At 33.8% G+C, this 72,089-nt stretch overlaps 5 protein-coding genes and 1 pseudogene across 5 annotated transcripts; 4 read left to right on the forward strand and 2 right to left on the reverse strand.

The window, feature by feature from the left end:
- Positions 1-14,593: 14,593 nt before the first annotated feature.
- Positions 14,594-15,679, reverse strand: LOC120135168 (protein PPLZ02-like). The gene is made up of 2 exons (XM_039151493.1): positions 15,455-15,679; positions 14,594-15,358 (listed from the first exon to the last, which is right to left on the reverse strand). Exons 1-2 carry the CDS (start codon positions 15,535-15,537, stop codon positions 14,899-14,901), a joined length of 543 nt encoding a protein of 180 aa, XP_039007424.1. The 5' UTR covers positions 15,538-15,679; the 3' UTR covers positions 14,594-14,898.
- Positions 15,680-21,744: 6,065 nt separating this feature from the next.
- Positions 21,745-25,235, forward strand: LOC120135639 (annotated as a pseudogene).
- A 1,056-nt stretch (positions 25,236-26,291) lies between these two features.
- LOC120135645 (probable receptor-like protein kinase At1g80640) lies at positions 26,292-29,246 on the reverse strand. Its single transcript, XM_039151883.1, has 11 exons — positions 28,765-29,246; positions 28,277-28,438; positions 27,887-28,137; positions 27,660-27,792; positions 27,507-27,570; positions 27,333-27,429; positions 27,145-27,247; positions 26,953-27,071; positions 26,774-26,863; positions 26,379-26,557; positions 26,292-26,344 (listed from the first exon to the last, which is right to left on the reverse strand). The coding sequence occupies exons 1-10, from the start codon at positions 28,925-28,927 to the stop codon at positions 26,417-26,419; spliced, it is 1,323 nt and encodes a 440-aa protein (XP_039007814.1). The 5' UTR covers positions 28,928-29,246; the 3' UTR covers positions 26,292-26,344; positions 26,379-26,416.
- A 17,099-nt stretch (positions 29,247-46,345) lies between these two features.
- Positions 46,346-49,054, forward strand: LOC120136393. Its single transcript, XM_039152439.1, has 6 exons — positions 46,346-46,444; positions 46,534-46,719; positions 48,244-48,300; positions 48,415-48,477; positions 48,579-48,647; positions 48,818-49,054. The coding sequence occupies exons 1-6, from the start codon at positions 46,346-46,348 to the stop codon at positions 49,052-49,054; spliced, it is 711 nt and encodes a 236-aa protein (XP_039008370.1).
- Positions 49,055-62,121: 13,067 nt separating this feature from the next.
- On the forward strand, positions 62,122-64,494 carry LOC120135653 (homeobox protein knotted-1-like 3). Its single transcript, XM_039151892.1, has 5 exons — positions 62,122-62,784; positions 63,294-63,414; positions 63,563-63,756; positions 63,828-63,959; positions 64,106-64,494. Exons 1-5 carry the CDS (start codon positions 62,122-62,124, stop codon positions 64,244-64,246), a joined length of 1,251 nt encoding a protein of 416 aa, XP_039007823.1. The 3' UTR covers positions 64,247-64,494.
- Positions 64,495-65,687: 1,193 nt separating this feature from the next.
- On the forward strand, positions 65,688-66,407 carry LOC120136402. Its single transcript, XM_039152451.1, has 2 exons — positions 65,688-66,008; positions 66,175-66,407. Exons 1-2 carry the CDS (start codon positions 65,873-65,875, stop codon positions 66,405-66,407), a joined length of 369 nt encoding a protein of 122 aa, XP_039008382.1. The 5' UTR covers positions 65,688-65,872.
- The last annotated feature ends 5,682 nt before the right edge of the window (positions 66,408-72,089 follow it).

Here is a 72,089-nt window from a genome sequence, read left to right on the forward strand (position 1 = left end):
GCCTTTTGGGTCAGGTAGGTCGAATACCTAAAAATTATTTTTTTAAAAGAGTTTTAAGAAAACATCAATTAAAAATGAAACTGATCTGCGTTTATAACCAAAAATTCGTTCTTTTTAATAATAAAAGGGATTCGTGGTCGGTTACGTTTAGGGAAGGATTAGCACCCCTACAACGCCCAATATCGGAAAAGGACTTCTAGGTGCCTTAAGACAGCTTTTCTTTGATATTGATAAATATTAATTTAAATTAAATAATATTTTTATAATTTTTAATTTAAAATACAGAATGACATCCAGTGTATTAAGACTGTCCTTTTCTTCGATATTGAAAACTAAATATTAAAATAATTTATTTTTAAATAAATATTTATTTATTATATATATATTTATGACTACATAATAAAATATTTAAATATATAAACAAGTAAAATAAAAATAAAATACAATTAGAGCTATATATTTAAAAGCAATAAAAAATATTTAATAAATGACTAAATTATAGTAAAATTAAAATTAAAAACCTAATTCATAATTAATCAAAATTACAGGGATTAAACATGCTATTTTCTTATTTAATAATTTAGTGACTAAAATAAACTTATCTAAATTCGAATATAAGATTAAAATAAATTAAAAATATAAACTAGGGATTAAAATATTATTTATTAAAATTAAGGGATTAAATCTGTTATTTATCCTAAATATATTATTTTAATATAAAGGACTAAAATAAATGAAACTAAAATTTAAAGATCAAATTAAAAGGATTATAAACTCGATTTAGTGACTAAAATGTAAAAATCACAAGTTATGATGGCTGCGGAAAGGGTTTAACCTTTACCAAATTACACAGGTACCCCTCATCAAAGCGGCGTCGTTTTGATGAGGGTATTAATACCCAAACGGCCGGCCTCCCTTGGGCTATTGTTTCATTTGTCTGGTTTTGCTTCTCTCTCTACAAAGAGAGAAGCTCTCATTTTCCTTCACCGGAGAAGAGAACCGGTGTCCGTTTCCGGCGACGATCGCCGCCGCCGGCCACCGTCTCCGGTGGTCGAAGATTACCAAACTACACCAAATTAAAGATATCAACTCCTAAAGGCAAATCCACCTCCTTTTACCCTAATCCCCTTAGATCGACCTAGATCTAAGTTTTTTTACCTTTGACTCTCGACTTTCCGATGGTACGAGAGGCTCTGATGACTGCATTTCCTCGGTAAGTTTCTCTCTTCCCTTCTCTTTCGATATTTGACTGTTGGGTTGTTCTGTGTTGGCTTGCTGTGGCGTTTTTGTTGTGTTCCTTCTTCTCTGTTTTTTTTTCTTTTTTTTCTGTTTTCTGTCGTGGTCGTCTTTTTTTTTGCAGGATTCAGTGATGGCTTTTTATAGCCTGACCGGTGTCTTCTTCGGACCGGTCTCGAGGGTTCAGTTTGGTGAGTCACCATAACTATGGTGGTGACTCACCATAGAGCTCGACGTGGACGGCTGTTATTGTGGCAGCAGAGCTTCTGGAGTCTTCTGTTGGTGTTGTCGTGGTACTGGTGTGTCGACAATGGCGGTGGAGGCGTCGGTAGTGGGGCATTGGACCACCTGGAAGTGAAACGGCGGTTGGAAGCTTGGAGATAGCTGAGGCGGCGCCGCGTGGTTGCCCTAGGGTATCATACCCTAGGGTTTTCGTCTGGAAGCATCAGGACCGTTGGATCTTGGCCAGATCCAACGGCTGTGAGCAATGGCGGCTGGGGCATGAGATGAGAAACCCTAGTTGGGTTTTAGGGTTTATTGGGCTTTGTATCTGGGCCTGAGTTCTTATAATGGGCTCTGGGATTTAATGTAATTTGTAATATTTATTTAATAATAATAATGTATAATAATGATAATAATAATTAATAACAAATAATAATAATAAAAGCAAACTGAAAAATTAGTGTCTACATCTGGTATTCGAGGCCATGGTACAAATGAGCGAAGTTGCTAGATATGTTGGGGAACTACCTATTGAAGCTAAAATAATTAAGCATCACGTAGATCCAGTTTCTTAGTTCGGAAAGAAGGTGTCATGGTTAATGAAAGAAATTATAGAGCTTAATAGGAAAGCCACGCCTTATCTGTAGTTATGAATTATTATAAAGAAACTTTTGTATGCCGATGAAAGTTGTTCTATGACAGTTAACTTTTTGGGATCAATACCTTTTTGCATACATACATTTTGCATACATTCATTATTCATTTCATGATTTTCTTTATGTATAATTTTTTTATTATTAAGATAAAATTCATTAATTAAAATTTGGAAAAAATAATATCAAAAGATTTTTCAATCGCAGTTATTCTGGCCAAAAGAGGATAAAATACAACATATTGAGGAACATCATAATAAAGAACAAGCAGAAATGAGAATGAGCTGGAGAAAATTGAAGCCAGTATTGCAAATTCACAAGACAGCATGATGCAGAAAATAGAAGACATGTTTAAAAGGCAGGCTATCATTGGAAAAATGCATGAAAATCCTGTATCTTTCGACCAAGAACCTATGTATCCTCTAGGTTTTCCACCAGAACCAATCTATCACTCTGGTACTACACCTATACAAATCAATGCTCGCACATCAGCATTTCAAGAGGCTAAACCACTGAAGACCTTCCTATAGTTTTTAATATTAACACAGAGTAATATTCAGAACTAATCTTTGTGTTTAGCTCAAAAGTATGAAAACTTTTTGTTATCTTGTAAAGGAAATTATGTTAACTTAATATAAGAAATTTTCTTTAAAATTTTCAGATGGCAATCATTCTTACATTTCTTACATTCTTACATTTATTTATTTCATAAATTTACTATATTCTTTCGGAAAAATGTCCGATTTAAATTTACAGGTGTCACCATGTTAATAGCATGTTTATTCCTAAATTTAATCAAGAGATAAATTTAGAGCAGCCCATATGTCTGGAAGAAATCAATGGGTGTGAGGATGAACTAGAATGTGATGTTCCTACTGAATTATTAAGACTGGTAGAAAAAGAAGATAAACAAATTCTACCTCACAAAGAAGAGATTGAAACTATAAATCTGGGAACAGATGAAGAAATGAAAGAGGTGAAAATTGGTACTACTCTGACAATCCAGATAAAATAAGAATTGATAAATCTTCTTCAAGAGTTCAAAGATATCTTCGCCTGGTCTTATCAAGATATGCCTGGTTTGAGTACAGATATAGTGATGCACAAGCTTCCAATCAATCCAGAATATAAATCGGTCCAACAAAAGCTCAGGCGAATGAGGCCAGAAATGTTGTTACAGATCAAAGAGGAAGTGATGAAACAAATTAATGCAGGTTTCCTATAGGCAGCCAAATACCCAGAATGGGTAGCCAACATTGTTCTCGTACCAAAGAAAAATGGGAAAGTTCGAATGTGTGTGGATTACAGAGATCTCAACAAAGCTAGTCCGAAAGATAGCTTTCTATTACCCCACATAGACACCTTGGTGGATAATACTGCAGGACACACATGGTTTTCATTCATGGATGGCTTTTCAGGATATAATCAGATAAAAATGAATCCTGAAGACATGGAAAAAACAACATTTGTAACCATGTGGGCACATTCTGCTATAAAGTGATGCCATTTGGATTGAAAAATGCAGGGCAACGTTTCAAAGAGCCATGGTAACTTTGTTTCATGACATGATGCACAAAGAGATTGAAGTATATGTAGATGACATGATTGCCAAATCCCGAACTGAAGAAGAACATATTCAAAATTTGAGAAAGCTTTTCCAAAGATTGAGGAAGTATCAATTAAAGCTCAACCCTGTTAAATGCACTTTTGGGGTAACTTCCGGGAAACTTTTGGGATTTGTGGTCAGTAAAAAAGGAATTGAGATTGATCCAGATAAAGTAAAAGCAATTCAAGATCTTCCACCACCCAATACAAAAAAAGAAGTTCGAGGCTTTTTGGGAAGATTAAATTATATATCTCCGTTCATTTCTCAATTAACTGACAAATGTGATCCAGTGTTCAAATTACTTCGAAAGAACAATCATGAAGTCTGGAATGATGAATGTTAAGAAACTTTGGATATTATTAAGAAATATTTATCCAATGCCCCCATTTTAGTATCACCAATACCTGATAGACCGTTAATTCTTTATTTGACGGTCTTTGAAAATTCGATGGGATGTGTACTAGGACAGCATGATGAATCTGGAAGAAAAGAAAAAGCTATTTATTATCTGAGCAAGAAATTTACTGATTGTGAAATTCGATATCCACCAATACAAAAATTATGTTGTGCCTTGGTGTGGGCTACTCGAAGACTCAGACAATATATGTTATATCATACTACTTGGTTGATATCCAAACTTGATCCTTTGAAATTCTTAATGGATTCACCAGCTTTGACAGGCAGAATGGCTAGATGGCAAATGTTATTATCTGAGTTTGATATTGTATATGTCAACCAAAAAGCGATAAAAGGAAGTGTCATAGCTGATTTTCTGGCCAGTCGTGTATCAAATGATTATCAGCCTTTGAGTTTCAATTTTCCAAATGAAGATTTGTTGTGCATATCCATGAATGAAGAAGTCGGAACAAATGATGCATCTGCATTTTGGAAGCTTTACTTTGACGGAGCATCCAATGCTTTATGACGAGGAATCGGGACAGTGTTAATTTCTCCATAAAATATTTATTATCCCTTTACAAGTAGACTGGAGTTCTTTTGCACCAATAACATGACGGAATACGAAGCTTGTGTCATGGGATTGAAAGCAACTATAGAAAGAAAAATCAAATGTCTCAAAATATATGGAGATTCATCGTTAGTGGTGTATCAATTGCGAGGAGAATGGGAAACAAAAGATCCCAAATTGTTGGAATACCAAAATTTTACCCTCAAATTAGTGAAAGAATTTGAGAAAGTCACCTTCAATTATCTTCCTCGAGAAGAAAATCAAATGGCAGATGCTTTGGCTACATTAGCTGCTATGTTTCAGGCAACTAAGAAAGTTGATATGATGCCAATCAAAATGCAAGTATATGAAATTCCTGCACATTGTTATAGTGTGGAAGAAGAGGTAGATGGTAAACCATGGTATCATGATATCCTGCAATATATCAAAAATCAAAGTTATCCACAAAATGCATCTGAAATTGATAAAAGAACCTTGAGAAGAATGGCTGCTGGATATTTCTTGATGGCGAGATTATGTATAGAAGAAGCAATGATCAAATGCTATTGAGAGTTTAAATACCAGCGAAGCCAGAAGCATCATTGAAGAAGTACACAGTGGAATATGTGGAACACATGCAAATGGTCTTTCCATGGCCAGAAAAATAATGAGATATGGATACTATTGGGCTACCATGCACACAGATTGCATTGATTATGCAAGGAAATGTCATAAATGCCAGATATATGCAGACAAGATTCATGTACCCCCATCTCCTTTACATGTAATGACAGCACCCTGGCCATTTTCTATGTGGGGAATAGATGTCATTGGTGCAATCACACCAAAAGCATCGAATGGGCATTGCTTCATCCTTGTGGCAATTGATTATTTTACCAAATGGGTTGAAGCTACTTCATATGCCGATATTAAGAGGTCCACAGTCTGCAAATTCATAAAGAAAAAGATAGTTTGCCGGTATGGCCTACCAGAAAGGATCATTACAGATAATGCTCTGAACCTGAACAACAAAATGATGACCGAACTTTGTGCACAGTTTAAGATCAAACATGCAAACTCAGTGGCATATCGTCCAAAGATGAATGGGGCAGTTGAAGCAGCAAATAAGAACATCAAAAGAATTATTACAAAGACCACTGAAACTTACAAAGATTGGCACGAGAAGTTACCCTTTGCTTTATATGCATACCGAACTACTGTTCGAACATCTACTGGGGCAACACCTTTTTCTTTAGTCTACGGGATGGAAGCAGTCTTACCAATTGAAGTTGAGATTCCATCGCTTTGAATATTGAGAGAAACAAAATTGGATGAATCCGAATGGATCCAAGCTAGATTTGATCAATTGAACCTTGTTGAGGAGAAAAGATTGAAAGTTATTTGCCATGGACAGATGTATCAAAAACGGATGATGAAGTCTCATGACAAAAAAGTACATCCAATAGAATTCCAAGAGGGTGATCTAGTACTAAAAAAGATCTTGCCTATACATAAAGATTTCCGTGGGAAATAGATGCCTAATTGGGAAGGGCCATACGTTGTGAAAAAGGCCTTTTCCGGAGGAGCGTTGATCTTGGAAGAAATGGATGGAAAAATTCTGAGAAATCCAATAAACTCGGATTCTGTCAAGAAATATTATGCTTGAAGAAAAAAAAAGGAAGAAAGAAAAGAAAAAAAAGAAAAGAAAAAAGGGGGGTCAAGGTGAAAACCCGCAAAGGGCATCTTGTAACCAAAGGAAGGATTTGAGTTGAAAACCTGAAAGGGCGGCTCAAATGCATGTTGATATTAGACATCTGGCAATTGAATCCTCTTAAGATTTTGACAGTTTGGGAGAAACTTCACATCTACAAGCATTTTGACAACGTTTGAGATCTTCCAGACAAAAGCTTACATCATTACTCTAAATTGTGTCAATTTGATTAATTTAGAAATACTTATGCTAATAATTTGTTGAGTCATTTGAATTTTTATCATTCTTATGCTTGCCATAACTTTGAATACAATTCTATCTATTTATTAACAAATTCCAAGTTCAATTTATTTGAGATTCAATTTATTTTCAAAAATTCAATTTATTCTTCTATGAATTAACATAATTTTGAAATAAGTTAAAGATTTCTGAATATCACTTTATGTTAATACTTTTAAAGGCATGGAATACAAAGTAAGCAAATCATCACCATCATAAAGCCATGAACAAGTCATTATTTACACTCTGGTTATATAGGGTAACATTGGTTACAATATTTCAAAAGTTGAAGATGACAAATTTTACTGTCAAACCGTTACATGACTCGAGAAGAGTAGGATATATTGGAGCAGCAGAAGAGGCAGTTTGTTGTAGCAATCATTGCAAGTAAATGCACCAACAAAAATCTTCAAGCCCATGAATGATGTTTATTTCTTCCAGTAAGGTTGTTACGCTGGATGCCACTGACAACAAGGTCGAATTCGACAAAACTACTTGTCAATTGCCCCAAGCGATCATCATTCAGTTCTTGCACATCTATTTTCAAAAGTATGCCAAGACAGTAAAAGGCAACCTCTGTATCATTAATCCTAGAAAAAAGAGATAGGAATTTGATACCACCATGGAACATGTCTCTATACATATCCTTGTATGTGGTTTTTTAGGGAAACCTAGAAGCATTTCCACCTCATCAGGTTCAAGTGAAGTAACTTTATTCCTTCCAACCCATACCAGATTCCATTTTCAGCACTCATCAAGAACATACTTCTGGACACTCGAAGGTGGCTCATCGTCATAATCTTCAAGAGCCTTACATATCCTTTCTGTCAATTTGGCACTTCCTGTACATGTTTGTAAACAGTTCAACTTTGTTCTTGGATCCCAGGAAGGCCATCATTTCTTTGTCAATGGAAAAATATCATGTATAGTGCGTGAAGAAAACAAGATAAGAGGAAATCTGTTCTCAATTGGCAGTTTATGAATATAGCCTATTCTCAGTGTAACAACATGAAAATGCTTCGAATCTACAAATTCTGGCTCTACATCGAATAAGTACTGTGATATCCCAGTCCAAACATTAACTGGAACAAGTGCCATGTGCTCATAGCATCTTCTGGAAGTGTTCTTTGAGTTATCATCTGGTTTGGTATAAACCCCAAAACCCCATCATTGGACTTGAAAGATGAGTGTGCTCATAACATCTTCTGGAAGTGTTCTTTGAGTTATCTGATCTGGTTTGGTATAAACCACAAAAACCAATCATTGGATTTAGAAATATGAATGCGCTCATAGCATCTTCTGGAAATGTTCTTTGAGTTATCTGATCTGGTTTGGTATGAAACCACAAAACCAATCATTGAATTGAAAGATGAATGTGATCATAGTAGAAATAAGAAGACCCAATATCATCTTATGGAAGTGTTCTTTGAGTTATCTGATCTGGTTCGGTAGGAACTATAGAACCAATCATTGGAATTAAAAGATGAACTGCATGATCGTCTTCATTAATAAGCTTCTTTTCAAGTTTCTTCTGCTTATTCCTTTCCCAAAAATCATAGCCCAAGTTTTGCCTTTTCTTGTAATTGGGATCATTGCATAATGGCTTCCTATCTTTTACCGGAAGAAGTGCGTCAGCAGCATTAGCCATTTGAGCAGCACATATAAAATCTGTCAATTTTGCAATTGATGATGAACCACATCTCTTCATGGCTATTGAAGCCTCAGCCTCTGAGAATCCCATTTCTTTTCAAGTATAACAGTTTACTCTCCTCATCAGAATCAGAATTCAAGGTTTTCTCGGTATTAAAAGAACTATCGATATTTGCGAAATCATTTTGAAAGATCACTTCATAATCAGATGAGTTGTTATCATAATCAACATGTTACATGAGTGCGAGCTTTTCAAGAGTCTATACTATTGAGTTTTATTCTCAAGAGATTTTGTGACATTATATCTACATCTACATTTATCAAAGATGATAGATTCTCTAATTTGAAGAAGAAAGATTTATTGGGTTTCTACAACTGAAGAAATACTCAGTTCACCAATCTGAAATCAAATAACTTAACATTCATGCATCATATTTAGGCATTTGCAAAAATAGGTGCATTTTCATTCATTCTCATCCATGTTGAAATTCGACAGGAATTTCAAAGATTTTAGCAAAGATTCAAATCCATCATTTGATGGATCAGCTTTTCCAGAAAAAGTTCATAATGAGAAGAACTCATCTGAAGAAGGAAGAAGAAGTTCATAATGAGAAGAATTTGTTCAACCTTTTGTTTAAATTCATCATTTGATGGATTAACATTGAAGGTAGAGTTCATAATGAGAAGAACTCATCATCTGAAGAAGAAAGAAGAAATTCATAATGAGAAGAATTTATTCAACCTTTCGCTCAAATCCATCATTTGATGGATCAGCTTTTCCAATTTGAGTTCATAATGAGAAGAACTCATCTAAAGAAGGAAGAAGAAGTTCATAATGAGAAGAATTTGTTCAACCTTTTGTTTAAATTCATCATTTGATGGATTAACATTGCCAGGTAGAGTTCATAATGAGAAGAACTCATCATCTGAAGAAGGAAGAAGAAATTCATAATGAGAAGAATTTGTTCAACCTTTTGCTCAAATCCATCACTTGATGGATCAGCTTTTCCAGTTTGAGTTCATAATGAGAAGAACTCATCTGAAGAAGGAAGAAGAAGTTCATAATGAGAAGAATTTGTTCAACCTTTTGCTCAAATCCATCACTTGATGGATCAACTTTTCCAGTTTGAGTTCATAATGAGAAGAACTCATCTGAAGAAGGAAGAAGAAGTTCATAATGAGAAGAATTTGTTCAACTTTTTGCTCAAATCCATCACTTGATGGATCAGTTTTTCCAGAGAAGTTCATAATGAGAAGAACTCATCTGAAGAAGAAAAAGTTCACAATGAGAAGAGCTTATTCAACCTTTTTGCATAATTTTATCACAGCATCAACCTTTCCAGAGAAAGTTCATAATGAGAAGAACTCATCTGAAAAAGAAAGAAGAAGTTCATAATGAGAAGAGCTTATTCAACCTTTTGAATGACTCTATCACAGAAGGAAATAGGTCAACATCATCCCCAGCAGAAAGTTCATAATGAGAAGAACTCATCTGAAGAAAGAGAAGAATTTATCATAATCAAGTGAAGCCAAATGGATAAAAAAAAATTATTATCTTTTCGTCTTTGCCCTATTCTTGTTAACACAAGAATGAGCAAAGAGGGGCAACTGAAGATACTAATTTTTTTTACCCATTTTTATTATTATTATTACTATAATTATTATTATTATAATTATAATAATTATAATTATTATATATATTATTATTATTATAAAAAAAATAATTACAAATAATATTATAGGCCCAACAGACTGGCCCAAACAAAAAAAACCCTAAAACCCATTTAGGGTTTGATCTCAGCCGCCGCCTTGCTTCTCAGCCATTGGATCTAACTTAGATCCAATGGTCCAGATGGTTCCAGCAGGAAACCCTAGGGTGATGATACCCTAGGGACACGTCCCAGCCGCCGCCGTAGCTTCTAGAAGACCACGCGGCGCCTCTTCTGCTGCCAACACCATTGCCGACGCTCCACCAGTGCCACGCCTCCGATGAAGACTCCAGAAGACTCAGAGCAGCCGCACACGTTGAAGTCTAGAGTGAGTCACCACTATAGCTCGGTGACTCACCGAACTCCACCTTTTGGACCGGTCCGAGATAAGCGCCGGTGATGGCTATAAAGCCATCACCCAACCTGCAAAGAGAAGAGGAACCAGCAACAACACAACAACTAAAAAAAAAGAAAGGAGAGAAGCTTACCGAGGAAGCCACGACCGCCGGACCTCACCAAAACCTTTGAAAATCGAAGGTACTTTCTTAGATTTGCTCCAATCGGGAGCTATTTAGAAGAAAAGATCACCGGAACCGTCATTAGGACGGTCCGATCTACATTGTGGTGTAAAAATAGATTTTTCCGGCCACCGGATGCGGTGACCGGTGGTGAGGACTACGGCGGCAGACGACTGCCACCCGGTGACCGGCTTCCCTCCGGTGAGGGAAGCTAGAGAGAAGAGAGAGCGTTTTCATTCTCTCTCAGTTAGAGAGAGAATGATAAAGGGGAGAAATGAGAGAGCTGGCCCAAAGGGCCAGCCGGTTTCGGGTTTAAATAGCCCTTCCCGAACGACGTCGCTTCGGGGAGGGCTATTTGTGTAATTTTTAAAGGTTAAATCCCGTCCGCAGTCATCCTAACTTGTAATCTTTACATTTTAGTCACTAAATCAATTTATAATCCTTTTAATTCGGTTCTTTAATTTTAATTTTATTTATTTTAGTCCTTTGCATTAAAATAATATATTTAGGGTAAATAATAGATTTAGTCCTTTAATTTTAATAATTAATATTTTAATCTGAATAGTATGTTTTAATTTATTTTAATCTGATATTCGAATTTTATATAATTTTAATTTAGTCACTAAATTAATAAATAAGAAAAATAGCATGTTTAATCCCTATAATTTTGAATAATTAATATTGAATTAGGTTTTTAATTATAATTTTAATTATAATTTAGTCACTAATTTTAAATATTTTCTTTTATTTTACTGCTTTTAAATATATAGTTCTAATTGTATTTTTATTGTTTTAATTTTACTTGTTTATTTATTTAAATATTATTTTTATTATTATTATGTAGTCATATAAATATATATATAATAAATAATAATTTATATTTTTTTTACATAAATTATTTTAATATTTATTTTTCAATATCGAAGAAAAGGACAGTCTTAATACAACTGGATGTCCTATTCTGGTATTTTAAAATTAAATATTATAAAAATTATAATTTAATTTTATTTAAATTATTATATTAATATTTATTAATATCGAAGAAAAGCTGTCTTAAGGCACCTAGAAGTCCTTTTCTGATATTTCTAAATAAATAAATATTTTATTTATAAATATATATAAATTATTTTTTTCTCATAATTATAATTTTGAAATAATAGGATTATAAATTAAATATATTTTGAATTTTTAAATTTCTAATAATAGAGACAATTTATAATTAAAAAGTACCAATTTTGGGCGTTGTAGGGGTTTAATCCTTCCCTAAACGTAACCGACCACGAATCCATTTTTATTATTAAAAAGAAAGAATTTTTGGTTATAAACGCAGATCAGATCATCTTTTAACTGATGTTTTCTTAAAAACTCTGTTAAAATATAATTTTTAGGTATTCGACATACCTGACCCAAAAGGCCAATGGCGACTCCCAAATTATTTTCAAAATCATTTATTCACATCAATTTTCTCGCCAAATAAATATTTCGTGCCCGGACGAAAACCGGTTACGACAAATTGGATGGAGGGAATGAAACTTGAATACTAGTGGATTACAGGGCAGGTATTGCTTAAGGAAGGTTTCAATATAATTGCATTTATGATACTGACGGTGATGGCACTAGCTATATGAAAGAAAATGATATTTACAATTAATTGGTGCATAATTAATTCCCTTAAAGATGCTCAAATAATAAGTATGATCATGATTTACGAAAGGACAATTGGGGAGGAAGAAAGAGCCTGTAGGTCCCCTTTTATCTTTGTCTCGTCTTTCTAACATAAAGAAATGGAGATTCTAAGACCGGAACCTTATGCATGTTAGCATTCACATGGTCATCCAAGTGAACAGAATGGAGACACAACAGGAAGAAGATGACATTCCATGTCATGGCATGCACTGCACCATGATGTCTCGAGGTCCTCCCTACATATAAAAATCTTAGGTTTTGTTAGGAAAGCAATTTTAAAGGGGTTTTTTTTTTATGCTTCAGAACTTGTTGAAACTAATCTTGGCCTTTTTCAGGGTGTAGGCTAACAACATTTTTGTACACTCTTGAAAAAAGTTTGGATTTTTTGCACGACTCACTTTATTCAACGAATCAAAAACAAAGATAATACCCCATTAGGATGACAATCTCAGCACAATTTTTTTTATTAAAAAATGGGTGATTTCTGGAAAGTGTTTTAAGGCCATATGATTGTCTTTACCCCCAACATTTCCTCACGAGATCTATACATCATGATTGGTTTTTGACCACTTTTCTTCTAAGGAAGATCTCACCCTTGACTCTTGTGTTCTTCCCTCTATATTTTTTTTACTAAGATGTGCAACCCAAGGGAATCAAGTAGTAAAGTTTTTTTTACTAGGTTCAGCAGCAGCAGCAGGAGCGCTACTCCACTTATTAGACCAGATACTCTGCTATTTTCAAACTCAGTACTTGAATTTCAAACATAAATCACCAATACCAATTACTACAAGAATATTCAATCAGTTCATACAAGAGCATTCAAGAATGTTCTGTATCGCCTGGTTACAGAATTCAGACTTCATTAAAGTTGTCAGATTATTGCATTTTTTACCATGAACAATTACAAGAATATTCAATCAGTTCATGAGAAGGTGGAATTACAGAATGTTTTTTTTTAGACAAGAGAATCGGTAGGTCTGTTAAAAAATATCAGAAGGCAAAGGTGACAAAAATTTCAAACGATTAATGATGCTAAACACACTAACATGCCATGATGTTAATCACTTCTGCTGAATCAAAAGTAAAACAATATAATGAAAATGAAAACAACTTTATTTATTTTCTTTTGAAATGGTTGTGGGGAACAAAATCAATTTCCAAACAGGTGAACCATCATGAAGTTTCATTGATGGAGACTAGACACCAAGTACCCAAAAGCAAACATTCATTTTTATACTTAAAATAAACCATCCATGCAAACTTATCTTTCAAAATTAGGTTAAATCATATTTGCTCTTAGATCTTTTTACTTGACAATTATTATTTCCTTTGGATCAAGTAAAAATGTTCTCTCTATCCAAAAAAAAAAGCAGTGGGATCCTGCTTATAATTTTAAGACTTGTTAGTTAAAGCTATAGTAACCATCAAATGTTTGGACCAACTTGTATAGGGTTTTTTCAGTTCAATTAAGGTTTTTGCGTTCGAGTCTTTGAGAATATAACAATGTTAGATATTTTATAAAAGAATTTAATTATTTTTATGATTCAATGTGATTCGATAAAATAAACCTTTACTTAAACCGTTAAATGAATAGGTGATGGAAAGCCGTAGTCATAAAAAGGAAGACTATTGTAAAACAAAAAGGAGAAAAGGTTAATTAGGCCTGTATCGTTGGTTAATATATTCTAAAGGTGCTCTAGTTTTCTTCCCTCGTTCTTGGGGTTGTTTCTCTTACCTAATTTAGACGTGAAGATACTGCTATTTGTAGCTATACCGTTTGATGAAAACTTAGAATATAATGCTGGGAAGTGCTTGCCAGGTTACTATATGTAGACTTTGAAGTGCGAATATGGAAAAGATATCAGTTTTATCATAGAAAACTTCACTAATATGATTGTTTCCCATAAGTTTTCTAGGTCTTGTTCTGTTGATTATCATGATTAATTTCAGCAGAAATATGTTACGAGCTCAAACTCTTGACGAATAAATGATACTAATAATTCCCCACCAACGGTAAAAAGAATGTGGCCAAGAACAAAGATGTTCCTATCGCAGTATCATTATACTAAAACCGGTGAATTACATAACTTGTTTAAGAATGAAGAAATGATCCGCACATCACGCAAAACCCTGTGATAGTGACGAATAATGTGTAGGGTACGTTTTTTGTTTATTGCTATGTGTGTGTAGCTCGACGGTTTGGTGTGGAAACCTTGAAAATAATAAAAAGGATCATGGTTCTACTGTTGCTTTGAAAAGTACAAGCATGACTTTGCCTTATCTAGGAACATAGGTTAAGTCCATCTGAATTGTGAAAATATGGCGATGGAAGTTAATTTATTATAAAATACTTGGGAACACTGCAAAACAGAATGATGGAAACTCCTACATTTCATCCTCCGAATCCATGATCGAAAAGCAAGAGACAGAGCAGATGATAATATCATATATCATAACAGAGCTTCTGTACACCGTAACATGGTAGACGCTAGGGTCTAAAGGAAGGTTCAAGGTTGCTTAAGAATGGGTTACATTAGCGAATCAATGCCACTGGCATGGAATAAAGTGTAAAGACTGAAGACCAAGCCAGCCTTAACTCCTCAAGGCTGTTGTTTCCAACGATGATGAAAGGGAGAAAAGGGGAGAAATGTAGAGAGAAAGAAGAAAGGAATGGTGGATATCCTATGGACATAGTTCAATGGAGCCATAGTCAAGCAACTCCTCAATCATTTGTTCAATGTGATCCTCTTCAAGAGATTTGAACGGTACTTGAGCTTTCTTGACAACCCGATTGGTTTCAGTCTCTTGAACTGGCAATGGTCTCTTCTCCAGCAGGTGAACTCCCATTCCATTGTCTCTACCTGCAATGCAATTGTTGCTGATGACATGTGGTGTTGGTGGCTCACTTTTTGGCTCCTTCAGTGGTTGTTGTTTGGTCATTTGAAGTGAAGCCATGTAGCATTTATGTAGTTTAGCTGTCAAAGTTGCTGATAGTATCTTGGATGATGATGATTGTGTTGCATTTGGATTATAAGGGAAGTTTGTTCTAGCTCTCGGCCCACACATAAGCCTTGCAGCTTCATCGTAAGCGCGAGCCGCGTCTTCTGCAGTTTCGAATGTTCCCAGCCAAATTCTAGTTTTCCTGTACAAAGGAAACGTTCAAGTCAGTACACATGCTTTAAGAGCGCAAACGTTCATGGTTTTCGCCGGGGCCGGGGGGGGAATCAAGTTAACTTACAAGATAGGATGGCGAATTTCAGAAACCCAAGAACCCCAATGCCTTTGTCGGACACCTCGATATCGTTGTTGTGGTCTAGCCATGTTAGTGTGAAAGAAACGTTGCTTTTGAAGAGGGGAAAAAAGTGTTTGTGGATGCCTGAGAGAGTGAGAATGATGCTAGGGAGGGGGGAGGGGTGGGAAGGAGAGGGCCTTTTTGTAGCTGACAGACATGGTGAAATTAACTGTCATCCAACTTGAAAAATGGAAGGGTCCCGCAAATTTTCAAGGTCTTGGATCTTTTGTTCTTTATCTATTTATTTACAGTTGGCTGATTGTTGAATAATGTAAGGAGGGATATTTCAAACACCAAGCACATGGTTATCAGGTTATCAAAATATATTTTGGTTCAAAGATAATGTTTCAAGATTGAGCTCTTGTTTTATTCACCCTTCTGTCCTCATGAAATTCTAAGGTCAAATCTCAATAGATTCTTGAGTTCAGATAATGACTTAAGCAAAGTGCAAAACTACAAGTTGCTTTATAAAAAAGGCTTATTTTTAAAATAAATGCCTAAATTAGACATCTCAAAAATTTTATATTTTTTTCTTCAAAATAAGTGATTTAAGTGTAATTTCGTTCTCTTATACAGGTTGTCTGTTAAAAAAATTGTTATATGTTACTGATGAGTTATTCAAATTATGTCACTTTTTCCTAGTTGACTATTACAAGTGAAGTCGAAGTGTTTTGGTACTCATTTTTGGGTGTTAGAAATTCTGATTTTACTTTTAAGTAGACGAGTTTTCCAAGTCAAAATATTTGTGACTAATTTTTTAGACTTACGATTTTTTATTTTAAAAAAATGAGGTTGAAGATGTATAAATCAAATTTGATGCACTAGAAATAGATGCATTTTCAAATTTGACACAAAAAGACATGGCAGCAAGTTCGTGACAATTTGACAGTGGATTTTTTTTTACTTATTTCATACATTTCTTGAGCAAACATTGCCAACTTGATCTTTGTTTGATGGTCTTTCATAAAGCAAATCCTAAAATATACAGAGAAAACTAATCCTTTTGAACTGCATATAATAGACGTTAGAAGTTGGTTCACGGATGGAACAAGCAGCAGCGAAGAGCACGTAATTGGACAGAAAAAACATATAAAAAAGTTGGTCTCACTCCTGGTTTACAGCTAAACCTAACCTAAATTATATAGTATTAAGATTGAAGAGAAAGTCAAAAATATGAAATGAAAGCTAATTAAAAGCCTATATGGAAACAAAATGAGAGGACCCACTTTGCAATTCAAACGCGTTATGAGATGAAACCAAAAATACATAACATGGGTGATGAAAGATGATGGATATGGTTGTCCTTTCATTACCCAACCAGTTATTGAAGGCGAAGGCGAAGGCTCAGCCGCCCACCCGATTATCTGACCAAACACGCTCTTTCCCTTACTACTACAGCCTCACATGCACGCACACTTCATTCATCCAATGCCATTTGCAAGACAAGATGTGATAGGAATATATCGTGTCCATGGAGCAGGCCGCAGTCTAAGGGATTTGGGTACCCAAGCTGGGGGTTTGAATTTTTGGAATACATACCACTAATCTCATCATTTCCATTGACTAGGTATGCCATCGTGTTGGTTTGCATCTGTTTTTTTATCAACTCCGAACTATAAATTATTAATCTGAATCTAATTTGATTTCATCATTTATAAAATCCAATTTGAATTCGATTTTTTTAAAACAAATTGGATCGAATCGAAATTTATGAATTCATAATAAATTACCGTTCCTTTTATTGACATGAAAGAGATGTATGAAAATCTCCATGTGCATATCCCTGTTTCGTTTGTCTTATTCTTAGCCCTACATTTTTTCACAACCGTATACATTGATTATTATTATTATAAAAGATATTTATTTAATTAATTAGAATTGTCAATCACAATCTAAAGCCAAATCCACTAACTTGGTAGGTTCACCAGAAAGAAGTCGGTGATTGATGAAGCAGAAGCACATGGTGTTAGTGAATAAAGCTCATGTGCAGTGATGGTAGATTGAACAGATTCATGTGGCTGGAATATGAATATTGCTTATATGTATCTATATTTGGAAAGTTCTTTTGTTGTTTTGTTTTCCACTTTGGCATCTTCCTTTATTCATTCCTGCTACAGTTTTTAAAGTAAAGGACTATTTGTGATCTATGCTCATCCCATGTTCATTGTATTTTTTAAAAAAACAAACATGAGTTTGTTTTATTATCAAAAGATGGTGCATATTCTTCAAGTATATTTAATAATACATAATTTTATATTCTTGTATAGTTTCTTTAAGTTAAAAAAAAACAGTTCATTGATTGGATTAAAACCATTCGTGGAACCAAAATATTCGACATCAAGCAAGACAATATCTGTTAATAAAGACCCAACATCATAGCCTTTTCATGGGCTGATCAGCCCGATCGTATTGGATCCAGACTTGGGTTTAAATTTTTACTCACGGGTTGATTGGTGCGGATTCAAATAAATCATTTAAATTTAATTATGAAAATATAAAATAATATTAAATTTTTATCATTTTAAATTAAAATATATGGCCCTGATCTAAATATTAATTTTATAATTAGATTTCAATTTAACTCAACTAATGAATATCTCTACCTATCATTATACTATACCTAAATTTAGTATGAATATCATTAGACCATAGTGTACTATGGTTGTTGGTTTAAGAAATTGCGTTTAATTTTGTCTGAGGTGGATCGAGGATCGCTAGTAGGATTTATGATTTTTTTCTAAGTGAATTGTTATGTTTTTATCTTTCTTTTTCATTTATATTTATTTTTTTCTCTCTTTACAATTTATGCTTATTCCTAGATCAATTTAATGATCGAGGTTCAAGATTTGATATATTGATTTTTTTTTTGAAATAGGTAAAAGGGGTCGCCTAGCTTTCCGTTCTATCCACTAGCAGTAGTTTCTCTGTTTCTTTAGGGTAATCTTTCATAAAACTGGTATCTTCGTGGTGTTTCTACATCTACCTGGCGACGAAATCAATGACACGATTGGCCTCTCTAGGATTTAATTTAATATATCCCGTAACTCTCCATTTTTTAATATATATTTTGAATTTTCTAACGAACAATGTAGGGTACAAGACATATTCTCCATCACAAAAAGGTGTTATAGAGTGGCACGTTTTACAAATTGTTTATTTTAATTTTACTATTTGTGTACAGTTTAAGGATGAGTAATGGTTTGAGTAGAAAATCATGTATCACTTACATCTCATCATAATAAATATCTTATTGTAGGGATTTCAGGAGTTGATCACCTTTTATTAATTCGAATTACAAAATATAATTTTTTATTAATTAATATTCCAATAAGATATCACGTGCTTTGTTTCGGGGGCATTGTCCCCACCCCATTTTTCTACTTATTAAAAAAATATATATGAGTAAGTATTAAATTAGAGCTCCTAATTTTAATTTGTTTCCTTTATTTTTTATGATTAACCATACCTATTATCCTATTTTTTATTTATATTTTACCCCTTAAATTAAAATATTGGCTTCATCCAGACATCTCTTATAACATCTTCTATACGCTGAGGAGAGCAGGTTGGATGTGTTTTCTCTTGGAAAAAGTCTTTAGGGACTCCACGAGACACCAACTTAGTAAATATATAAATATACGTATATATAGCAATGAATTCCAATGGCATTATTTGCTTAAATATTTAATGGCTTCTATTGTATGGATCCTTTTAGGCAAGAACTAATGTGACAGATAAGAAACGATGGGGTTCGGTCAGATCATACCTTTATGGCAGTAAATTTAATTCAGCCGTTGCAGAGGAAGATTCAAGTTCAATTAAGAGCTCTGAAGCTACTGTTACTCAGCTTATACCGGAGGCGTCAAGCGACTAAGATAACAAAAAACCAGAATGACGAGACCGAGCCAAATCTAGCAGAGAAAAAACATACATTAGTTTCCAATCGGATGAAAATATATGATAATTTTAAATTTTCAAAGGAGACTGTTTTTGCCTGCCCCTCTTCAGTCCATCCCTTGTTTCGAGGGGTAAGATCAGTTGTGTGAAGGTGGCTTGTTAAGAAAAAAATACTGTCAGAAAACATTAAAGGACTAAACTGAAATTGTACCTACTGTTTAGGGGCTAAACAATATATTAAATCTTTTTGCTAATAGGTTACATCATCAATCTAACAAGAGTCAACCAAGGAAGGATTATTTTGTGATCTATTGATAACTTTATTGATCATTAAATAACGTATAAAATGTTTGTAGACAAAATAAAAATTAACTTAAATGTTAGTGACCGTTATATAATCAACTATGTATTTATTTATTTGTTTATACATGTATTGTATTTTATTTTTATTGTTAATTTTCTGATTGTCGGAGGTTTTTCACGGAAGTTGCTCTCAATTTGACGTTAAAGACAGTCTACTATCATACCTTCCCTTTCCTTTCATTACATATGAAAATAAGGATTTTGTTATTGTTGTTTAAATTAATTTCAGGCCGCTATCTGTAATCGGGTTATTTGAGTTTGATAGGTGGCCCCCATTGATATTAGTATCCATTTTTTCTCCTTCGCTTTCTGGGCCTACTTCAAAGAATACTTTCCTTGTCGAATGCTATTATTGGTAGGTTTATAAATGAATAGAATTTAAACAATAGATTTTTATTTATATTAGTTTATTTATTTATAAATTGATCTAAGAATTCTTTTTAAAGTTTTTGTACATAATTAAAATTTTAAATCTAGAGAATTAGATAATGTAATTTTTTATTGATGGAAACCATCATTAATTGTTATAGTATTAACATGTTAATTACAAATATTGACATGGTGATCCATATATAATAATAACGTGATAAATGAATTCAAATGATTTTTTTTAAATTTTAAATATTTTATTTTTTTTTAAATTTTGAAGGTCAATTTAATGTTTAAGTAAAAAAAAATTAATTTTATAATATTTAAAAATTAAACATGTTACTAAATTATAATTAAAATTTTAAAACAAATAATTTTATTTTATTTATCAGCGAATTTTAAATTATTCCTATAGTATTATCTCATTCATCATCAAGAATAATCTATATATTTTCTTAATTTTTACAGTTAATATAATATGTTTATTAAATCTACATAATAATAATTAAACTAAAAATAAACGTTTTAGGGTTTATTACATTTCTCTCTTTTTTCATAGTTGTTGTTAGTTTCTTGTCTTTCTCATTTTTGATCGACGACGACACTAGTTTAGTACTGGTTGCCGACTGTCAGTATTTATTATTTTTTCTTTGTTTTGTTATAACATATCATTTTTTGTATTCTTAATAATTCTGGCTTTTTGGCTCGTATTCTCCTGTATTTATGACACTTTTTTCTTTGCGTCTATGGCACGCTTCGGTTGTTTAGTCGTTCTTTTTGCTTATATTTTTCAGGGTTGTGTTTGACATCACCATGACTGATTTGACTGTACTTATTTGTTATCATGATGATCTTTCTACTTTGGACTCTCGGATTGAATTTGGATATGCGTTTTGCGTTGTGGATAGTATTTTCACATCACTCGATTCTGAATTGTAGTATGTCGTTGGTCTTTCAATAGCTTTATTTATTTTGTGATTTGTTGACCGATGCAGTTAGATCTATTCGTATTTAACTCTTGTTCGAGTTTATTTGATTAATTTTTTTAACATTTTTCGTTCTTGTATTAAGTGACTAGTTTTTTGTGTTTAGGAAAATATTCTTATTATATACGTTTAGTTTAGAGTTTTGATTATAAGCCTTAATTATAATTTAGATATTTTATATTTTAATAAAATTACGGCTTTTATCAAAAAAAATATTTTTAAATTTTTAACAATAAGTTTATAATATTAAAAAGTATTATTTTATTAAAATAATATTTCTTCCGTCTCATTAAATTTGTCTTTTTAAAATTTAAAAATGTCACATTAAAAATATTCTTTAAGAAAAATCAACAAATAGCAACAATTATATTTTTATCTTATATATTTCATTCTTTTACATATCAAAATAAATTGTCAAATCTATCGATCTTTTTTTTAAATAATTTTATCATTTTTTTATTTTATATGATTTGACATGTGATCAAATTTATCTATTAAAACTATGTATTTTTTGTCAACAGAGTTGGAGATTCTTTAATGTAAATTTTAAAAGTTTAATGATCGAAGTATAAGTATCTTAAAAAATTGTTGAATGTTAGGGTAATTTACGCTTCTCCTCATTGAACCCAGTATGTGGTCACCGTTACTGTGAGTTTCATCACATTTGTTGAAGTTTTGATCTAATCAGATTCTCATCTCCTTGTTGCTAGAATTCTAGATGGCTTCATCGGTTCTATCTTTGGCATCCGCAGCTCCCTCAGCTTCACTTTCTTCTCATGAAATTGAAAAGGTATTCCCGATCCCTTTCTTTAACTTTTTTCTTTTCTGTTTTATTTTAGTTACTGTTTGGTTACACTGAGAAATGAGAGGGTTTTTCACAGGGAAAATTGAATCTTGGAAAATACAGCTTGTGCTTCAAAAAGGAGAAAACCAATCCCTTCATGAAAACAAAGGTACTTTTTTTCCTATAACTTTCTGTCCCATTTGCAATGTTAGATCAACCCTCCATGTTCAGTATGGTTAAGTGATTATAATGACCTTTTCCCTTGATCTATGTGTCTAGTAACTCCGTTTATGTTAAAGGGTTTACATAGATTGAATGTGGGTAGATGGGATTTTTATTCTTTTCCCCCTTTGTTTGCTTCTTCATCTGAGTCATTTGGTTGTTTGCAGTCTGTTGGTCGAATATCAATGGTTGTAGCTTCCGAAGTGTCTCGTTTTGAAGGTATAACAATGGCTCCCCCTGATCCAATTCTTGGGGTTTCTGAAGCTTTCAAAGCAGACAACCATGAGTTGAAGCTCAACCTTGGAGTTGGGGCCTATCGAACTGAAGAACTGCAGCCCTATGTTCTTGATGTGGTTAAAAAGGTTAGTGTTCTTTCCTAAAGCAGGTGGTACAATTTCATTAATGATGGCCTCCTCTAGGTTCTCTATTGACATAGCTTTTCTTTTTTTTTCTTCTTGTTTCACGAGTGAGTATTAATTTCTTTGACGTTTATATATTATGTTGAAATTAATGTGGAAACTGTCCATTTTCTAGGCAGATAAGCTTCTACTGGAGAAGGGGGAAAACCGAGAGGTAACTTGATTTACTAATTTGATTGGATAACAGCAGTCATCTTATCCCTTAAGGAGGCTTACTATATTTAGTTTCACTTGTAGTATCTCCCAATTGAAGGCTTGGCTGCTTTCAATAAGGTGACAGCAGAGCTGTTGTTTGGAGCAGACAACCCAGTTAGAAAACAACAAAGAGTACGTGAGAATTTTGGCTATTATCTTGTAAAAATATAATATTTAGCTTGGTACAATGAAGTATTTCAAGAGAAGTTGGAGAAGATTGAAATTGGTTTCATTTTAATGTATGTGTTTCATTTAACCAGGTTGCAACAGTTCAAGGGCTTTCAGGGATTGGTTCACTTCGATTGGCTGCTGCGCTTATAGAACGATATTTTCCTGGGGCAAAAGTTCTGATATCATCTCCCACATGGGGTGAGTAATGTCTTCCTCTTTTAACATATCTGTGAAATTTGTCCAATATTATGCATTCTCATAGTTAATGAAACTGTGTCACAGGTAATCACAAGAACATTTTCAATGATGCTAAGGTCCCGTGGTCAGAATACCGATACTACGACCCAAAAACGGTTGGCTTGGACTTTGAAGGGATGATAGCAGACATCAAGGTCATCTTCTGGCTTAAAAAGCACACTAGATAATATATCAATATCATCTTTCTTTCCTTAAACAATTTATTCTTCAATCACACTTTGCAGGAAGCTCCTGAGGGATCTTTTATTCTTCTTCACGGATGTGCTCACAACCCAACCGGTATTGATCCGACCCCTGAACAGTGGGAAACAATTGCAGATGCCATCCAAGAGAAGAACCATATTCCATTTTTTGATATTGCATACCAGGTAATAGTTGCCTGAATTCGTGATACATAACTTGATTAATGTGGTGTCTAATGTAATATTATATTAAGATGGAAAATATGATATTTTAATGAAAACTTATTGAAATACTTTTGGTCATAGGGATTTGCAATGGGAGCCTTGATGCTGATGCAGCATCGGTGAGGATGTTTGTGGCCCGTGGTATGGAGGTCATTGCTGCTCAGTCATACAGTAAAAATCTTGGCCTTTATGCAGAAAGGATTGGAGCAATTAATGTTGTTTGCTCATCATCAGATGCTGCTGCAAGGTGAAGTTTTGCTTGATATTGTGGAATGTTATGCAGTGAGCCTTTGCAAATGCACAATTGGCCATGTAGCTAAATTTCTTTTACTTTTCAGTAATTATGCTGTGTTACATGCGGGGAAATATAATTTCCCTTCATTCTTGAGAGTGACAAGATGTTGCTCAAGTTTAATATGTCGTTAGTACCCTTTTCTTTCTGATGCATAGAGAACTGACATTATAAAAACTAATTGATGGTTATTTTTTCATTTGCAACTATGTATCTGTTGGCAAAGTTATAACCATAGAGTTATTTTATGTCTTTTCACATCCTAGTTCCTCCACCAGGTGTTCCAAATATATTAGTTCAAATGAGTCTGACATGTTACATTATGGTTTCTAGTCCTTTTGAATGGTAATTGATATATTGTTTAGGGATCGAGTTATATTCTATTTATTTCTGTTTCAGGGTTAAGAGCCAACTGAAAAAATTGCTCGACCAATGTACTCAAATCCACCTGTTCATGGGGCTAGGATCGTTGCCAGTATTGTTGGGGATGCAGCTCTCTTCAAGGAGTGGAATGCAGAGATGGAAATGATGGCTGGGAGAATTATGAATGTGAGACAGAAACTATTTGACAATCTTTCTTCCAAAGATAAAAGTGGGAAGGATTGGTCATTCGTTCTTAAGCAGATTGGAATGTTTTCGTTCACTGGCTTAAACAAAGCTCAGGTAATAGCCAGCTCCCACCTTTGCTTTGTATTTTTGAAATTTCCGGGGTATTCATTTATTGCACCCTATATGACAGTGAAATATAGCAATATCACCACATATTTGATTACTACTAACCTCATGTTGGATTAATGTTTTTCTTAAGCCTTTGAAGTATAAGAACATAATTGGATTAAGACCGAATCAGTATTTTAAGACGGTAACCTTTGGTTAACATGATAAATGGATTCAAAATTTTAGATGCTCGACTGAACATTGGATTATGTTGATAGTAAAGTATCATATTTTGAATTTTCCGAGGCATCGTATGACAATATTCTTATTGTAATGGTGGTTTTTCTTCTTCTTAATAGTGTGATAGCATGACCAACAAGTGGCACGTATATATGACCAAGGATGGAAGGATATCCCTTGCAGGATTATCGTTGGCCAAGTGTGAATACCTTGCAGATGCCATCATTGATTCTTACCACAATGTCGGTTAAAATTAAGGAAAACTTGTCAAGTGATTTGAACCAAAACCATGATCAAGTGAAGTGATTTTATGAAAAAGATTTTGTAATAATGTGTGGCCTTAAACACTCATTTATTTCAAGTTTTGATAGAGGCAATTTGCAATCTCTAGTTTGTTTTGTTGAATGTGGAAATTTTGAAGTTTTCCAGTAAACACGGCATCTGGAAAGCATTATTGATTATTATAACTTTGTCTCAAACAATAAAGAGTTACTGTGTTGGTAGAGAAATGTTGAAATTTAGTTATCGTATTTCATTTATTTCTACAACTTTATGTTATTTTCTTTAGATGTCTTATTTTATGCTAACCCTTTTGATTATCAGGTCATATGTTGGTTTTCTCGGGATCGGTCTACAGGGGATGTAGGGTTTTATGTTAGAAAGATGAACTTATAAAATTTTAGAAGATAAAAACATATTATCAATAATATATATATATATATATATAATTTAAATTATATAAGAATTTGAAGTTTTCATGAATAATTGTTCTGACCGCACCCTAGGTTCATCCTGTAGGTGTATATGGTAGTCTTGATTTTTCTTGTACATCTCTATTTCCTTTGATAGAAAAACAAAAACAAAATCAAATGTATGGTCCCTCCAATAAAATTAGTCTTGTATTTATTGCTTCCTACTCATGGTGACATTACAAAAAAGAAACCATACGGCCATCTTAAATCATATATATCCTCTTTTCCTTATTTAAAACGCTTTGCGTTGATGACCACTCGTCTTTGTTTAGCAACCAATGCACACGTTTACCCTGCATCTCGTCACCTTCTGGACTGTGGTTGTGTGTGTCATAAAAATAAAATTAAATAACCCATTAATTTCTACAAAATAATATTTCTTTTGCCTCTCACCACCTTCCAAGTCCCGTGCAGGTGTGCCTAATATGCACTATAATTATCGCTTATATCATCGTATCTGCTATGCTCTTTCTATATTTACTTTTATCTTTTTAATCATTTTTTAGCCATTGAAACCTATTATCGGATCTTAATTAAAGATTTGATAATAATGTAAGTTTTCTTTTATCATTATATCAATGATTTGTTGATAAAACAAAATTTTAAAGGTAAATGTAACTTCTCATTTAAGTTCGGAAATTCAAACTTTGACCAAATTATCATCGTATGAACAAATAAACCTAAGATTGCTGTATAAAGCATTTTCAAATTTAGTGCAATTTACAAAAGATATTAACAATCAGAAAATCTTCCACAGCAGCTCAACCAGCTAATCCTCACTCTTCACCCCCAAAGGTATACATTATCATCAAATGCTTTGCATACAATGGGCTATGGAACTGATGTGCATGTATGATTTGGAGACATGTCAAACACACATGGGGTAGTTTTTGGTGTTAAGGGGCTGCAGCTTGTGTAACTCTTAGAGTCCCTCCAAGTTCCATAGGAACAAGAGGGATAAGCGAGTGGAGAACATCGGCTATCAACGGCCGATAGCCCGGTTCGGGTTGCACACACAGCACGGCAACAGCAGCAACCTGTATAGTACAATTCCACATTTTAATTTCCAAGATAGTAACAGAGGGAATAGAGTCAAATTCAGCAAAACAAAGCAAATCAGTCTGCAAAATGAACAAATGGGGTCTAAGCTCACTCATTCCTACGTAACCTAACCGTAACCAGTGAGACTTGTCTGGCATAGCAGGCAATTTTATAAACGAAGACAATGCTTTTGTCACTATTAGCTTACCAACCTGATACAAGTGTTTTAGATCCATTGTATTTCGTATTACAGGATCCACGATGTCTGGGAGTTTAGATCTGTCAGTAAGCTGAGGCATGGCCTGCATTCAATAATAGATATGGCATCAGATTTTGAAACAATCCTTCATTTTTTTTAACGTGAACCATCGTAAGAGCAAGGCATACATACCCATGTGACAATAGATTGGCACTGAGCTGGTGCCAGTTTTTCCACGGGCTTTCTTCCCAATAGAAGTTCCAGCAGCACAACACCAAATGCATACACATCGCTTTTATCTGTTAATTTACCTACAAAAAACCAGATAATACATTTAAGCTCCTTATCTATAAACTTCACTTTCAGATAATTTGCAGAACATACCATCTAAAAGGTATTCTGGGGCAACGTAACCTAAAGTACCCGAAAGCTTCAAATTATTTTTGTTATGGGCTGCATCATTTACTGCAAGGCCGAAATCCGAGAGCTGTATCGAGACGAAATGGAAAGGAAGTGAGCTTCAATAGATATACAAGACATTCATAATGAAAGTCCAGCAGCATAATCGTTACCTTTGCGTTGAAGTTTGAATCCAAAAGAATATTAGATGGTTTCAGATCTCTATGGATGACTGGTGGGTTGCAATGTTCATGAAGATGCTCCAATCCTCTGGTCAACAATTGTTATTTTATTAAATCATATTCATTAACTAAGAGGAAAAAGTAAAAATGAAAACAAAGCCTTACCTAGCTGTATCCAAAGCAATTTTCATCCTTCTATCCCATGTTAATGACGACCCCTGAGAAGGTCCTGAGATGTAATTTAAAATTTTCCAGAAACAAATTGTTCAGTTCTTAAAAGTTGTTCATGAGAGTCGAAGAGAGAAAGAGAGTACTTACCGTGTATCTGAGTTTCCAAGGAACCATTATGCATTAATTCATATACAATAAACCTTGATTCATTTTCACTGCTGAAACCCAACAGTGAAATTATGTTGGGATGCTTAAATTTACATAGCAAATTCACCTCATTCTGCAATTCCATACAGTAACTCAACATCAAAAAAGATACGAAATCCTGGAAAACACATAAAAGGGACTGATAAATCTTTTTTTTTAACTAATACCTGAAATTCTTTTTCTGCATCCTGATTTTTACAGTCCAGCTTCTTAACAGCAGCGAAAGTACCAGCATCGAATTGTGCCTTGTAAACACACCCAAATCCACCCTCACCCAGAATATTACCTTCATGAAACTTGTCTGTAGATTTTTCAAGCATCTTATAATCCATGAACGAAGTATTACTCTCCTTAGAAACTGTCCTTGTGGGCTTGAATTTACCAAAAAATGGTGTCAAACCAGTCCCTTTTTCGGCATATTCAAATTCAAAACCACAGAAAGCAGGGGAAACATAGGGAAATAAGCATCAGTGCTAAACCTAAACTCTCAAAGTCCCAGAACTATGAAGAAAAAATGAACAGAGTATGGGCTGAAAAGAATATACCTGAGCTCTTGCCATCATTTCTGGTGGATTTGTGTGAATTCTTATTGTAATAAACCCATAAACAAAACAACGAAGAGATAATTGCAGCCAAGGAAGAGCAAGCAAGAATGAGAGCAATTAACATTTTCTTGGGTGGATCCTTCTTTTTGTGTTCCTCGCTTCCCAGTTGAAATCCTGCTATCTCAATAACCATTTTATAGAGTCAAAAGCAGACTTTTTTTAGCATAAAAATGAAAACTTCCTCCTCCAAGCAAAATGCTTTCCGGTTTTAGAAATGGGAAGAGATTAAGTAATTTTAGAATCATACACTGTTCAAACTCAAGTTATTAAATGCACCGAATGAAAATTTGAACTCGGATAAGACTTTCTTTAAAGTCTAACCAGAAAACAACCTAGCCAGTCGGAAAAAAACAAGTGCTTTATGTCCACTAGTTAACAGAGTAAAAAAAAATGAGAGACGGAATGGGCAGTTCAATTACTAAATTTTGAAGTAGTTCTACCTGGAGAAAATGCAGACATTGAAGCATAGACGGGACTGGAAAAGGATGACGAAACAGGGGATAAAGAGGGAGCAAGAGGGCCGCCTTGCACGGCTGATGCTGAAACAATAATGGTTTCATGAATAGAAACAAGGAAAAGGAACAGAGTCAGAAGCTTCTTCATCGCTTGTTTCTTTTCAAAACAATAATAATAGCTTTTTACTGTTCCTTGTAACGGAAGAAATTTCTTCAAAACATGAAGAAAGGGATATGATATATAGCAAAGTCTTAAGCTTTGAATTTGTGGAATTGTGGGTTCATTTCAAATAGGAGAGAGAGAGAGAGAGACTATGTTTTGGAATTTGGATGTGGTAGTCTTGTAGGCTATTAGTTTCTAGGCTCTGTGTTGCTCCTTTTAACTGTCTTTTTATGTTTTAAAAAGTATAAAAAGCAAAAAGGAGTCGCAGAGGAAAGTTGTTTTGTTTATGTTGGGAGTGGGGGCAGGCAGAAGCAAAGCTCACACAATACAATCATGTGGACAGCTTCTTTAAAATAATACCATTGACCAACTTTCTTCAAGCTGCTCATACTGCCAGTTTTCTTTCTCAGCTACACTTGCATGATCAGATTTTCAAAATCCCCACCATGAGCTAGAAGAAAAAAAATTCTGGGTTTTGCTTCTTGTTGAGAATCATGCCAAGGGACAAAAAATTGAAAAGTTGAGATTATTAAAATAATAATAATTCAAATAACATGAAAGCGAATGATCATTTTCTGGGAAAATAGCAGAATTCTTCTTTTTCATGGATGATGTTGTCATATTGTTTTCTTAGCTTATAACTCTGAACAATTATCGATTTTGAATTTCGAATTGCTATTAATTTCTTGGAATAAAATTGTCTAAATTATTACCTTCAAAAAAGAAAAATGTCTGAATTATTTTACTGTTAACTTTTCTAGAATTGAATATGTAAGCAAAATATAAGTTGATTTAAATTGATTCCATGCAATTGAGAGAATGAAATCAAATGCTCCATACTCCCAGCATCAATTATTAGGCTTTGAATTGTAAAGCAATACTCACTTTAATGAATGTAAAGCCCACCAGCTACTCTTACTTTCTTACATCTCTTAAATGATTTTATTAGGTTTTTTCTTCCATTTATTAAAGAGTATTTTTCCATTTGAAGAATACAATTTAAGATTAATTATATAATAACTAGGGTAACTGCACTGGTAATTAATACTCAAACATCGGGTCAGTGATTAAAGTGTAAAGATTTAAAATTTAGCGGTTTACTTTTTATAAATTGAAATGTTCAATGATTTATTTGGTACTTTTAATTTAGTTCTTATTATTAAAGATTGAAGATGAAAGGGTAAAGTGATCTTTTGATATGAAATGAATTAAAAATTCATTTTAAAGTTATTATAACATGTGGGAAATAGAGGAAAAGGAAAAGAAAAGCTTAGAAGTATTTGTTCATCTTCTCTGCTTCCTTTCTACCGTGAATACCATTAATAAGTTAAGTGATTTTAAAGTTGATTGTTTCTTGCATTTTTGAGTTAGTTTTTAATCCTTGGGTGGTATAGAAGCTTAAGGAAGCTTAAAGATGAATAAAAGTTAATAGATTGATGAATTAATGGTAATTTGGTAAAATGGGTTTTTAAGGGAATTGATGAAATTTGATCAGTGTTGGGATTTTAAGGATATATTTGACTTGTCCAAGGTTTGAATAAGATATTTGAAGTATTAGAAAGGATTGGAAATATGGTTGAAGATTGGGTATGATTTTTAGTTTTAAGTGTTCTATGAAGAATTTTAGATGTTAAAGGGGTTTTAATTGATGTAAGTTAGTTGGGATAAGTGTTAATGAGTTTAAGGGCATGAATAGAGTTAGAAGTATGAGATTTAGGTGAATTTTGGGTTAAATTCAAAGTAAAATAAGTAAATATTGGTCAAGAGTATCGGTACTGGAAGAACAATATTTATATCATATGAATCGGATGAACAACATCGGTATTGAAGGGTAATATCGATACAGGGGGTATCAATACTATAATGGAAAAGGAAATTCCATAATGCAATTTGGGTACCGATACTGAGGTCAATATTGGTACCATAGAAGGTAAGTATCAGTACTGGGTGTAGAGTATCGATACTGTTCAGCTTAAAAATTTGTGAAATCAGAGTTTTATTTAGTTGATGTAAATGATAATTGGTTAGCAGTTAATTGAGTTTCGATATTTATCTTGGTCATGTGAATGTGTAGATTTGGATCGAAAGCACGTACCGAACGAATCGACATAGTAAATAGGTTGAACTAAAGTGAAAATAAATTAGCTTAGGACTTAAGTGAGACAAAGGTGAATGCAACTTACTTATTTTATATTCGATATGAGGACGACTTTCGATGAGCCAACCTCAAAGGTTTTCAATCGAAAACTATCTGAATTATTTTATGTTAAATTTTATTGTTTTACTTAAATTGTATTTCATAAGCATTGTTTTGATTTGGTTACTATGAGTATATGTGTTCTATGTGAATGAATGATAATGAAGAATGCTATATGAATACTTATATGGCTAAAGCCCAAAGTATATTCTATGAGATTTAGAGGTATAATTGGCATGCCAAGAGTCGATGGTTCTACGCGGTCCTTCGGGACACTTCTATATGGTCATTCGGGACAATTCTACGCGATCCTTCGAGATAAATCTACGTGGCACTTCAGTGCAAATTCTACGCGGCAGTTTCGACTGCAATTACAATGTACAACCTCAAAGTACTCACATACCTTAAGTTCTCAGTGATATGTGTTGGGCTAGTTAAACAAATTGATATGAATTGAACAATGCATAACCTTATAAGTTATTTTTATGAAATGTATATTGGTTTCTCTATTTAGTATTTTTTTTTGAAATGTTTAAGTAAATGCTTTAATGTTTTATTATGCTCATTTATGCCTCACTAAGTCAAGACTTAGCGTGTGAGTGTTTTCACACATATGTTCAAAGAAGACAAAAGAGTAAAGCTATGTCGGGACAACATATTTCTGGAGAATATCATATCAGATCGATTTGAACAGTAGGTGGTTTTGTTATCTTGATATTTTGTTGGCATGTACTATAAAGGTTTAAATCGCAAATGCTCTGATATATTTTGTAACTATACTATTTAAAGTTTATGTAAATATATTAAGTATTTATTTTCATCGTGAAATATTATTTTTCAATATTAACTTTTATATGAGGGTTTCATTACCAAAATAAAAGTAAAAGTTTAAATTTTAAACGATTTTTCAAAGAGTAAAAGCATTGAAAAGTCAATGTGACACCTCATATTCGTATCTGGGTCGGGTACGGGTTGGGGGTGTTAAAGGTGTTGGAACCGTCTTTCAGGTGGACCAGGAATTAGGCTTCGACTTAGGAAAATGGTTTGGAGCCACCACTGATCATTTATTTAAAAATAAATAGGTTGATCGGATACCTTTATTGCTTACCTAATCTGCATCTTACCAAAGATATGTCGGATTCGGGAGTCGGTTACAGTTAAGGAAGGGTTAGCACCCTTGAACTGCCCTTTCGGTACTACGTAATTTTCAGTTGTCTTTAATTAAGAAAATCGAAAGTTTAAATTAAAAGGTAAAAATACGATCCCAAATTACTTACCTCCGATCATTTTGAAAGTGTACCCTTAAAAAGTCGAGAAATGTGTTAGAGGAAAAAAAGGAAATGAAAGTAAATAAAATAAAGAAAATAAAAGGAATAAATAAATAAATAAATAAATAAAATGGGATAAAAATAATACAAAAAAATGATGTAAAGATAAAAAAAAGTAATAAAATAAATAAAATAAGTAAAAGTAAAAGTAAGAAATGAAGAAAATAAATAAAATAAAGATCATGATAATAATATAATATAATAAATAAATAAAAACAAAAATAAAATAAAATAAAAATAAATAAAGAAACAAAACAAATATAAAGGAAATAGAAAATAAGTAAAGATAGAGAATAAAAATGAAAATGAAAATATAAAACTACAGAAAATAAAGAAAATTATAATATACATATAATGAATAAAAAATAAATAAAGGAATAAAATAAGTATGAAAGAAAATAAAATAATGAAAATAATATATATATATATATATATATATATAACGAATAAAGTAGAAAAAAAAGAAATAAAAATTATAGGGGAAAACAAAACAAAACAAAATATATGAATATATATATATATATTAAAATGTAATATTAAATAAATTGAAAATTTGAAAAAAGGGCTAAATTCAAAGGAAAGAAATTTGAGTGGCCAAATTGAAAAGATAGTAGGTGGGAAAATCGAATTTAGGGGGTCAAAACGCATGGTTAAAAAAATAGGGGACCGAAGTGGGGATTTGCCCACTTTCAAACGAAAACGCACGGATCCTTCCCTCGGGTCGGGTCGACTCGCTGGTCCATGGGTCATGTATATAAGCCAACTTCATAAACAAATCTCATATTTCCATTCACTTTCAAAACCGATCAAACCACCCACACCCAATTTCTCTGTTTTGTTCTTGAGTGTTCTTCACTCTTGAAGAACACGTCCACGATTTTCAGAAATCGGACACCCCATCACCTCGTCGGTCGCCGTTCATCGACGGCAAACCTTAAAAATTTTAATTTTTTTGAAAGCTTTATTTCCATACTTTTCAAAAATCAAAGTTTTTTTCAAAACCAAGCATCGGGGGAGCGTAGATCGAGGGAGCGTAGATCTAAGAGAGAATATCTCATTTTTCTCTTATGTTCATCGCCCGATTGAGTTTTTTTTAAATGAAAGCAACAAAAAGAGGTGCAACATGCAGGCCACAAACCCACCGAATCAAAGGTAAAAAGAAATAATACCTTTATTTCACTTCAAAAAAATTACAAAATATGCTTTGAACACCTTTGCAAACTTTTGGTATACTCTCTTGTATTTAGGGTGATTTATCTTTGTGTATTTAATATTAATCGTATGTACAATGGTGTTCGATTTACATTTATTTATAGGTACAAAATGCCCTATTTTAGACTCTATTTTGAGTGTTTGATTCTATGTAAAACACTCGGCTAACGTTGTTTGTTGATGGTTGGTTTCGTGTTGCTGAGGAAATCGGTGGCGTTGGTAAGGCGTGGAGCATGATGAGTCCTCAGGTGGGAATATGCGGCGCCAAAAGAAAGTGAGGAGCTAGGGTTTTCAAACTCTAGCTGGACCGGTTCGGGTGCTTCAGCGGGCCGGTTCACGGGTCTATTCGGGTAACTCCACTGGGTCACTACTGGGCCACGGGTTTAGGCTACTGTGTAGCCTCTTCACTTGGGTTTCATTGGGCCTGTAAAAAAAAGAAAAATATGTAACTAACATTATATATCATATAATATATGTATTATATAATCATATAATTATTTATGGGGACGAAAGATGGTGTATACAACAGGTAATCACTGAATTCTTAAAGGCTTTTCATTTCGATTATTGAACTTTTATCACTTACATTACAATCACTAATTTTTTAACTCTCTTTCACTACTATTATTATTGTTAGCCGTCATTAGAAAATGTTGATGTAGAGTCTTTTTCTCCAAAAACTCTAATTTTCTAAATTACAATCATTGTAAATGTAAAAAAAATTATGAACAAAGTGATCGTTGGTCAATCCTAACAGTGAAAAAGCTTTATTTTACCAAAAGATTAACATAGTTTAATTTCAAGATTAGATGATGGTTAACAATAACTAGTCGTAAAGTTTTAACTTTTAGTTTCTATATATTGCCATCTCATTTCATGATGTTTTTGTTGTCCTTCAATGATTTAGTTGTCCTTCAATTGAAAAATGAAGCATATCGTGCAATTCAAGTAGCACTTGATGTAAGTGTAGAGAAAGGAGAGAAAACGTGGCATTTGATAGCTACACCGCAGGGATGGTTTAAAGTCAACAAAGATGGAGCCTGAAATATGGGGAGGGTAATCAAATACAATAAAGGGAGATGGATAATAGATTTCTATATATTAATAGGCACGTTTTCAATGTTAGAAGTGGAATTATAGGAAATTCACGGAGGTTTAACTACAAGTTAGAACATATGAGCAAAGAAGGTAATAGTAGAAATAGATAGCAAGGAATTGGAAAGTGATTGTTGAATATATACTCAGGAAAGACAATAAATTAACATATGCAATGAAAAAAATGAAAAGAATGAACAAAATGAAATATCAACATTATCGATTTTCATTAATAGAGATTCAAACGATTTTACAAGAAGAATAATGTTTTAGGCTAATAATTTATTGTTTAGCTTTTAATTTATTTCTTCAACAAAATGATAAAGAGTAAAAATAATATTTCTTGTTCATTATATCCAAAATTTGTTGTAAACAAAAACTCAATTAATAAAAACTATTTAATTAATAACTCGTAAAAAATATAAAAAAATAATGACTTAAAAACGACACACTTTTTTTTTCTCTCTCGGCGCACATTAGCAGGTCTAATGGTTTATGAGATTGAGGGCTTCTTCTTCTCTTGGTGTGTCAATTCTTTACTGTAATTTCTTTTTTGTGATTGTCCGGTTGTTGAGCATGACTGAAGCTCTTCGCGGTGAGGTTGCAATTAGAGGAAATTGTTTGATGTTGATGAAGAACAAACCCTAGCATATTTTCCTCCATTGAATCATGAGGGGCTAGTTACTGTGAAGCTTCCATATGATGTATTTGATGAGGGGGTTTTAGAGTGGAGATACTCGTTAGTTGATCAATTCATTGGGGCTGCTCCAAATTTTAGCTCGATGAAAAGATCACTGACTTGCTTTGGGGGAAACTTTATCGGTTAAGGTTAGTCTTGCTGGCCCTAATATGTGTGTCTTCACGTTTGTTAATCGACTGCTAGAGATTGGGTATTAGAGAGTGGGCCTTGGCACATTTAGAATAAAGCATTGTTCTTGCATAAATGGGAACCTAATCTTTGGCATTCGGAGTTTGATTTGGTAAAAATGCATGTTTGGATTCATTTATGCAATGTGTCTCTTGAATTGTTTTTAAAACGTGGTTTGAGTTATATAGTGAATGTTTTAGGCAATCCCCTGCACATGGACTCGGTCATTGCATCGAAGCAACGATTAGAGTTTGCTAAGGTGTGTATTGAGGTGTTGACGGGTGCTAAATTGCCCGAAGCTATTGAGGTTGTGTTGAGAGATAGCTCAACAGTTAAAGTTAGGGTGGAAATACCTTGGTTTCCTCCTTTCTGGTCGGGATGTCATGTATTTGGTCATTCTGATAAGTCATGCCTTTAGTTAACTGAGAAGGTAGTTGAACCAAAGAAAACTAAGTCTACTAGTGCTAGGAAGACATATGTGGTCAAATTTAAAGAGGGGCAAACGAGTAATGCGATTATGGAGTCTATTATGGCTGAGGAATGTGCTAGTTTTCCGGTGCCACAGTCAGATGGTGTTGGTATGGTTTCTTCTGCTACTTGCCAGGAAGTCAATGTCTTTAATATTGAGGAAGTTATTTCAGCCAAGTTAGATGTGGTTAAGGAGATTGCATGTGGTTATGGTGGGAAATTGTTTAATTCTTCTAAGATGAATCAAAGTAAATCTAAGGAAGTAGGAGGAGGACTTGCTTTTGTCAGTTCCAAGAATAAGTTTGTTGTTCTTGCTAGAATGGATATTGAGCAGCCTACGTAAGATTCATATACTCGGAAAGTGAGAGTGGTTTCTCTTGGAGTTGCACAACTTTTGCAGGATATAAAGTCAAAAAAGAAGGATATATTGGAGAAACAGAAGAAGGGTTAGGATGAGTAATGCTCTTATCATCGTTGCTAAGGCTTTTGCTGATTAGAATGTTATTTGTAACCATAGTGATTATGTTAATGGGCGGGTTTAGATTTGTAGTAGGAAGAATCTGGTTTTAGATTGTTGCCAAGTGATTTATGTGAAGACTACTGTTAGGGGTGTTTTTTTATTCATCTATGTTGTTTATGGGAGAAATACTGGTATGAAACGTAGGGATCTTTGGAGACAACTATGTGATATGGGAAGAAGGGTTGGTTCTTTCCCTTGGATTGTTGGATGAGACTTTAATATCATTTTCAATCCTGATGGGAGCTTAGATTTTGATGGTTCCATGCTTAATTTTCATGATGATATTACTGATTTTCTGTGTTGTTGTGAGGGTCTTAGTTTGGAAGACCATCCTTATATAGGTCCTCAATTTACTTGGTCTAATAGGCAAAATAGGAGATATTTGACCAGAAAGTTAGATAAGGTGCTTATTAACCTTTCTTGGGTAATTGAGTTCCCAGAATCTTTTATGGAGTTTCAAACTCCTGGTTTGTCTGATCACTGTTCAGCTATGGTTTGGCTTTCAAAGGATTTGCTTGCCAGTAAGCCTAAACCTTTCAGGTTTTTCAACTTTTGGGTTATACATGTTGATTTCTTGGTTGTTGTGGTTGATTCTTGGAATGAACTTGTTCAGGGATACCCTATGCAGATCATGTTTCAGAAATTGAATAGGCTAAAAGGTGAGAGCAGCTGTTTTATGAAATGACTTGATCTTTTAAAACACCAGAGCTGGATGGTCATTTTAATGATCATCATAGACAGGTCAGTCTAAAGCGGGAAGAGCTTGGTAAGGTGCAACTTCAGAATTTATCCTTTGGTGGTTCTGGAAGGGGATTCTGATTGAACATACTTGATAAAATTGGAGAATGCTGAAACTCTTTTCTTCCGACAGAAGACTAAGGTTGACTGACTAAAAGAAGGGGATCAAGGGTCGAAGTTTTTTTATTCTATTATTGCTAAGAAGCATAAGCGAAACACGATCATGATTGTCTAGGATGAATATGGAAATAGGCATAAGTTATTTGATGTTATGGCTGTTGAAGAGTGAATTATTTTAATCAGTTGATTGGCACTTCTGATCCTAATGTAGTGCATGCGAATGTTAATCTCTTGAAAGACTTGTTGGGTTACTCATTGCCTGAGAAGGAATGTGACTTTTTGGTTAGAAATGTGATTGTCAAGGAGATTAAGGATGTTATCTTTTGGCATGGGGATGATAAAGCCCCTGGCCCTGATGGTTACACTTCTATTCTTTAAGGCCTCGTGGTCTATTGTGGATGGGGACTTTATTGAGGTCGTTAAGTATTTTTTTTCTCTGGCTCTACGCTTATGCGAGCTTTCAATTATACTTCCTTGGTACTGGTGCCAAAAGTTCCCAATGCTGGTATGATGAAAGATCTTTCCCCATTTCATGTTGCTCGGTGGTGTACAAAGTCATCACTAAGATTTTAGTGGATAGACTTGCTGGTGTATTTCCAAGTATGATAGCTTTAAACCAAACGATTTTTGTTTAGGGTCGTAACATAATTGATATTACCCTTTTTGGCCTAAGAGCTTGTTAAAGGGTATGAGAGAAAGTCCCTTTCCCCTAGATGTTCGTTGAAAGTGGATTTGAGGAAGATATTTGACTCTGTGCATTAGGGGTTTATTCTTCAAATTATAGAGGCTTTGGGTATGCCTTTCCAGTTTGGAAAGTGGATTCAGGTGTGCTTCACTGCTTTAAGACTTTCAGTCTCCTTCAATGGGGGTCTAGTTAGTTTTTTCAAGGTAGCTAGGGGTATTAGGCAAGGGATCCCCTCTCCCCCTTGCTATTTGTGTTTTCCATGAACATTCTTTCAAAAATATTTAATGTGGCTGACGTAAATGGGGTTTTTAGCTTTCATCCAAGATGTAAAAAAGTAGGGCATACTCACATGTGCTTTGCCGATGATCTACTAATCTTCTACAAAGGGACTTTGGATTCTATTGCTGGTGTTCATAGTGTGTTTTACAGGTTATATAGTCTCTCTGACCTAAGATTAAATACCTCAAAGAGTGAATTATTCATTTCTGGGGCTACTGCAGACTAAATGGAAACAATTAAGCATGTCACTAGATTTCATATTAGTAAATTACCTGTTCACTATCTTGATGTTCCCCTAGTCACGAGGAAGCTCTCTGAAAGTGATTGTTCTTCTCTTATTGGTAATATCAATGATAAATTGGGTTAATGGGATTTTAAACATCTAGTTATGCTGGAATGGCTCAACTGATCACGTCTATTCTCTTCAGAGTCTCTGCCTATTAGTACAAACAATTTATTCTTCCTTAATCGATTATTAAGAAGGTTGATTAGTTATGCTCTAGGTATTTCTAGAAGGGTGGGGACACTACTACACTAGGGCTCGTGTAAGTTGGAGGTAGATTTGTACTCTGAAGTCTGAGGGTGGTCTTGGGCTTAGGGACACTCGGAGCTGGAATAAGGCGTGTTCTTTCTTCTTTATTCAGAAGATTTTGCAGGGGAAGGTTCCTTGTGGGTGGCTTGGCTTAATGCCTATGTTTTTAAAGGAGTTGAATTCTGGCAAGTGGTAGGGACGCCTAATGTAAGCTGGTGCATTCGGAAATTACTGGACATGAGGAATAAAGCTCGTCCTATTTTCGCATCTTCTCATAGCCTTACTTCCATCACTATCAGTTGGATTTGATCTAAGATTAGAGTGGAAAGTCTAAAGGTAACTTGGCATAGGACTTTGTGGTTTCCTCTCCATGTTCCTAAGCATGCGATTATTGGATGGATGACCATCTTGGGAAGGATTCCCATTAAAGACAAATTATCGTATATAGGGCTTGTTGTGGATGAAAGATGTATTTTTTGTGATGTTTTTCAAACCATGAACCATATATTCTTTGAGTACTCCTTTTCTAGGAGTATTTGGGAGGCTATCCTGCTAGATGTGGGCTTGCTAGGCGAGCTATGGGATGGTATGAGAAGCTTGAATGTGCCTCGATTTATCTTAAGGGTAAATCATTACCCTCCTTTATTCTTAAGGTAGCTAGGAATGCTTTTGTGTATTGCATTTAGGATGAAAGAAATAGAAGACATTTTAGGGGTGTAAATAGAGAGCACCAGGAGATTTTGAATGTTATTGGTGAGATTATCAGGATAAAAACTGCACACAGATGTATAGATATAATGATTATATGAATAGGGATTTATGTATGAGATGGGGTATTCTTTGTAGGGGTTGAGAGTTTTGTTTTTGTTGTTTTTACTTATGTACTGTAGCAGTTCCTACTGATTTTCTTGGATAAATATAAACACATTTATCCAAAAAAAACTATTTAATTATAATTTTAAACTCCTAAGTATATTGTAGCCTATTAAATTTATTCTACATGATTAATTGAATTTCGATATATAAAAATCACCATAGAAAATATGTTTCCACTCCTACTGGTTTCTCAAGAAAATGCCTTTTTTCCATATTTCTTTCTGATGCTTATAGTAGAGTCATTTTTTAAAATTAATTTGCTTATTTGTTGCTATGATCTTTTTCATAACTTATCTTAAAAAAATGAATGACCCTAACAATAACTTGTCTTAAAAAATGAATGACCCTAACAATAATTATATAAGATAGCACATGGCCATATTATGAATTGTCTAAACAGCATTAGTTGGTTAGACATGAAGGACCCTAATTCCTACAAACATATCACATTAACTAGCTATTCAATATATATAAGTAGACGACCCTGCTTTTATAAAGCTGCAATTCATAAAAGACTTCGAGCTTTAATCTTTTTGGATCATTTGACTGTAATGTTCTTAAGGTATAATAACTTTATTTAGCCTTTCAACAAACTGATCTCTTCCGTTTAAAATACATAACAAGTTGTTCTGACAATGCTTGAGTATTACAAATGAATCATGTGGATAATTGTTGAATTTTATACAATAAACTATTATAAAATATTTTCGAAATTTTTGTGCATATTTTTTGTCAATACCCAGATCCTTCTACCACATTAACGTTTAGCATAATTAAACGTGGATGATTCAGATTATATTGGATTATTTAGAACTAGCAGTTGGGTCGACTTACTTTGAATATTTGGGTGACACATGAATTTATGAGCTTACTGAAAGACTAGGACTGAATATATGTACAGTAAGGTGGCGTTTGGTACGCTGAATGTTTATGAGGGAATTAGAATCTGTGAAGGAATTGGAATCTGTCAGGAATTAGAATCTAATCTCATATTCTGTTTGGTTGGAAGAAATGGAATTGAAATCCAATTCCGTATTCTGTTTGGTTCGCAAACATGTCAGATGAATTTGATTTCAGTAATGTAAAATGAAAGAATTGCCCTTCTGTTTTTTTGTTTTTTAATTTTAGTTTGTTTTACAACTTACATGTAGTAATATATTATAAAAAATTAAAAAATATCAAATTTTCATTTTATTGATTGATTATTCATTTCAATAAATTATAAAAATCATGCTAATAAACATCATAAGTTAAAATCATCGCAATCAAAATATGTTAATAAGTTACCAAATTATAGAACAATATTTCGATACATTCCAATCGGAGTATGTTAATTAGTTACCAAAAAATATACCAAAAACTATTTTTATTCAATATATGAATTAGAAACCCGACCCGGCACGACACAAAATAATAAAAAAATATTTTTATTCAATAAAAATATTGACTTGATTGAAAAAATTATATATAGAGGGACATTATTATAATTATTCCTAAATATATAATGTAAAATTATATTTTTTTTTCGGGTCGGTCCAGTTTTTTTCACCCTAAACCCGAACCCGACCCGACCCGAATATCATACTTAAAAAAATTCGACCCGACCTGAATATCACACTTAAAAAAACCCGACCTGAATATCACACTTAAAAACCCCGACCCGACCCGAACAAAATAAAGTTTCAACCGACCGACCCGAATATATGAATTAGAAAGCCGACCCGACCCGAATATCACACTTAAAAAACGACCCGACCTGACCAAAATAAAGTTTCACCCGACCCGACCCGAAATAATAAAAAATATTTTTATTCAATATATGAATAAGTTACCAAAAGATTGATAAGTGTAATATGGTCAAATTTCAATTCCTTCCAACAAGGGAATTGAATTCCATCCATTCTTGGATGGAATTCACTTTCTCTCATTTGATGGAAAGTTGAAGCCATGAGTGATTTCAATTCCCTCGGAAAACTTGAACCAAACATGAGAAAGTGATGAATTAGATTCCAATTCCAAGGGATTCCATCTAACCAAACGTCACCTAAGTCAATGGTTCTTTTAATAGGAAAAGTATGTCAATTGTTAGTTTAACTTTGTAAGAATAATCAAGTTGAAAACATCGGAAATTGTTTAAATAAAAAAATTAGCTGACCCTTATTCTCATATGTAAGACGGAAATTGTTTAAATAACGTATGGCTTAATTATTGATTCCTGGAACCTGCATAATCCCATGGTTTCAACAGAAAACGGATGTAAACATATTTGTGGAATGGCGGAAACCAGGCCCAACGAAATTGTATAACATATGGACCGAACAATCTGCTCAGCCATTTGTTCTTTTCTTTCCGGCAAACTATTAAATAATGGTTTCTCATTTAGGCAATGATTTTCACTGTCCAGACAGAGGAAGCATCCATTTATATGGGTGGCACGATGTGCAGAGCCGATTGAATTTGGTCCCCGAAACTCGGTTCCTTTATTGAGGAATAAATTGAAACCGTATCCACAATTTAAGGTTCACCAACTTCGCCTGGACTGCATTTTTAACCACATAAAGGATTACTCTCTTTAATTGATCATACACAAACTCCATTTGGATCATTTTCTTCCACGTTGATTTTTTAAAAAACAATAACAACATTGTTTTAAGACCAAATTTGGAAGTTGACTATTAATTAAACTTAAATTAATATTATTTTCAATGTACCATATACTTGATTGATATTTTCTTTTATATTGATAAATTAAATGAGAGTACCCAAAAAAAAGAATTAAAGAAGGAATATTGGGTTGAGTTAGAGTTGGGTTTCTTTAATTGGATCATTAGGCTCAAAAACCGAGGAAATGGTCACATTTCTTTCATGGCCGTCGGTCCCCATCTTACTTTTTATTGGGTTTCAAGTTTTAAAGAGCACACGAACTAAAAGTGTGTAAATTAAAGTATAGAGACCAAACCAAAAACATAATTCAAATGCTAAAGCTAATTGATGCCACATCTTATTTGTAAAACTAATAAATTGACTCTTTATTCTGAAATACAAGATATTCTAACATAGTACTTGTGCAGATATAAAAGCAAAGGTAGAGCCAACAATGGAATTGGTTGGTAGAGAGTGGAAATGCAATGCAACTGTTACAGGTGATATACGCCGACAGGAAGCAAAGAGAAAAGTGGCCAGGAAAGGAGCAAAAATACACAGAGCGCCAAAACACAATGTTGTCACCCGCACTATCTATTCTTAAGTTAAACAACAAACGCATAATTTTATATTTAAGGTAGTAAACTTATAATTTTTTAAAGGAAAATAAACTTATAAAATTTTATGAAAACGAAAATAGATTTTTAATAAAAAATATACAAATATATATATATAATATATAAAATTTTAAAATTTGAGTATAGATATATACCTGCTTAGCTTCCCTTCCCCTAATCATATTACTATTTATTTCCCTCGCCTATAATTGGTTAGTACAGAATGGTGATATTCTTTAATAAAAGTTTGAACACTAATCTTTCTTGTTTCAAAACCTAGCCCATAATATAATTGTAGAATATACTTTATCAACAAAATTAATTTGGTCTTTTGCAGTAGCTTATGCCATGAAACCTCAACACGGTAAATTCATTTTATAAGATGTATCACGTGATTTCTATTCAACGCTTGTTGAACTTTGCACCAAAGCAAGACTCGGTTTTTGGTTTGTTTATGAATTAAAAAAAATTAGGGTAAAGTATTCAAATGGTCACCGACTATAGAATACTGTTTTATTGAGTTCTTGAATTATTAAAAATCACAAAATTATATCACAATTATATGATGTTGTTTTGTTGAGTTCCTTGATTATTAAAAGTTAAAAATAATCGCTTGACTATTCATATGTTTCATACTCGTCATTTTCTGTTAAAAATTTAACAACAGTCTATGTTGGACGTTAACCTACTAACTCATATATGACAAAATATAATCTCATAATCTCAAATGACTATTATATCTCAGTCAACATGTTAACGTCCAACTCATACGACTGTTAATTTTTAACAGAAAAATACGAGTTTAGAACATAATGAATAGTCAATTGATCGTTTTGTAACTTTTAATAGTCAAATGACTCAACAAAACAACGTTTTATAGTCGAAGAACCATTTTGTAACTTTGAATAATCGTGAGACTCAATAAAACAGAATAATATAGTGAGAGAACATTTATGTACTTTACCCTTAAAACTAATAATAATAGACAATTGATTATAGGGTAAACTATGTATTTAATAACTCAACTATCATTTTGGTCACCTATTTTTTTTTTCAAAATCATCACTAATATTACGTTTTTGTTTATTTGTCGTTAAAAAATTTAACTATAATATTAGCATGTCACCATAAGATAAGACCATGTCATAATTGAGAAAGAATCACGTCAATAGTTCTGCTAAATTTTAAATGACAAGTGATTAAAATGAAACCAAAATGTAATATTAGTAATGTTAAGAGAAATAATTAGGTAACCAAAACAAAATAGATAATGAAGTAACTAAATATGCCGTTTACCCTTGATTTTATTCATCTAAAACGGCTGGTATAACATATTGTTTTTGAATGAGACCTCTCGATATTTGAAAACTAGATAAATTTTAATAAAATATAAAAAAAGTTAAAAACATGATAATATAATGCTATAGAGAGAGAACCTGAAACAAGTATACATGTATGTTAAACAGAGAGATGAGAACAGAAGATGAAAAGGGCAATGGACGGCGATGGGTTATATCAGTTTCCGAAGGCTTAGAAGTTAGAACCCTAAAACAAATGAATTTAGAAACCTGTCAGCTCCACACAAAACTCTCGCTCTCGCGTTCTGGCGCAGCCTCCTTTCACAACAACGAGAAATCGAACCCTATAACTGGAATATACTTCACCACGCTAACAATTTCCAATTTTTAAAATGGCTTAATCAACCATTTGTAGGTTGAAAACGGGGTACAATTTCGTGAATTTCGTATCGTATCAACTCTAATTTGGGCGGAGATAGGTATAATTTTAGTGGGCAGTGGCTGAGTGTGGATTTAGAAAGTGATACCTGTCGCTAGTAGTGGGCAGGTGATGGGTTTGAGACTTTACCCGCCCCAGATCAGCCTGCCCCACATCTGTCTGCCCACTAAATACCCATTAAATTTTGGACAATTATGGATTTGGTATAATTTTAGAGACTAATTTATAAATCTTAATATTGTATAAGATATATACTGTCAGGCAGGTATAGTCGGGTACGTCTCCAGTTGGGTAGTGGGTGTGGGGATGGATTTGAAAATGTACCCGCGTGGGTGGGTGTGGATTTGAAAAATTTTACCCATCATGAGTGATGAACGGGTGATGGATTTAAAAATATTAGGTAGGTATGGAATAGAGAGGGTATATCCGCACCCGAGCGGCTTATTTGTCATTCCTAACCATTTGTGGTTTGAATTATATATTTGTATTGAATTACTTTTTAAAAGTTTTTTTAGAATTCACAGTCCTTTAATTTTAAAATATTATTCAAGTTATTTTAAAATATAATATGTCATTTTTAATTAAATTAAAAAATTATTTACTTTTTCTCTTATTTTTCTTTATCGTTTCTTTCTTTTCTTCTTCTTTTTAATTATAAAAATTGAAAGTTAGTTTAAGAAATAATTTATTTATATCAATTAATGTTTGAAGCTATTTCATGAAATTTACTGTTAAGAGTCCCATTGGTGACTGACGGTGATTTAAGTTTATTGAAATTTGAGTTGTGCGATGCCATAAATGGGGAGAATTTGAAATGTTTAACTAACATAATATTATATTTAACTAACATAAATCACATTTAACCATTTTATTAAAAGGATATATATCAGTTTTTATAAAAATTTAAAATAAAATTAATGACGTTATATAGTTAAATAAAGTAATAAACAATTTAAAAAATAAAAATAATTATTTGATGTTAATAATAAAAGAAAATATTTCTTTTTATAAGTCTTGAATTTGAATAAATACATTTATAAAAAATATTTTTTATCAATTAATTAAAGAAATTATAAATATATATTATATTATAATTACACAGATTAATTTAAAAAATAAATAACAACTCAATATGTAATTTAGAGATAAATGTTTGTCTAAGAATTAAAAAAAACTGTTGTTATGCTATTAAATTTCAAAATAAATACCCTAAAACAATAAAGAGCAAAAGAAGAAAAAGAAAAAGACACCCTCATATAAATGTAATGTATACATGCCTACAGTCCCACACCCATCTCCTTCACTTTCTTTCACATTTATAACCTTTTTTTTTCTCTTCTCTCATTCCTCGCCACCTCTAATATCTTCTATCTTTCCCTCTTGCAAACCCCATATATTATCATTTTCTTCATATCCACTCTTTGTCCCTATCTGGGCTCTTCTTTTTCTTGTTTCGTCTGGTGTTGGTTTTTGGTGGTGATGACGACGATGACGGTGAAAGATGAGCAGGTTCGAGCGGCGATGACGATGAAAGATGAGTGGGTTCGGGCGGCCATGACGGACGACAACATGGTGGTCGAGTTGCTGGTAAGGCTCAAACAAGCGCAGACTGCGCCATCGGCTCCAAAATCTGCGGTGGTTGCACTCAAATGGGGAATACGTCAACCGAGGTCTAAACCTATGTCGATCGATGCGACGCCAAGAGAGATGGAGATTTCAACGCCAGCACTAGGCGTAGCCCCACAACGCCTCTTTCATGGAGCGGTGGAGGCGGCTCTGCCTCTCCTTCTGCCGCCGACGGCTTTGAAGAGACCAGTAAACAGGTCTCTCGCTTCCAAACAGCCGCACTTTCCAGATCCAAGGTTTGTTTTCACTTATCTCTCATTCTATCCCTCGCTTTCAGCAGCTGATCATTCGGCGTTTCTTGCGGTGGTCGGAGTAGGCGAAAATGTCCCTCTATCGCATGTCAAATTATATACCACTACCATCGTCTTCCGTTTGTATCTCGTCGGCGAGACATTCTTGTGTTACTGGATAACTTATTTCTATTGTTAAAACTCCCTAGTTTTCAGGTCAAATGACCGTTAAACCCTTCTTTAATCTCCTTATTTACTTGATCCTATTTCTTTCCGTGTCATGTAAACCAATACTTTTTGGTTTTCTGGAATCTCGACTGTATTCTTCTTTCCATTCCATTTTTCAGCGGACGAAACTTTCCGTACAATTACTCGCCGAGGCTTATTCTACCTTTTTTATTACTTTTCTCGTTATCTCTCCGCCATCGGCTTAACAGGATAACATTAATAACAAAATGAATAAACCTATTAACAAGCAGTGCCATCTTTTTTACCCGTTCGGTTGGACCAAAACACCCTTCCGTTTTAAAGGATATTTACAGTTAACACGCGAGGACAACACCGTAAGCAGATTGGAACTCCTTTTTTGACGTTTTCTTCTCGCCTCGTTTTTGGTCACCAGTCATTCTTTTGTTGGCTACTTCTAGATTTAAATGTCCGTCCACCCCCCACCGTATGATCTAGGAATCTTCCCACCAGAGGATCTCCTTTAAGGGTATTGTGGTCATAAACAAATAAGTAGGGTCCACCGAAAGAGGGGTGTTGGTCTGCGTTTTGGGTTTGGTGTAATTTTGTTAAGAGACGGACGGGAGCAGTTTTGTTTTGGGTTGCGAACAGAGGAGTTATCAAGTGTGACGCGGGTACGGTTAAATTCTGTGGATCTTCCCTTCCCATCTCTTTCTGTAACTGTACTTCTATCTGTTGTCCGGGTTTTTCTCTCGTGTTTATCTTTCTTCCTTCTTTATGGCTTTCGCTTTTCCCGAGATGGGAATATCTTTTTGAGTTTCGGCCCCACACTTTCCCATCATCTATGATTATGCATCGGATGTATCATAGACCGTGTGATTTGTAGAAAATTTTCAGCATGTAATAAGAAACGTTGACATATAAATCAAACACGTAGTGATCCACTAACTATTTGCCTTCAGAAAGATCATACGATAGGAAGTCACGTGACGTCGACCGTATAAATACTATAGATAGAGGCATAAAGCATTAAATTCAATCATGTGTCTTACATCCTAACTAATATGACGTGGCGTGTTACTATTGGTTCACTTGTGTGAGAGGCAAAATTAGTGGCATTGGCTTCCCTGTTTCAATCCCGCTGTCTTCCGAGATGATCTCCAAATCCGCCATTGGAACATCCTAGAAATCTCATTATCAGTGTTAGATTTTAATTTATTTGGAGGGTTTTAGTTGACCACCCCAACTTTCCTAACTTTGGGTCGGGTATATTTAACCCCTTCAGACAATTTGTTGGTTCTTGCCTTGGTCTTAAATTTAATGATTGGTTGATGTATGCTGCAGGGTACTGCTGGTAATGAAACTACTGGCACAACTTCCAAGAGATCGAGAAGGAAGAAGGTAAAGTAGTTGATCTTACGGTTCATGATTTTTCTGCGAAATGTTGTATGCAAGAAAAATCTGAAGATGATTCATGGGTATATATTAACAATTAAGAATACGTCATATTTTCAGACTTTTGCTGAACTCAAGGAGGAGGAAAATCTGCTTCTGAAGGAAATGGTTAGTTTGAAAAAGGTGCGTCGAATGTTCTTCTACGCGGTGCCTTAACTGATTTCCTCATGCCTTTTTTACTGCTTCTAGATAACCTTACAGCCATCTTCTTGTTCGTTGAACAGGAGATAGCATCTGTGCGTGCTACTTGCAAAGAACAGAGAGCTAAGAATGAGAAATTGAAAAGAATTAAGGTCAGCAAAATGGTCCTTTAGTAACTTGAGTGTACTAATATGAAAATTCATTAATCACCATCTTGCAAATTCTCAGCATATAATTGGCCAAACTAAGTATTTATGAAGAAACCTGCATTTCCTTTTGAGAAATATTATTCTAATACCCTTTTTTTTATGTTAACTTCCAGCTTGATTTGAACTTGCAAATTGCAAAGAATGAGCCCGAAGAAGTACCTTATTGTCAACCCCGTCAGAGAGTATTCTCTACTCTTGACTACGGTCCCTCGCCCTCACTTGCACGTGCTCTTGATGATCATAAATCACTACTAGATTCTTGCAATGTAGGGAAGGTTGTACTGCCTGATCTAAATATGATTCCGGTCGAAGATGATTCTGTCGCTGAGACTTTATACAGCACCACCTGAAAAAGATGATTCGACTACTTGGACCTTCTGGCAGCTGAAGGTTGCGAGAAACCGGTGGGACTAGCAGAAAATATTGAGACTGGACTAGGCAATGAGCTATTTGCTGATTAACTATACTGATAATCAGGCCAAGCAAACAGATATCACAGTTTGAGCTTGCTCCAGGTTCCGACCCTTGAAAAGGCAGAAGAAGCTGACCGGCTATGGAGAAGATTCTGCGAGTAGTGTAGAGATCCAAGCTTGTAGATGGCAAGGATTCTTGTCATGGTGCAGGCTCCTACATTCCTCCCATATTCGTTGGGGTAAACCCTCGTTACTTTATAATTACGAATTTAAATCGTAATAACTGTGAATTCTTTGTAGGCGTAACCTGATGGCTTGGCCGTGTAAGCTTTCTTCAAAACCAATTTCAGAATTTTGTTGTTACAAACTCTGTTTTCAGTTTACAGCCCCCTTTTTTCAATTATTATGTGCAATTCGGGGGAGGAATTTCAGGAAGGATTGATATCGTTTCTCTATATCTTCTTCATGACCATATGCATAGCTCGTGTTTGGTTTTTCTACACAGTAGCTTTTGTCAGTGATGTTCCTTTGACTGCCTCAAAAGGTTGATGATTGAAATTTCCAATCTTTGAAAATGGAGCGTTGTAAGAATCACAGATATAGGAGTTCTGGTAAAAAACGATGCCATTCATTCAATTCAAATTAAAATCGCACACAGCTGTTTATGGGTTTTATCCTTGCACTTTGGTACGACATATAGTATTTGTAGGATTATACATTACGGATTTTCATAGTAGTTGGATTATCAACCTCACTGAGGCAATTTGATCGCTGTGCATGTCAAAGCTCATGGATTCGCCGCTCGAATGAAAAATGCAAAATCTTCTTTTTAATTAAAATTTTAGAAATCCCAATGATTTTTTTTTTTAAATGGTATTGCATATTAAAGTTGTACAAAAAATCCGAATATCCGATTTTGTGTAAAAAATATCTGAAATTGGATTTGGGAAAAATTGGTTTTTTTAACTAGATCGGATTTTTTTAACTGGTTATTTTAACCGGTTTGAAAAAAAACCTAGATCGGTTTTTTTACCGGTTAAAAAAATAGTTTTTATCCGAAAAAAATCAATTTGGGTTTAAAAAATTAGTCGTTAATATAATCGTTTGGGGGGTTTTGTGATCGTTTTTAACCCTTTTTTTTTAAAAAAAAATTACCATTTTACCACCCTAAACATGTATAAATAAGTTGGGGATGTATTTGGTTGATTATAACTTTCTCAAATCTTTTTACACAACACCTAAACATCTCTCAAATCTTATTTTTGTAATTTTTTGTTCATCATGAGTAACACAACTGAATATTTTGTCAGGGGAAACCTTGAAGTCGTGAGAGTGATCGAACACACTCGAAACAAAGATATTTGGGATCACTACGATTTATGTGAGATGTCAAAAGGCTCGAGGAGGGCGCGTTGTAAACTTTGTCTAAAGTTGCTTGCACCGGAAGGAAACACAACGTTGAAGAACCATTTAACAAAATCATGCAAGGCACTTCGCTTAAGATCAGATCCAAGTCAATCGAATCTTACACCGCAAGGTGATATTTTTGTTTACGACAACGAAAAATTACGAGAAGCGTTTACAAAGGTCGTGATTACAAAAACATTGTCGTTCGACCACTTTGATGATGAAGATTTCACGGCAACAATTTAACAACTAATGCAACCACGTTATACTCAAGTAAGTCGTACTATCCTTAGAAGAGATGATATACAAATGTGGCGTACGGCGAGAGAAAAAATGATTTTAGGATTTCAAGAACACCGTTATGGTGTGTCGCTTACATGTGACGTTTGGAGTTCTCCTCATAATACCGGAAATTCTTTTTTAGCCGTTACGGCACATTAGTTAGATCAAGATAATTGGCAAATGATGAAAAGAATAATCACGTTTAAATTATTCGGTGAGCCGCATACCGGTGCTAATTTATTTACACTTTTAAAAAGGGTAATTTGTCTTTATAAATTAGAAAATAAAGTTTTTTCTATATCATTTGATAATTCATCGAATAATACAAACGCGGTTCCAAGATTGAAAATATTACTTTCACCGATTTTAGACGGTGCGTTTTTTCATACCCATTGCGTTGCACACATAATTAATTTATCCGTACAAGCCGGTTTGCAGATTATTGAGCCGATTAGATTAGAATTTAAAACAATGATAAAATCGGTTCTTTGTAACAACAACAAAAGACTAAATGATTATAAACGATTTTGTAAGTCGGTTAATAAAAAAGCTTTGGATCCTAATTTGGATTGTCCAACTCGTTGGAACTCAACTTGGATGATGATGCATACCGCCTTAAGGCACATTACAAACATTTCACGATCGGCTTTTCGAGAGGGGCCATGTCCCAAACATTTATCCGGATTCGAGTTGGGAAACTATAGCCAAAATAACCGATTTGCTTGGGGTTTTTAAAAATACAACAACTTTTTTATCCGGTGTTTATTACCCTACTAGCCCGTTGGTTCTTAATCAAATATTTTTGTTGGCTACCCGACTAAATGACTTTGAATTTGAAACCGAAGTTTTTCAAGAAATTGACTTTGCAATGAAGGAAATTTTTTTAAAATATTTTAAGGAGATTCCCCCCATTTTTACTTGTGCCGCCGCTTTAAACCCAATGTTAAATGTTGGCGGGGTTGAAACACTAATTTAACAAATTGTGTTTGCTTTTAATCTAACCGATGATGAACCCAATTTTGTCCAAAACCAAATAAATTATTTTAACAAATGTTTTCGAGACATGTTTGCAATTTATTTAACTAAATACGGATCAAGTAGTGTAATACACGATTAAATGAGAACGAATGCGGAATCATCTAGTAGACGTCAAAGTAACATAAATTTGAATTTTGTTTAACATTCTTGTAAATTCCCAATCTAAACGATCACGTATTATCATCCCAAGTAGCGAGTTGGGAAATTACATGTCATGCGATTTTCTATCAAAAATGACATTTGAAGAGTTTGAAAGTTTGGATATTTTGGCTTGATGGAAAGAAAAGGAAGCACAATTTTCGATTCTAGCCGCCATGCCCGTGATTTACTAACCATCCAAGCTTCTACGGTAGCTTCGGAATCCACTTTTTCTGCTAGTGGCAGGGTTATATCGTAACGGAGATCAAGACTAAGTCCCGAGTCGGTGGAAGTATGCATTTGTTTGAAGGATTATTTGGATGGAGCAGCTCGGAAACAACATATCACCACCTTAGAAGATGCAATTGATGCCGATTTGGAAGTAAACTTACACATTGAAGAAGTCGAACTTGGAATATCCCCTCCAAACGAAGAAGGCGAAGATGATGAAGAAGAGATGGCAATGTAGTTTATTTTTAAACTTTATTTCAATTATCGTAAACTTTGTTTCAATTATCGAACTTAGAAGTTTTTAAGTATTTGAATTTATCGAACTTGGAAGTATTTAAATATTTCAATTATCGTAAACTTTGTTGCAATTGATGACGATGCAATTTTAATAATATTATAATCGATTTTTTTATAATCGATTTTTTTAAAAAAAAATGGTTTTTTCAAACTGAAATCAGTTACACCGGTTAGGATATCCGACCCTCCAAACCGATTAGAATCTGAACCGGTTATTTTATAAACCGATTTTTTGTCTATGGAAAAAAAACGGATCGGATTGAAATCCGGCTTATGTGCATGTCTATTGCACATTCCCAGGAAATGGGTTGAGCATCAACTATGAAGCTTGATGAATGGATGTGATACCGATTGTTTCAGATATAGTGTCAGCTGCAAGTGGACCGCACTTATTCTCCACCCTGATCCCTGTCACAATGTTATTGTTCATGGAGGGCCATCCAAACCAAAATAAATAGCAATGTTGTGAAAAGGTACCATTTAAAACTCCGGTGGCTTAGACAGAGAGAAACTATGAGGGGTACAACAAGGCAAAGATAGTAGCTGCCTGCAAAACAACTGAACATCGCCACTGCATTGACTTGTGGATCCTGTTGGACCAAGATCAAGGGATTAACTAATCTTCAAGCGCTGCCAAACCTGTAAAGCCCTCTTTCTTGCTCTGCTTCGCCATTATTCTGATAACATATCCTCTTAACTTCACACTGGCTTGAGCATTGAAGAGGGTCTGGGTACACAAGTTTAATTTTAACTTTGTATTGCAAGAAGCTAGCCCAGTAGCTCTACCTCACCCAAACACTTGCCCACCTCCCTATGCGTAGACCAAAACGCCATTCCATGGCTATTTATATTTCTTCGTAATTAAAATGTATGACCTACGCCTGCATAATGTGTTTAAAATAAATTATCAATATCTTTTTAAAGAGATGGCTGGTAGAATATATAATGTCATTGTTTTTAAATTTTAATATTTTTATTTTTTGACACGAAATTAATGTTTTCATCTTGTTTCAAGACGTATATTCCATATCTCTTAGAGAGAAAATAGACTTGCTTTACATGTCTTCAAGAAATTGGGGTTGTTGGTGATTGGCTAATGAGTCTAAATCTAATGCCGCATGGGACAAAGGAAGCATAGACTGTGCTTGAAAATGAAATTCGTGTATGAAGAAGATTTACGATTGAAACACCTTTGGGCATACAGAGAGAACTTATTAAAAATATATATAATAATTATTAGAGAGATAGATATTATATTATTAAGATATGCAAATATATAGTCCAACCAATCTAACATTCACATTGCAAATTCTTTGAATTGAATGATAAAAATGAAAAATATTTTATTATTAATCATCGTCTTTGATGGAATCGCCTCTTCCCAACAAGCCAAGAAATCGACTTTACAAGTTACCACGTTGTTTTATTTTTTTTCACCAATTGCATTGCAATTATAACTATATATTGATTTTGATAGTGTTTGATTCTGTTCTGTCAGTCCACCAACAATCATTCATGTTTTTAATCTTATCACATCTTTTTTTTTTATCGTCGACGACTAATATGCAATATGAAGCATGGCAAAATTTTAAACTCATAAAATATAATTTACGAGTTTATCAAAACGATTGATAACATATATTTTTACAATAAAGTTACGTTTTTATCTTTGTAAAAAAAATAAATTTTTATCATTAATAACAATCATAATATGATAATATTTTTATAATAAGAATAATATACTTAAAATAAGATTAGTCTAACAAGATAACAAATTACTTTCTTAACATCCCATTAGATCCATCTTTATTGTACCCTTAGTTCTACGTGACATGTATCGTGATGTGTCGAAGGTGTATACCCACATTTATATTACAGATCCTTAATATGACAAATCCTATTTCATTAGGTGTCACGCATGATTAAAGAGATAAATATCAACCTCACTCCCCTAGGGTCCTTAGAATGAACGTCCCGTACTGAATCCTTATGAGGATCGATGGTAAGAAATCTATTAACTAACAAGCAAAAGATCCTTGATAGATAGATCTTTGTCCACAAAAAGAACGAATCATAAATTGCCAATTAATTTTTCGATTTTTGATATTTCTGACTACTATAAACCTACAATCTCATGTTATATATCAATAATCTTATTAACCTAAGGTTAAATCTAATCTTAGAAAATCAAGTCAAGACTCATACGAGACAAGATAAAAGAAATTCTGTTTTCGTAAAAAAAGAGAGAAGAAAATACTTATTAAACAAATAAAATATATTATATTTACAAAATGAGTTATAGGTTGTCTAAATAATACATAAAATAGAGAGGATAATAATGATGGAGTAATCTATTAGGGGTTGTTTGGTTCGGGGAATGTGGGATTCCCATGGAATGAAATCTACATTCTCCCGTTTGGTTGGTCGGGAATGTCATTCCCGGTATTATTTTATTATCAATAGTGGATTTTTTGGGTATATTACTAGGAATGTCATTACCTCCCTTCACTTAGGTATTGTTGGATTACCGGCGTTTTGGACTAAAATGCCCTTAATTTTTTTTCAAAAATATTCTTCTTCTGTCATTGAATAATAAAAATTCTACGAATGTTAAATTACAAATTTATCCTTAAACTATTTTAGATTTACAAAAAAAATCTATAATTAAAATTTTATATGAGTTCAGGGGTTAAAATAAAATTTTACCCTTTCATAAAACCTTTTTATATTTTCAATTTTGTAAAAAAAATATAAATTTTATGAATTTAATATTTTCAAAGAAAATATATAAATATTTTTCAACTTGTTAAGAAAACAAATATATAATAAGTACAATTTGGTCAAATATACATTCCAATAATCTTTTATTCCTTTAACCAAACACGGTAATCTTATATTTTGCTAAACCAACCAAACACAAAATACAATATTCTCAGTAATCATATTCCCTGATAATCTTTTATTCCCACTGGTAATCTTACATTCCGTGAATCAAACGCACCTTTAGTTTCGATGTGATCTATATGACCAATGATGAACATGAAAAAAAAAGGAAAGAACCCAAATAAAAAATAAATCAAATAAAGAAAAATGGAAAAGATAATTAATGGTAAAAAAATTAGAAAAATGCTTCACGATCATCAGATGACTGAGATAATAATAATTAATTAAAAATGTTATCAAAAATTTTGAAAAAAGAGAGATAAAAATTGATTTAACAGTTTTATGATTAAATACTCATATTAATAAGATACAATAATTAAACTAAAAATGATTAATCAAAAGAAAGCATTATTATTTCTTTTACTAAAAGCAAAAACAACAAAACCATGATTGCTATTCAATCTCTGTCCGTGGCTTTTCCATGTGGGTGTCTTTGCCTGGTTACATCAACATCAATGACTAGAGAAATTCAGCTTTCATCAACAGGAATTGTCGAGCATGAAAACTCGGCTAAATTACATAACTGACACCGTTTGTTTTAAATTTTTTCTTTCTGATACCGTTTGACCAATATTTTTAGAAGTAGCACCTTTTCTGCTGAGTTGGCAAAGGCGCGTCTCCGGGGACGCGCTTTACCCGCGGTTTCGCTGAGTTGGATGCCACGTGTGGAAGGCGCGTCCCCGGGGACGCGCCTTTGCCAACTCAGCAGAAACGCATTTTGTTGTATAATAAATAGTTTATTTTTATTATTATTATAAATTAATAATATATTATGTAAAATGTTTCGATTATAATGTAAGAATTATCAAATGTATTTTGTTAATGTGTGTTAAAGGTGGAGTGAATTATCTACATTAATATGATATAACAATATATGAAAACTAGTTTTGACTTTATTGTAGTTATAGGAAAAATGAATGAAATTATAATATTACACATATGGTTATATTATTATTTTTGATTTTGATTATCGATCTATTAATTTTATCAGTTAATTATTTAAATGTTATCAATCTAGTCATCTCATATCAATATTTAACGAAAATATTGATGCATAAGTTAATAAATTAGTATAATTACATATTTAATCTTCAAGACTTACATATTTTATAAAATTAGTCTTATTGAAAATTTAATTTAATAAATTTAATCCTCCAATCAGAACATGAAATGTGTCATTGTATACATAAATTTTTTAATAACTTTTAATTTGTTTAATTTAAAATTTTTCTCTACTTAGAAGGTGGAATTATAATTTAATATTTAATCGCAACAACATTTCGTTTTCCATTATAACTGTAGACAAAACAATATAATTAACAAAAAAAAATTAATAATTCTAAATAAATAATAATTATATAAATATTATTTTAATAAAAAATAATATTTACATAAATATATTAATATAAAAAATAATAACTATTTAAAAAAGTACTAACATAAAAATAAATTTCTTACCACTAATAACAAATTTAAAACTCAAATAGTTAGAGAATTTGAGTTATATAAGAGAGGAGAATATGATTTTGGTGTGAAGAATGAGGGAGGGTTGAGGGGGTTTATATAGGGGAGGAGGAGGGGTAGTTAGGAAAAACGGATGGGGGCATTTATGACATTTAATGGAAGGCGCGTCCCCGGGGATGCGCTTTCCACACATGTCTGCTGATATGGCAAGGACGCGCCTTCCACACGTGGCATCCAACTCAGCGAAAACACGGATAAAGCGCGTCCCCGGGGACGCGCTTTGCCAACTCAACAGAAAGGGTGCTACTTTTGGAAATATTGGTCAAACGGTGTCAGAAAGAAAAAATTAAAAAAAATGTGTCAGTTATGTAATTTAGCCTGAAAACTCTGAGTTTTGTCATCCAACAAAAAAGAATACGGTGTGACATCACATAAATTACTTCATTATTTCAATAAAGGTATATAAAAGTAATACTAAGTCCACTAAAGAGGTGAAAAATGAATATATTATATATATTACATGATTTAGATTAATGAATCATGATCGGATATTGATACCAAACAAAAAAATATTAGATATCGATGTCACATAAAAACTATCAAATATCGATATATTTTGGAAGTATGTTTGTATAAAAAAAATTACAAAATAAAATTATAAATAAAATTTTGTACCTTTATATTGATCGTCGAGGACCAGTAAGATTTTGCAAACCCTAAAAGAAGGTGATATGATAAATATGGTTAGCTGAGAGCTTTAGGATTTATTGATTGAGGGAAGAAGAGTGGAGTGGAGGCGCAAGTGGCGTTTGTGGACCATGAAGAGTGGCTTGAGACTATTAGCTTTTATGTGGTCCAACCGTGAAGAAACCAAAGCCTAATTTTGAGGGATTGGGGTAAGGGAACAATTTCTGAGAAAGGGATGAAAGGCAGCATGCCATTAATGACAAACTCATCCAAGTTTAGCCATTGTATCATTAACATCAAAACCCTTACAATTTTCAACATTCCAATAAAGCAAATAAAACACGATAAAATTATCATCGGATCTTGTCGATTGATATTTCAACACATCAACCTTCACAAACATTTGATTCAAAAGCCTTGCAATATAAATAAAAAATAATATCAACGGGATTAGTTCAAGTGGTAAGCAATTTGATATCATTTAAGCATGTCTCGAGTTTAAAGTATTGTGCATGCAAAAAATCTCCGTCAAGAGATTCACACATCAAAATCAAGTTTGTAACGCATGTCGGTCCGGATTAATTATACGAAACCTTAAAATTAGGAGAGCAATAAAAAATAATAATGATAAAAAGTGTCTTGTTAAGTAGAAAACAACTATTTGTCCATATTAATAATTATCGTCAGTGACTAATTTGAGTAAATTTGTAAAAACAATTATCGTTGAGCATTTACCTTGTAAGAACCATTTTTTTTATCCTGAACCCAAATTCCTCCAACTCCCAAATTAGATACCCATTGTGCTTTTAACATTGCACGATGGTTTGGATGACAAGTGCAGCTTCACAATTGCACCAAGTCTTCTACACCGAACAATTAAGCCTTTAATGATTATGGGATAAATCCAATCATATCGGTTCGGTGGGGAAAAGACAATAGCCCTTTGTCACGCGTAACGGACTTTGACACTTCCTCTTTCTTTTCTTGATCCAATAACAAAACGAATGGAATTGTACATTCTTTCAGTGTTTTTAAAAATCATTGTGTGTTATTCCAGTAATACAAATTTTGTTATTTGAATTTCATGAACAGAATAAATAATACTGTGAGAGTTTTATATCCCTATTAAAAATTTAATTTAATTCTAGATATAATTCAATTTTAAGATAAATTATTTCATAGGTCAATATCAATTTTATTTGAATCATTGAACAAAATAATTATAAAATACATCATTAAATTTTGAATTTGATTTCTATTAAATCACTTACCATTAATGGATCATAGAAATTGATGTGGCCATTGATTAAATTACAAATAATTTAGTAAATTTATTTATCCAATTAAGTTATTTATTGACACGTATAATATAATTCAGAATAAAATTACTTGAATGATTGAGAAATTCAGATTCCAACACTCAAATGGTTTCGTTTTCAATACTACCCAAATTCTCTCATCAAATTGGAATCTCACAAATATTCCTATCATCGTTATAATATTTCGCTATTTATTACCTTATAATTTTAATATAATATTTACTCAATCCAAATCACATATAAAGAATATATCATTCATTATTATTAAAATATTTATTTAAATTCTTAAATAATGTCTGAAAATAAAAGAATTCTTAAATAGTATCATTTTTATTCTTTAGCATGTTTCAAATTAATTCGTAGACACAATACAAGGGGCCCTTTACCATAACCTGGAAATTTGACAAATTCACATTACTCGAAACAACGCAGCAGTCTTTCTTTTTAAACGTGTGGGGTCCACGTAACTGTGATCAGACTCTACTCGTGGCGGCACCCTATTCGTTAATATTGAAAGAGCTGCCGATTGCACGTTTGGGTTGCTATGGAACCATCAATCGTATCGGATGCTCCACGGTACTTAGGCCGTGGCTCTCATGATTGGTCCACTTTCTGTGAGTTTGGAGCTCGACACGTATTCCTTAAACAACCTTTCACTCAAGTGTCTGGATACTTTTGAAGGTGAACTTCTTCTAGCAATTTTTATAATATATGTAGATTGTGGATTTAAATATTATATTTTTATTTACTTATTATTAAAATGGATGTACTTTTTTAGGATAAAATTTACTTAAGAAATTGTGTAAGCCACTCCCTTCCTGTTCTTTTTATCCACCTCTCGAGTGTTTCCTAGTTTCATAGTTACCATCTACTGATGAACTCACCGGCGGCTGACAGGGAAGTTAAAATCCACGGTGGTCCCCACTCCCGCTACTAGTGATCCCTGATACGCTTGAACCCGGGAACGTGCTTCAACCTGGGGACCATTTGTGGTCCAAATTCTCGACGAGCGTCCTCCAAGTCGTTGTTCCGCCAGTGGCGGAGAGAGGGTCGACGTGATTTATGGTGTCCCCCCACTCTGTTTATCCAAATAAGCTTCACTTACGTAACTCATTAAACACCAAATAAATTCTGAATTTTCAATTCCACTACAAGACATGGAATTTTCTTCCTTAATGTCAGCTTCTTATATTCGCCACGCAACACTGAGCGACAAGGAAAACACGCGCACAGCCTGAAGATTCAGGCTTACGGTTGCTCACCACACAATATAACAAATGTGTGTTTCTAGATACGATGATGTACTCTGTTGTTGTAAGCACTTTTACGAACATGGTAAGCAGCGCATTACGCGTATGAGTTTTTCACTTGCAGTACGCAGAAGGGGGAAAATGAAATCCGATAACTAACCAGCGAGGCTTCTGATTCAAATGTTTATTCCAGACATTTTTCAGGTAGTTTCGTTAGTAAACCTTTTTAGAATTTAGTCTAGTGAGGTCTGGTTGAGATAAATTTTCCTCAAATGAAATGAAATCTGGATAAGAATTTAGTATACATTTTCATTTCTTTCAGATTTGATTAGCAGCTACTGTTGATTTCTGTTTGTTATACAAACAAGGCATTCATTGGAAAAGATTCCATCGTATGTGAACATGGTTTTAGAACTCTGTTTCAATAACAATAATTTCATTAACTAATAAACAAATGTTCATAATAACTCTCCCCACCAATTCTTTATAATTCCTATTCAGATGTCGTATCCCTTCTATTAATCGTCAATTTAAGAAAGTTTAATACATTAATTCTATTAATTCAATAAGAAGTGATTTGATAATTATACATATTTATATTTTGCATGCCCTTTCGATTTTTTTATAATTTTATCTTGATTAATCTGAACTGCACACCTAACTTTTGTGGATCAATTTTCCAACTAATATCTTTTACATACATAAAATTTTAAACTCTAAACATATTTAAACATCATCTTCCCTCAATAAGAGTTTGGACGAAAATAGTCATATTCTAACGAGAATATGGCAAAAGTCAAATATTTCTCTATCTCTCTATGCATAGGGAAAAGGAAGTTATAAATTGTTTGAAAAAAGAACAAATAAGTATTCAAAAAGAATTGTCTAACATTTTCAAAAGAACAATATTCTCATTTTAAGAGTAAGATGCGAATAGTATTTCAAAAAACAATTCTCTTTCTTTGCGTGTAAAAAATGGTTAATTTATTAATTTTTACAATAATTCTAAATTAAATAAACTAACCTTGTAATTATAATAGAAAATATTTTGTCAAGTAAATTTTAAGTGTATTGATAAAGCATTTTATACTTTTTAAGAAGATGTAAATTCAAATCTTAAATACAATATTGATAGAATGAATAATCTCAAAAACTATTAAGAGAGGCCATCTTAATTTTCCAATTTAAACTATAAAACACACCTAAAAAAACAATAAATGTTATTTAGTATATATAGTACTAAAAGAAACAACTACAACTAACGATTGAAGTCATATTTTTTTTAAAAATTATCTACAAATATTAAGCCATTGAATTAAAAAAATTAAATTATTATTTTATTTAAATAATAAATAATAATTTTAAACAAAATTATTAAAATTCATTATTCTACTGCCTAAATCATGTTTAATGAAATTATACAATAATATTTAGACTCCGACTATAATAATTATTAAATAAAATTTTAAAAGATATATATTTTTAGAGTAAATCTTTGGATATTATCAAAATTAATTGAAAATGGAAATGGTCCCCTCCCCTCCCCTCCCCTCCCCAGCCGACTCCCTTCCTTCCTCCCTCCCATATTAAAAATCTTCCTCTACCACTATATTCATAAACAGATATTTTCACCTAAAACAAACTGCTATTAGTTTCTCTGTCTATCGCTTTGTCTCAGACTCTATCATTACCACGTTTCTTACACCAACTTAAACCCTCACACATTTCTTAACCCTTTATATCCCTCACCTTAATCCTCTCTGGCAATGCAAAAATTTTATCTTTAACTCAACTGCCTCCTACTTTTAAATCAAAATCCCTTGCTTTCCATCGTCTGCTTCCCTTTCTCTCAGTCAAACCATGACCTCATAATCATCGTCGTCTTCACCGTAATCTTTCTTTCAAAGTTCAAACACTTCATAGAAAAACACAAGGTCAAAAGTGTTACATGGCGTTGCAACCCAACCATCTTTCTCAAGACCTTCGTCTTCGGCACTTTGCCGACCAACAACAACAAATGAACCAACTAACGGATACCTCAGCTCCTAATTGGTTAAATACCGCTCTCCTCCGGCCACCTCAACCCCAGGCTCATTTCTCAGACCCTAACTTCCTTAACCTTCATACTACTACAAATGCGTCAGAGTCAACATCGGCTTCCCGAGCTCCCAACCAGTGGCTCTCCCATTCATCATCTTCGCTTCTTCCACATAACCACGGTGATGCCATCGATGACATGGAAGCGGTGGCGACAGTAGGAGGAGTTGATAGGGAATCCATGGTCGCCGTGGAATCCGGAGAATTGAAGAGAAGCAACAGCGAGTTGAATAATAACAATAAGAGCCAAGGTGTTGCAGTGGAAAGCGGAGGAGGAGATGTGGCTGTAAATTGGCAGAATGCAAGGTACAAGGCGGAGATACTTGCCCACCCTTTGTACGAGCAGCTATTTTCTGCACACGTGGCGTGTCTGAGGATCGCCACGCCGGTGGATCAACTTCCGAGGATCGACGCTCAGCTGGCTCAGTCACAGCAAGTGGTGGCTAAGCACTCGGCTCTGGATGGTGGGGCCCAAGGCTCGGTCGGTGATGAGAAAGAGCTTGATCAATTCATGGTATGCGCATTTAGTACCAGTACAATCGCAAACTGTTATCCTGTTATTGTTTCTTTCCGCTACTGCTACTAGTTTTGATTTTCTTGTGAAAAATATCCATGCCAATTCGGTAATTTAACTGCATGCCTGGAGAAATGAGAAAAAGTAACTGCTTCTCTGATTGATTCCTAGCTATTTAAGGCTATCTGAAATTCCAGTACCTAAGCTTTTTCAAACATTTTGCTGTAACTATGTTCATGCAACAATTATTTAGATGTACGATTTTGTTCTTTCTAAAAGAAATTTAGACAAGGGTCATTCTTGGTTATTATAATTACGGCTTTAGAATGACTATTCTGTTTAGCAACTGCATCACACAAGTTTTTTTTATTAATAATTGCAGAGAGGAAATTACGTTAATTGAAACATTGGTGTCGATTTCTTAGAATTTTTATATTTTATTGCATCATTTGCATTTTGTAGTTGTGATATAGAAAAATTGAACTTGTTAATTTTGCTTGATAATGTAGATGCATTATGTTCTGTTGCTATGTTCATTTAAAGAGCAATTGCAACAACATGTTCGGGTCCATGCAATGGAAGCGGTCATGGCTTGCTGGGAAATTGAGCAATCCTTACAGAGCTTAACAGGTACGGTCTACATATCTAGCAGATGATGTGTTGGGAAATTTCCCTAGTTTCTTGAATACTGAAAGCTCCTTTATGATATAAACCAATCATTGATTTTCAGTTTACCAATAATTTGCATAATGATCCAATGCTTTTGGTGCATGAACAGGAGTATCTCTAGGGGAAGGTACAGGAGCAACAATGTCGGATGATGACGAAGACCAAGTAGAGAGTGAAGCCAACTTGTTTGATGGCAGCTTGGATGGTCCAGATTCAATGGGATTCGGGCCTCTGGTCCCAACAGAGAGTGAAAGGTCTTTGATGGAGCGTGTGAGGCAAGAACTCAAACATGAACTCAAACAGGTAAACAATCCATGAAATACATTGTTTTTGTAGAGAATTATGGTTACAAACTTGATAGAATCATTTAACAGGGTTACAAGGAGAAGATTGTGGACATTAGGGAAGAAATCTTGCGCAAGAGAAGGGCGGGAAAACTTCCTGGTGACACTACTTCAGTTTTAAAAGCATGGTGGCAATCGCATTCCAAGTGGCCATACCCGACTGTAAGTTCATGAATAAATTTCATTCAACAAGGCACTCTGAACCCGGAACTTAGCTCATGTTCATATATCCACGTTCTTGAGTGGTCTGGGGTTCGAATCTCAGCACGTGCAACTGTTCCTAATTATCTTGCCTAACAAATTTGCAGGAGGAAGATAAGGAAAGGTTGGTTCAGGAAACAGGTTTACAATTAAAGCAAATAAACAATTGGTTCATCAATCAGAGGAAGAGGAACTGGCATAGCAATCCATCCACTTCAACCGTCTCCAAGAACAAACGGAAAAAGTAAGGTGAATAACGCATGTCTTCTTCGTAATATAAGCATGGATGACAACTTTTAAAGGAACCTGAACACGAAATTAAGTAATGCAGTTTAGAATCTATATTTACTGTTAATTTATAAAGTAAATTCCTTTGGCAGACGGGCAGATAGTGATTTTTTGTTCCTTTTGTTTCTTCGTATATGTGAATAAGGATTGTAAGATGGTGTGAGTATACAGCTTGAAGATCTGAAAATAAAATAATTTATTGCTAGAAGACTACTTAATTAGTAATAACCCTTGCTTTATATTATAAAACCTCTAATTATGGAGCCCCTTCTCAAAACATCCTTTGACAAGATCTTTCTGTTGTACAATGAAAATCGTAACCTATTCTTCAATCTTGTCATGCTTTTGGGTATTTTCTTAATGTATAAACGACTTTAATGAAGCCCGGCCAAATGAAAACAGCAATCAGATGTTTGGGCCTTAAACGAGTTCCAAAAGTTTGCCCAAAAATACAGCCCCCCTGAAATAAACTGTTATCCTTTCAGTACTTGAATCTACGGTACCGATCAACAATTAGGCCGGCAATCGGTCAAATTTTTATTATAATCATTACTACTTGACATTACATTTTATATTTTTTATATTTCACTTTTTATTATATGTGTTCAGAGTTTGTAGGTATATCTTTAAAATATAATTTTTTTTTTTAAATTAGAAATGAAATGGTTCTTATCATTAAATTTAGAATAGTTTTAAGAACATGCATGAAAGCCGGGAGAAGCGGCAATTGTGGTGTCTGGCCATTCGGGTGGCCACTCGCCGTGGACAAACTCAAAGGCTAGTCCTTTTCCTTAGGCAGCAAGCTCTTCCTCGTTCTTACGCGGTTATTGAGTCCAGTCCAATTTCGTCATGCAAAGCAGTCACCTTACGTTTGAGATGAAATCATTATGCAGCTATACAGCATTACCATCTTTTGTTTTCATTCAAGATTAATAATTAATATGAGCTTATAATTACATCGAATTATTATTATTATTATTAAATATTTTAGAAGCCGTGTAAAAAATATTTTCTCTTGATATTTTCAGAGATTAAACTAATAAATTTTGATAACTCAAAGCAACAAAAATAGTATAATTTTATTTAATATATTTTTATCCAATCCGAATCTGACCCAAAAAATATTATCCTTTATCTGAATCCGATTCGATTCGAATTTTTAGAATATAAATATAATCAGATTTGATATGATATAAAACAAAGATTTAATTAAAAAATGTACTATAAGAATTTTATTTTACCCTCCTCTTAAATCTAATCCGACCACACTCATTTATAAAATTCAACCCAAACTTATTTTCTTTCTAAAAAAATCTAACCCAATTAAATTATATCAGGTCCAAATCCTAATATTTCAGATTAAATTGTCATTCTAAGTAGGAAACGGTAAATCTGTAAAAATGTCTGCTATTGTTATTAGTGATTGTGAAATATCGAAGGCCTTTTCATCTCTCCTGCTCTTCCCCGACAACATCTCTGTTTACTACTTTCTACTTCACTCCTTAATCCTTCCCTCTCTTTAATTTTTTGTCATTTTCTTCTGTATCTTTTCGTTATTAATTTCTACCATCTGTTTTCGAGTAACAATGGTGACGGATTTATCTCCGAATTCACTGCCATTTTCTCTTGTGATGATCCCATTTCTCTTCCACTCAACTTTCTCAACTTTCTCACATGGTGTTTCTGTTCCCTCTCCCACTCCCCTCGTACAACTCACTTCAGGTACTTCACTTGTTCTCTTCTGTCTTTTTCTGCTTCATTCTTGTCTGGTTTCTAAGGGGAATAAACTTACTACAAACAATATATGCATGACGTTATTAAGCAACGGGTTTGAAAATAGAGTAGATGTGACTGTTATTTTGTTACTTATTTTAGCGTTCATTTTCAGTGAAAGCAAATGGAAGTGAGACAAAGAGTGCGGCGGAGTTTTCATGGGAGAATACTCGGAACCGGAGGTCAGCGGTGGAGGTGCCGATTGGTGAACCTCTGCCGCCATTGGAAGTCACTACTACTTCATCCCTTGTTTGGCTGCTCAGAGGACGTACAGAAAAGATCCACTTAATGGGTTCAAGAGATACACATGAGGGTATAGTATTAGGGAGCGCCATTATTGGGCTGTAAATTTTCCGGAACCAGAGAGTCAAGATGAACCATTTTGATGATTGGATTTTTCAACTTTTCTCTTTCTCGGACACGATGACGCTTCATGCCAGTTATTTTCCACTTGCCTACACATGATTACTATTGGACTTGTTGAGTTTGTAATCTGTTTTTTCTTTTATTGATTAGTTAGAAACGGTTTTGAGTTAGTTAAGTGGTTAGATTGAATAGCTGTGTATATATATGCACTGATTGTAAACTTATGGGAGTGTGGAAATAAAACAATTCTTTCATTTCTCTCATATTACAAGTTTAACATGGTATTAGGCTAGTCCGTTTCTTCTGGGTCTGTTTTCTACTTAGGCTCGTTTTTTTCCCTTTCCATCTTATTCCACGTCTCTACAACATCGCCGCCTTCACACTTCCACAGCCTCGTCGCTTTCATGATGCCTTCAACGACGGTTCCTGTAGACACCCGTTTTTGTCCGGGTCTTTTATATTTATTTATTTATTATTATTATTATTAATTATTATTAACTATTATTATTATTATTATTTTTAATTTTACATATTACACTTTTGCAGGCTTTGAAGCCCAATTCAGATTACAAAGGCTCAATCCCGGAGCCCAACATTCAACAGACCCCTCAGCCACACCAACCCAGACCTGCGGCCCAGCAATCGACCCAAACCCGCTAGGGTTACCCCTTCTCTGCCTCAGCGCCGCACCATCAAGACCGTCTGATCTGGACCCATCCAATGGTCCAGATCAAAGGCCATTTAGGTCTGAAACCCTAACCCTTGTTCTGAGCCCTAACAGCTCAGCCGCCACAACCGTTTGGCCTTTCATCTCCCAGCCGTGCTTGAGGTGTCGATGGTGAATCCCGAGCCGGTCGTCATCAGCAATCTGGTCACACAGTGAAGCAAATGTCATCAACAGTGTATCAAACTTACCCCAAACCTAAAAACCCATTAAAATAACACCCAAAAATCCCGAAAATCTGGACTTTATTCACCCAAATCAGAGAAATCAAATCCTATCTACCTAATTCATCATCATCTCACCAAATCCACATGCAAGCAAACATAAAAGAACCAAAGAAGAAAATAGGGGGATTCGGGGGGGATAACCAGAAAAAAAAAGAGAGAGTGCTAAAAAAAAAACAAAGTGAGGGAGATCTTACCCTTGTAGAAAACCTCGTCGTTGTAGCCTAGCCAGAATAGAGAAGGCCGTATTGAAGGTAAACTTTCCCTTATTTTGGATCTAGGGTTTTCGAATAGGGGTTTCGGTTTTTGCTTGGGATAGGAAGGGTTAGTGTTCAAAGGAAGAGAGAAGGGTTGGTCATGGGTTGATTTCTCAAGCCATCGCCGCTGGCTGCGGCGGTCGTGGTTCCTCTGCTTTCTCTCCACGACGGAGACAAAGGCAGAGAAGGAGAGAACATTGAGAGCTTCTTCTGTTCTATTTTTAAGAGAGTGTACATTTTATTTTAGTCACTAGTTAGCCTATGGTTTAGTTACCTTGTAAGGGTCCCCGTGTTTTGTAAGTTTGTTTAAGGGCTTAGTGTATTTATTTATTTGTACTTCAAGCCCTATATTTTTAAAGTTTACACATTGGTCACTGGACTGGTTATTGTTAATATTTTTGAAAGTTTAGACATTGTACTCTTTATTTATGAAACTTTTATTTTGATCACTACTCTCATATTTTGGGTTAAATATCGATTAATGTCTGGTTATTTTACTTTCATTATATTTTAGTCATTATCTGGTTTATTATTACATTTTTATTAGAGTTCGAATTTGGCCATATTATGTTTATGTATTTCTATTTTAGTCCTATTAATGTATGTTTCATTTTAGTCTTTGATTTTATTTTATATGTTATTTTTTTTTGTTAATGTTCGAATTTATCCCTGACATTTGTGAATTTTATTTTATTCATTTATGTATGATTTATTGTATTTGTTATTCGATTATTTGTATTATGTAAATATTTTATTTTATATTTCCAATTACATTTATTTTCATTATATTTTTATCTATGTAAGAAATATTCGATTATATTTTCAAGAACATGTATGCGTAGAATGGGCGTGGAAAGTACCACTTGGTCGAAGTGGTACGATCCGATACGGCATTTTAACGACATAGGGTCTTGCAACAAGTCGAGTATATTTTACTAATTAATTTATTAAAATGATGTAATGTGTGGTACCTTAAGTGACGCTCACTTTATTTTATGTGAATGTAAATTTTAAATTTTCATTTTATATTCGATACACGTTTTTTAAATAAATGATGAGAGAATATTCTTTAAAAGATAAGAAATAGACGAGTTAACTTTCCCGACGGAGGATTGTTAATCTCGAGATTTCTTTTCAAATTAAAGAATTTTCTCTGATAAAATAATTCGAAGTAAATTAATTAAATCTCAATAAACGAATCATATTTTAGTTTTATATTCAATTTGTAATTTCCACCATTTACGACGATGTGTAAGCTACACAGTACCAATTTTGGGCGTTGTAGGGGTGTTTACCCTTCCCCACACGTAACCGACTCCCGAACCTGTTTTAAATGAATCTTTGATAACGTAGACCAAATTTTTGTCTTATAAAACTATTTTTCTTAAAATTGTTTTTAAAAGACGTTTTTAGGTATTTGACCTACCTAACCCAAAGGTCGATGGCGACTCCCTTTTCCATTTTATTTCAATCAATCCAAAATCACCCAATGTTCCAAAATAAAAGTCATAATTATTTTTTAAAATAATATTTAATAGTTTTATAAAAAAATGGTTATGACAGCTTGGCGACTCCGCTGGGGATGACTAGAGAGTCAGGCTGTCGGTCGCTTATATATGGTCGTTATGGTGGAAATTATAAGTTCGAATCTTTAGTAAAACTATGATCTATGTATTGAATTTTTATTTATTATTTTATCTCTTTATTTTTATATACTAACATTTTAATTGTTTTCATTTTTTTCATATATTTCTTAGTTCTCGTTGAGTGTTATTTTTTTTATTATATTTTTTCCCTGTTTTGAGTCAAAGGTTTGTTTGTTTCTCCTCACACACATCACTTTCATTGGCATAACATGAGCTCTAGACATGAGCTTCGATCCAAATTAGTTAGGGTGATTGCTTTACTCTCGTAAGAATTTATTCTTCGTATGAGTTTTAGCAAATAACCCATGGGATACATACCTTATACCTTCGTAGGAATTTATTCTTCGTATGGGTATAAGGCAGTGAATCCCCTTGAATTGAACTCGTTCCGTTTGAAACCTGTAATGGGTGAGGATTGAGGGTTTGGTAGCCCAAGGGGGCACCGACATCAAGGACAATTCTAGTTCATTTTTCCTGATAAGAGCCGAAACCATGCACATAATGAACCATAGAACGGTCACACTAGGTAGAGTCATGCCGAACCTCTGTCCGTCAATAGGTACCCAAAATAGGCGTACACAATGGAGAAACCTACTCTAACATTTTATTTATTTATTTATTTATTTTTGGTAGAATTTATGTGCAGTTAGAATTTAATTAAATAAATTTAGGAGGGTAGAGAGCATGTTTGGGTAGGACCCTTTTTGAGGAATATTATTTGGGTAGATAATACATAAATGGAGGAGATTTATTTCCCGTTTTACATATCTTTTTATGCTAAATTTATACAATTATTTTGACTAAATGTTTTGTTTGTTTTGTTTGTTTTTTTATTCATACTGCATAGACATATCATTAGAAAAGGCGATTGATCTGTGAGTATCGATAAAGTGGAAAGACTTTCACGATGGAAAGGAGTTTCCTAAACAAAGAGGTGAATCCAGCCGATGTAAGGAATTGGTCCGAAGCCAAGCAGAAAGAGCAGGGAGATAGTCTATCAGGGGACTACGTGTCGGATCTGTCGATTATACACCAGCTTCTTTAAAACAGAATGAGCTTCAGGGATTGAAAACAATTTGGGAAAGTTGGAATCTTATTGAGAGGCAAACTTTTCAGCAGACTTATGGGGATATATTTCATCTGATATACGTGAAGGTAGACCCGGTTCTCATACGAAGCATAATACAGTTTTGGAATCCTGCCTATAGTTGTTTCACATTTAACCGAGAGGACATGACTCCAACCCTCTAGGAATACCACTTTCTGTTGAATTTGTCAAGCGTTAAAATAGACAAAGTTTACTCCCGATCGATAAAAGGGCCTTCTCTTAAGTCAAAGCTTGCAAAGATCTCGGGCACGAGCGACAAATGGGTAATTGATCGCTTGCAACGAAAGGGAGAAAGTGAGGGAGTGCCGTGGTCTCACTTACAAAAGATAGCTGAAGCACACGTAGATGAAAACGTGCGTAGAGATGTATTTGCTTTGGGTATATATGGTTTGGTAATCTTTCCAAAATGTTGGGGCTGATCGAGCTAGCAGTAGTCGATTTGGTTGAGAAGTTAGGAAGAGAGGTGAATCCAGTCCATGCAATTCTTGCTGAAACTTTCCGATCTTTGAATATATGTAGAAGGTTGGGGGGAGGTCGTTTTATGGGTTGTGCTCAATTGCTTACTGTGTGGATCAAAAGCCATTTCTGGAAGGAAGAAAAAGTCAACTATAATCATTTTTTGAAAGATTATTCTCCTGTTGCTGAGTACCTTACGAAGGAGTGGCCTGAAGTATCTCAGAAAGATCAATGGATTGATTTCTTCCAGAATCTACAAAGTCAAAACATAGCATGGCGAACACCGTGGCTGATGCATACACAAATCTTGTTCAAGTGTGGAGATTTGGACTGGATTATATTACTGGGACTGTGGGGAGGAGTGGGATACGCTCCTTTGTTGATATTGAGACAGTACGGTGCCCGACAGTTTGTTCCCGTGACTCATGGGTTGACTGGTGCTGAATTTGATTATAAAGAAGGCAATTATAGAAAGAAAATCAAAGATGTGGCTGATTCTTGGAGGATGACTTTTAGGACTAAAGTAATTGGAGCGGATGTTATCTTGACGCCTGATTATGAAGCCTGGAGAATCAGGAGGGTAAATGATAAAATACCTTTAACATCTGGAGAGGGATCAAGGTCGATAGAAGAACAAATCAAAAATATCCCTTCGAATTTGGAAATCCAAAGAATTGAGTTTGAAATGGAAAAGGCTAAAGATTCCAAGAAAATAGAAGAGATGGAGAGAGAAAACTTCATGTTGACTATCGAGGCTGATTTTCATGCCAGACAGTTTATAATGATGAGAGAACGGAAAAAGGAGGTGGAAACCGATTTAGAAGACTTAAAAAAGGATTATCAAAGGGTGCAGCAAATGAGAAAGAGACTTGGATCCAGAGAATTAGCGGCTGCAAGACGGCGAATCAAAAGTCTGGAAATTGAGAACAAGTGTCAGATCAAGAAGATAGAAGCTGGAAAAGCAAAAGTATGTGAGCTAGAGGCCGATAAAAAGGAATTGATCAAGCAGTATAAAGCTGAGGCTCGTAGAGCTCAAAAACTCCATGAAGAAAAAGAAGTCAGCCTGAAGGAATTAGAAGAAGAAAAAAATCAAGTCCAGGGGTTAAAAACTGAGATGAACAGTATAATTGAAGACTTTGAGGACAAAGATCGAAGAATTTTAGAGGTCGAAGAAGAAAGAAAGCGAAAGAAAGAAGAGATGTGGTCTGAGAGACAGGGATGGAATCGAATCCTCGATAGAAAGCAGGCA

Source organism: Hibiscus syriacus, unplaced genomic scaffold, assembly GCF_006381635.1.
Source record: "Hibiscus syriacus cultivar Baekdansim isolate YM2019G1 unplaced genomic scaffold, ASM638163v2 tig00001825_pilon, whole genome shotgun sequence".
NCBI classification, from domain to species: domain Eukaryota; kingdom Viridiplantae; phylum Streptophyta; class Magnoliopsida; order Malvales; family Malvaceae; genus Hibiscus; species Hibiscus syriacus.

What these genes read in the sequence shown, in the direction of transcription:
- LOC120135168 (XM_039151493.1), bottom strand. Translation starts at nt 15,537, where the DNA reads ATGGCTAGACCACAACAACGATATCGAGGTGTCCGACAAAGGCATTGG. An exon ending in GAAATTCGCCATCCTATCTT is followed by an intron (nt 15,359 to 15,454) that starts GTAAGTTAACTT and finishes TCCTTTGTACAG; the next exon opens with GAAAACTAGAATTTGGCTGG.
- LOC120135645 (XM_039151883.1), bottom strand. Translation starts at nt 28,927, where the DNA reads ATGAAGAAGCTTCTGACTCTGTTCCTTTTCCTTGTTTCTATTCATGAA. An exon ending in AATGTCTGCATTTTCTCCAG is followed by an intron (nt 28,439 to 28,764) that starts GTAGAACTACTT and finishes TTGAGATAGCAG; the next exon opens with GATTTCAACTGGGAAGCGAG. An exon ending in ATTGCTTTGGATACAGCTAG is followed by an intron (nt 27,430 to 27,506) that starts GTAAGGCTTTGT and finishes ATTGTTGACCAG; the next exon opens with AGGATTGGAGCATCTTCATG.
- LOC120136393 (XM_039152439.1), top strand. Translation starts at nt 46,346, where the DNA reads ATGACGGTGAAAGATGAGCAGGTTCGAGCGGCGATGACGATGAAAGAT. An exon ending in ACATGGTGGTCGAGTTGCTG is followed by an intron (nt 46,445 to 46,533) that starts GTAAGGCTCAAA and finishes ACCGAGGTCTAA; the next exon opens with ACCTATGTCGATCGATGCGA. An exon ending in AGAGATCGAGAAGGAAGAAG is followed by an intron (nt 48,301 to 48,414) that starts GTAAAGTAGTTG and finishes TCATATTTTCAG; the next exon opens with ACTTTTGCTGAACTCAAGGA.
- LOC120135653 (XM_039151892.1), top strand. Translation starts at nt 62,122, where the DNA reads ATGGCGTTGCAACCCAACCATCTTTCTCAAGACCTTCGTCTTCGGCAC. An exon ending in AAGAGCTTGATCAATTCATG is followed by an intron (nt 62,785 to 63,293) that starts GTATGCGCATTT and finishes TTGATAATGTAG; the next exon opens with ATGCATTATGTTCTGTTGCT. An exon ending in ATCCTTACAGAGCTTAACAG is followed by an intron (nt 63,415 to 63,562) that starts GTACGGTCTACA and finishes GTGCATGAACAG; the next exon opens with GAGTATCTCTAGGGGAAGGT.
- LOC120136402 (XM_039152451.1), top strand. Translation starts at nt 65,873, where the DNA reads ATGGTGACGGATTTATCTCCGAATTCACTGCCATTTTCTCTTGTGATG. An exon ending in CCTCGTACAACTCACTTCAG is followed by an intron (nt 66,009 to 66,174) that starts GTACTTCACTTG and finishes GTTCATTTTCAG; the next exon opens with TGAAAGCAAATGGAAGTGAG.